The 72,089-nt window shown below is 43.0% G+C and overlaps 2 long non-coding RNA genes across 2 annotated transcripts; one reads left to right on the top strand and one right to left on the bottom strand.

Moving 5' to 3' along the window:
• The first annotated feature begins 20,960 nt into the window (after positions 1-20,960).
• LOC115289196 lies at positions 20,961-32,813 on the top strand. Its single transcript, XR_003907458.1, has 3 exons — positions 20,961-21,038; positions 31,543-31,788; positions 32,625-32,813. It is a non-coding gene; the product is annotated as an uncharacterized LOC115289196 (long non-coding RNA).
• LOC115289195 lies at positions 32,583-51,606 on the bottom strand. The gene is made up of 3 exons (XR_003907457.1): positions 51,516-51,606; positions 37,106-37,263; positions 32,583-32,825 (listed from the first exon to the last, which is right to left on the bottom strand). It is a non-coding gene; the product is annotated as an uncharacterized LOC115289195 (long non-coding RNA).
• Between the last annotated feature and the right edge of the window lie 20,483 nt (positions 51,607-72,089).

Below are 72,089 nucleotides of genomic sequence, written 5' to 3'. Positions count from 1 at the left end.
CGTGACCTGAGCCAAAATCAAGAGTCAGAGGATTAACCGACTGAGCTACTCAGGTACCTCCTAATCTCCTCTTCTTATAAAGACATACATCAGTTAGTAAGTAGGGCCCACTCATGTGACCTCATTTTGCCTCAACTGCCTCTTGAAAGGCCTTATCACCAATTATAGACCATCCTGAGATATTGGGGGTTAGAACTTCAACATTTGAACCTGTGGGGCAACATAATTCAGCACATAAGAGCAGATAATTGATACAGTATTGATGTAAGACAAAATAGAATGCAGAAGGAAAAGCTTTAAAAATTCTTTTTTAACATTTATTTATTCTTGAGAGAGAGAGAATGTGAACAGAAGAGAGGCAGAGAGAGAGGGAGACACAGAATCTGAAGCAGGCTTCAGGCTCTGAGCTGTCAGCACAGAGCCTAATGCAGGGCTTGAACCCATGGACTGTGAGACCGTGACCTGAGCTAAAGTCAGACATTCAACCAACTGAGCCACCCAGGCGCCCCAGATAACGCTTTTAAAAACCCAAAAGACATTATATATAGGCTCTTTTCTCACTTCATTTCCAGGAAATTAGCCTAAAGAGGTGAGGAGAGGCAGCTTCAGTGCTGTGAACATGGAGGGTCTAAGAGGAATGTGGCGGGAGGGGAGCCAAAAACTGCACCAGATGAGAGGTAGTGTTTCACACTTTAATGAGAGTGTCTGGAAGGTTCTGATTAGGTCTTGACCATGGGAAGTATTCACCGGATGGAGAGTTCATTAGGACACTAAAAACTCAGGTTGTGACCAAAATCCAGCTTTCCATTTTGTAGTATCACATCCTCTCTGCACTGCCTGGCATGAGTGCACTCCTTCTCAGCAGGCCACCTTTCCTCTGAAATGGAATATTTCTAGAAGAAACATTTGCTGTCACTCCTCCCGATCACCAGTAACACACTTTGGATCTATGAGATGGATGTCGGGCACAGGTGTCTTGACAAGAATCTCCCGATGTGTTTCTACTACATATTCACAGACTAACTTCAAAACTGTTAGAGAGCAGATATTAATGGAATCCTAACTTCTTTAAGAAAAGCAAAACAAAAGCAAAAACATGAGTTCATTCACTAAATACTAAATGATTATTTTGGGGAGAGGCAGACAGTGTACGGGGTTTGGGAATGCATAGATTTAAAAAAATGGACTGATGGGGTGCCTGAGTGACTCAGTTGGTTAAGTGTCTGTCTTCAGCTCATGTCCTGATCTTGCTGTCCATGAGTTCGAGCCCCACATTGGGCTGTGTGCTGACAGAGCCTGGAGCCTGCTTTGGATTCTGTGTCTCCCTCTCTCGCTGCCCCTCCACTCTCACACTCTGTTTCTCTCTCAAAGAGAAATAAACATTTAAAAATTTTTTAATTAAAAATAAAAATAAATGGACTGAACTCCCAATGCTCAGAGTGATTTGTGGGTTTTTTTTTTTTTAACATTTATTCATTTTTGAGAGAGAGTATGAATGGGGGCTGGACAGAGAGAGAGGGAGACACAGAATCCGAAGTAGGCCCCAGGCTTGGAGCTGTCAGCAAAGAGCCCAATGTAGGGCTTGAATTCATGAGCCGTGAGATCATGACTTAAGCCGAAGTCAGACGTTTAACCAACTGAGCCAACCAGGTGCCCCTGATTTTGTATTTCTGTATGAGTCTGAGAACCAACTTGTCAACTTCTGGAAAAAGCCTGACTTGATTTTTAGCAGGACTGTGCAGAGGATGTGGCTCAACTTGGTTGAATATATTCCTCCATAACACTGAGTCTTCCAAAAGATGAACATGGTATATTGCTCCACTTATTTAAATCTTTCTTACTTTTCTCTCAACAATGTTTTCTCATTTTCAGTGTACAAGGATTGCACATCTTTTACCAGATTTATTCCTAAGGTTTTACATTTCTGATGGTGTTATAAATCCTTCAAACATTTTGAGGAATTCAAAAATGAAACTTTGCTTGATTACAGATAAATGCTTTATTACAGATGACTTACTGAGGAATAAAATCCTAAATGCCTAGATAACACAGACAAAATTATTCCAGATAGAGATGCACCTTGTGCTGTCACGCCTACAAAGTGTTCTTATTTTAGTTTTGCTTCTCAAGTAATTTTCTTGCACTTAGACCATCTGCAGATTTATAAATTCTCTACAGGACCTACTGAGCAAGTGACAAAGAATAGGTACCCAAGAGACTTATTGAGTTAACATGATTGAAAGAGAAAAATCCTCCTCCTTCTCCATTTCAAAAGATTTGCCATATTAAAATAGTATGAGTAGACAGGCCCCAATTTCTCCCAGTTTCTCATTTGTAAAAAAGGGAAGGTAACAGCTGGGTTTGGGTTTTGTGAAGTTTAGGGGAGAAGTGTATGTGTGAGTTGTACCGTAGCACTTTAGATGATAAGATATGGAGAATGGCATTTTTTTCTACATAGATGAACCTTCTTTTAATAAGATCTCTGTGGGGGAGCAAATGTCCAGTTTTATTTATTTATTTAGTGTTATTTAGCTGTCTACACAGAGGAACTGAGGCACAATCGATATCAGGAACTGACAGAAACAGGGAATTCTCATTGTCTTGCTTTTGTCATGTAAAGTCTACCTGTCAGCAAATCTATTGAGAGGCCTTTCTTGGCATAAAGTATAGATCTGCCTCTAAACCTTGGCCCTTTTCCATCAATTCAGCAGATTTGTCTTAAACAAACAAATAAACAAATGAAAAACCAATTCTTTTATTAAACCATAGAAGTTTGGAGCAGAATGGAGACAGAAATTGTCTGAGCACACATATCCACTGTGAATTTTTCCCACAGTTTCCTTGCCAGGATTATCAAGGATCTCTTGTTGATCCAGTAAGAAGGAGCTTATAAAACAGATTATTTCATTGTGGATTATTCACCAATATTTCCAGTTAGCTCTAATCTCCCTGTCTGAATTGCCTGCCTAATGAAATGCACCCAGAATGATCAGGTCAAAATTTTTTTTCTCTTGACAACTTTCTTATACTTGAAGATGAAATTAAGATCTCCACTGAGTTTCCTTTCTTCAGCTAAATATTTTCTTTTCTCTCAATGTTGCTGTCTCATTTGAAGTAGTTTTCTGGCCTCATCATACTTAATAAACTAGTTGTTCTTCTCTGGACAAACTCCTAGCTGTCAATCTTACTTTTACACATCAGTCCTTGGAGCTCAATAGGATGTACTTGGTGTATGCCATGGAGCAAACATGCAGGAAAAAGCCAAGTTCACCTCCAGAGACTATGTCCCATGGTCTCCATGTGTTGCAATCAATCCTAGAGTTGGGTCAAGAAGTCCAAGGTCAGCCCCAAGGCTTTCTTGTAAGGCAAAGTACAATGGTGTTATTGCTGCCCCTGTCAGAAGTAGACCTCTCTCCCTCCCTGTCTCCTTCCCTCTGTCTCCTCTCCTTTCCCTGGCCCCCTTCTTCTTCTTCTCTTCATCCCTTCCATCCTCCCTTCCTCTTCTTCCTGTTCCTCTTCCTGTTCCTCTTCCTCTTCCTCTTCTCTCTTTCTCTCTTAAACCTCTCTGTTTTAAGTTACATTTTGTATATAACTGACTTTGCCAGAAGACAACCCTCTGAATAATAGAATTCATTAAATATGAATTCTAGATAATATATTATACATGTACTTGGAGAGAGCTTTCCTAAAAGTAGCCTTACCATTAAAATTCCTTGGTTCTGACCATGACCATTGATGATATGTTTGAACCCCTGAATCATACTGTGTCTAGGGTAAATTAGATTGTTAACATAATACCATATGAGATCCAATCACAACAAAAAGTATTTCACAACTGAGTCAAGCTGTGGACCTACAGTCTACAGATAAACTTTTACAAAGAAAGCCTTCTCCAAATTCATCAGTTGTGTGCCTGGGATGCGTCTGTCACTCTATATTTTCAGGTCCAAAAAGAAAGCTGACTTTATTTTCAGTGCCTAATGAAAATAAGAGATTTTTTGAAAACTAAAACAAGAGTTTTTCATGGATAGAGGGTGTATCCTCTCCTTCAAGGGCAAATACCTGCAATACTTTCTTTCCAGGGAAATTCTCAGCTTATTTGGAGAATATGAAGAGAGTTCACTATTTCCTGTGCTTCATAACTGCAGGGGTATTTCCAACGTATTATGTAATGAGGGCACATAGGGACTATGGTATCACCTTTGATGACATAGGAAGAAGGGTCCAAGGAGGGCAAATATCCCTGCCAGGAATTAAATGGTGGTATAAGGAAAGTACCTTTGTTTTTGCAAAGGCATCTCCCTTCATGACAGAGGACCACTCTTAGGGAAGACTTCCAAAAACTTCAAAGGTATAAACAACACCTAAACAAAGGCCCACTGATCACTGAGCTTTGCTTCATGTTCAGGATGACTGTTCACAGCCACGTCCTTGCTGTGACAGGGAGGAGGGTCAGCATGACTATGGATGAACCAAATGGGTCCCGACTGCACTTTCTAACAGGAAAAAAAAATCTACCTCAGAACTTTATCTGAAGGTTCCCGAGTCCCACTGAAATGAGTAAAGAATCCACCCCACAGGCTGGAGCAACATACTTGGCCAAGCTTCCCACAAAATCAACGGCTGCTTGTCTTAGAGGCTTGCCTTTTGTTGGAATAGCTGACGGATATGTCACCACTGACTCATATCTCGTAAACATAATTTATAAAAAAAAGAAGTCTTGGTGTCAGCTGGGTTTTATTAAACTGTACATTTTTTGAAAACCGGCAATCAGAATATCCAACAGCTCAACACCCACCAATTCACGGGCTCTCTTCTTCCTTCATCTTCTGGCTGCCGATAGCCCTAAGAGAAGGTGCACCCCAGTGGCTCCCATCAACCACTGTCTGTGCTCTGCGGGGAGAGCTTCGGATGCACAGAGTGCCTCAGCATGCACGCACGCCCACCACCAGCACAAGCAAAAAATGAGGATGTGTCTAGTGATTCCAAAGAAAATATACTGCTACATTTATACATGACAAATGAGAGAAAAAGTCATGCTGCATCGAGCTGGAAACACACATTAAAAGCCAGACTTGTGACTTGAAAAAAAGAAAAGTGCTTAGGTTGAACTTGCCAAGTAGTGAAACCCTGAAAGAAAATAGGATGCCTGGTCACTACAATAATTTAATTGAAGCACATTGTCCTGACTCCAGCCAGAGTTCATCTGCTTGCAAATATTACATAAAAGTCTCTTCTTTTTATTTCCTTGAGTTTGTGGAAACCTTCACGTCGTTGTATTGGGTTGTCTTGTATTTTAAGTGATTATTAGGGATCCTGGGTGGCTCAGTCGGTTAAGCGGCCGACTTCAGCTCAGGTCATGATCTCACGGTTTGTGGGTTCAAGCCCCATGTCGAGCTCTGTGCTGACAGCTCAGAGCCTGGAGCCTGCTTCAGATTCTGTGTCTCCCTCTATCTCTTCCCCTCCCCCACTCATGCTCTGCTTCTGTATCAATGGTAAATAAAGACATTTAAAAAGTGATTATTATATAGGGCTCCTGGAAAGATGGGGGACCACTGAAAACTCTGGAGGCCTCTTCTCTTTACTTCATATGATAATGCTTATAAAATCATTCAAAAGAGAAAAAAGATTCACCAATGAGCTGGATTTGAACAACAATGATGATAAATGATCTAGAATTCATGAAGAAAGTCATCTAAGTTATTGTGTTGATGGTGTACTTTGTTAGAGTGGCACTATGTATCACAAAAAAAGTGAAAAAATATATAAGCAGCAACATGATGGAAAGTCATGATTTTTTTGTTTTGTTTGTTTTGTTTTGTCTTGTTTTTGTTTTCTTGCTCACACAAAACCCCAAATTTATGTTCCTCATTAGTAGTGCAGACTTTCTGGAACTTGGTCTGCTCCTGTGCTGAGGCTCTGCTATCGTCAATACGTGTTTTCCAAAAACAATTACTAGAGCCATCTGTATGTAGCTGGGGGGAAAAAGAGCTCAAGAAAATATACATAGTAGACTTCTGTGTCCTAGGATGGAAGTGGCCCTTACCGCCTCTCTTCACATCCCGCTAACCAGACTTCAGTTATGTGGTCCCACCTAACTTCAAGGAAAGGTGGAAATGTCTCCTTGCTGTGAGTTCAGGAACCAAAGAACTGTGTTTGGTAAATAGCTAGCCAAAAGGAAGGACGACACCCTCAATTCTGCCAGCTCTAAGCATGGCTACTGTCACAGGTCCTATGTATTCAGCATGGGGTTGGCATTTCGGATAGATTTTCAGCAGTGAATCCAAGAACTAGACCATCAGATCCTCACTAGAGAGTGCCTCTTCCGGGGAGTGAGTGTTGAAGATGGGACTCCCAGCCAGTCTACCATGGATAAGGGTTTGGACATTATAATAATAATGACTGGCCTTCTGCTAAGATGGCTTTGGAAGTCAACTTTATATGAGTTGCTCCATCAGGGGATGTCTTTCCATGATTGTAGTTTGTTTGTTTGTTTTTAGTTCAGACCTATGCATATTCAATCATGCAGAAATTCACTGATTTATCTTTCCATTTCTTTCAAAAAGTTGAGGAAGCCAGTAAAATACAGAAAATCCAGTAAGAAAATAACCAAGCCGGGAATTTGAAAAAGTAATATTATTGATAGTAAAATTAAAAAGAACAAGAAGTGAGGGTATTGTGTTTAATATATGCATGTTGTCTCTCAAAGAGAGGGTTACAGAGGAGCCTGGGTGGCCAAGTCAGTTAAGCATCTGACTCTTGGTTTCCACTCAGGTCATGATCTCACAGTTTATGGGTTCAAGCCCTGCATCAGGCTCTGTGCTGGCAGCTGAGAGCCTGGAGCCTACTTCAGAGTCTCTGTCTCCCTCTCTCTCTTCACCTCCCCCATTTCTCTCTCTCTCTTAAAATTTTTTAAAAGAGAAAGTTACATTGAGGGCTCTACATAGGCTCATTTTGTAGTGGCCAAAGGAAGGAAAGAAGCCTCCAAAATTGTGCACATAATTACCTTCCATATTGGTCTCATGACCTGATTCCCAATAGGGGCTCCCAAGTGTCCTCAAATTCATTAATAATGAGGCTCTCCTGGGTAACTTGGTTGGTTAAGCATCAGACTCTTGGTTTCCACTCAGTCATGATCTTACTTTTCATGGGTTCGAGCCCTACATTGGGCTCTGTGCTGACAGCATGAAGCTTGCTTGGGATTCTCTCTCTCTCCCCCCACCCCCATCTTCTGCCCCTCCCTGACTCATGCTGTCTCTGTTTCTCTCAAAATAAATAAATAAATGTTGGGAGCTATTTGAACTCACCGGTAGAGTGAAAATTCCTGGTGAGGGATGGCAAGTTTGCAAGGTCTCTTGCCCCCAGATAGCTCCCAAAATCTACCCTCTTGAAACTTTTTATTTCTGCTTGGGCACCAAACCTCAGAGTGCTTTGCTGATTAGTGTCCCCCTGCCCTGCCCCTGAGGCATGATTGCACCTGGTCAGGGAAAAGATGAGTAAACTAGATACACCTTAATGCAACATATAATTTTCCCCTAAGCAATTAATTGATAACTGACTACCTTCTGGGCCTGAATGCCTTTGTGATAGTCACTACTGCAATAAAATGTATCCATCATCTTTGGGACTATGAGAGCAGACATCATGTCTCCTGAGAAACTGTTTTTCTGGGAAATTTCTCTTGGAGTTATAAACAGCCTAATGACCCTTACTCATAAAAAAACTGACCTTTACTAAACAATGCTGTTTGCCTCTTGGTTAAAGGTTGCTTCTTTAAGACTAGACCTGAGGTTTTGTAAAAATACCTACGACACCATTACTACTAGAATTGTAACTTCTGCAGAACCCATGTTCTGGAAAATTGTAAAACTTATCTATGAGAAATCATTTACTGCTCTTTCTGGTTCTTGTATCTTTTGCCATAAATAAAACTTAAAAACCAGACAGGGCAGAGATGCCTGACAGAATGGTAGAGACACCTGCCAGGTGGGCAGGGGTGCCTGTCTGGTGATCAGAATGAAACTGAAGCCTCTCTCACTCTCTCTATGGCCTACACCGTCATCCTCCTTCAGGGGAACCCTGGACCTGCTGGAGCTGGACTCTGGCAAATAAAATTAAAAGAAATTTTAAAAATGCCATTAATAATGAGAATTGAATAGAAAGGAATATTCCTTAAGAGAATACTTATATGAGAGATGAAATCAAGTACTGGATTTAAAGAGAAAAGGATGAGCTGGGAAATTATTATGACAAGAAGAGAGAAAGGCATAGTGGAGGGCAGAGAAGGAAAGTTCTTGCAACCTAGTTTGTTTCATTGTTTGATGAAAAACAAAACACAACAAGCCAGGTTTGGGTTTTTTTGTTTTGTTTTGCTTTGTTTTTTTTAAGGAGGGCTGTTAGAAACCACCCCCCATTCTAAATGGGTGAAGAATGGCTAAAGAGGAAGGTGAAGGAGCACAGCCAATGGGCACAAAACTCCATAAAAGGGAGGCGGTTGCTGGTGTGTTTGACTAGAAGGATATAAATAGAAGAGCCCAGAATTTGGAATGTTTGTGGAATATCTTAAGATAACCATGAACATCTTATTAAAAATGGTATTCTTACCTTTCAAATTCTATCAAATTATAGGAGAAAATAAATAAAAGCCAAAGTACCAAAAAGGATGGTGAAAATAGAATGAGTTATTATGTCTACTGACATGAATGTTTTATCACAGAATGGGGATTTAACTAAGGAAACAACAGAGGGATGGTTCAATAATTTCTGATACATTCCCTGAATAAAATATTATGTAGCTACTAAAATGAACATTGTGGAAACACCGTAGCAACAAGTATAATGGTTTATTATGCAGTAATAGTGGGAAAAAAGCAAGGGTTAAATGATATATCACAGTATTGTATAGATTATGATTGTAACCCTATGAAAAAGAACTGTGGAAAGGGAGGGAAGGAAACAGAGAGAAAATATTACATATTCAAGGTGATGGGAAAACATTTTTAATTTACATAATTTAACTGTTGGGATGCCAGGGTGGCTCAGTCAGTTAAGTCAAGTTATGATCTCACGGTTCATGTGTTCGAGCCCCCTGCATCCTGCTATGCACTGGTGATGTGGAGCCTGCTTGGGATTCTCTCTTTTTCTTCCTGTCTCTATCTCTTCCCCCACTTGCATGCTCTCTCTCTCTTTCAAAATAAATAAACTTTAAAGAATAGTTTAACTATTATAATAGAGATGAAGGAGCAAAAACAAAAACACTCTCCTTTTCTCAACGTTTGGCTTAAAAGGAGGGGCGCCTGGGTGGCTCAGTCAGTTAAGTGGCTGACTCCATCTCTCACTATTTGTGAGTTTGAGCACGACATCAAGGTCTGTGCTGACGGTGTGGAGCCTGCTAGGGATTCTCTCTCTCTCTCTCTGCCTTTCTCCTTTCTCTTCTCTTGGTCTCTCTCTCAAAACAAATAAATAACTTTAAAAAATGTTAAAAAAAATAAATGTTCTGTGAGTGTTGCAAGGACTGCATTCTGGAATCTTCAGGGATAAGAACAGCAAGCAGCCTGGGCTGGCCCTGCTCCCACCGCCAGCTGGTGCCCAACCCAGCCTTGTCCAGTCTCAGACAGGCTGATGGGTGGTCCTCACAGGAGAGTCGGGAGCATCAGGAGCCCAGTGCTCAGCCCAGGCTCCTGTGACCATTCCTTGGGCTTCTGCCTCAGCTTCTCCTCATGAGGGCATGGGTGAGGGAGGAAACTATGTCCTCTGGGCCTCAGTTTCTTCCCAGGTCCACCTAACAGGCTGCGTGTGAGGATTGAGTGGAGTACAGACAGGTACCGATAAAGGTTGCTACCGATAATTATTTGAACACTGTTAAGATGCCTCCAAAATGCTTCTACCTTGTTATAATCCCCTGCCCTCTTCTCCCCTCTCCTCTTCCTCCTTCTTCCCTCTCTCCGTCTGTCCATCTCTCTCTCCACCTCTGTCTCAGTCTCTCTCCATCTCTCTATTTCTTCTGTATCACTTTTTCTCTCCCACCCTCCCTCCTCTCCCATGCCCTCTTATTCTCTTTCAGTCCCATGGGTACACACACATACACACACACACACACACACACACACACACACACACACAGGCCTTTAAACACACTCATGTATACTTTCTGCTCCAGATGCACTCAACTTTGCCGTTTGCAATGCACCTTGCTCTCTTGCCCTGGAAAGGCACATGTCATTCCTCTGCTTGCCATCCTTACCTAAACACCCCCTTGGCTTCTCCATCTAATAGACACCTGGGAGAATGTTTCTTGTCATCACTGACAGGACACAATAATATCGCACTGTGGCAAGACTACGTGTCCCGTGTCACAGAGATCCCAGTGGAACCACCAAGACTGATTAACGAAGGAAATCCTTGCACAGAGGCACTGACATAGGTGTTAACGATGTCAGACACTCAAGATTTCAAAACGCTCAACCAATATTTATTTCAGTATTTAGAATAAAAAATTTAATTTGTTTTTTATTATGAACAACATCCCTACTCAAGGAGTTAAATAGAGCAGATCGTGTCGCTACCACCATTTTACAGAGAAGCAAAGTGAGGCTCCGAATGTTACTAACAGAAGTATCTAACAGCTGGAGGAGCTGGGCGTGGAATCCAGGGCCCCCTGGACCCCAGTGCTACACTCCCCAAAGGACACTTGCATTTCTTTCATACTAAACACTATGGTTCCACGGAGGAGGGAGGCAACATCTCCACCAGTGGCTGTCCAATCACCACAAGGCTGCCCCCCCACTTCAGGGTTTCTGATGAGTTTCTGATTCAGCAGATTTGGTGTAGAGCCCAGAAATTCACATTGCTTACAGACTTCCCTGTGCCGCTGACCTGGAGACCACATTCTGGGAACCATCATCTCTCCCAGTACTCTGCGATGCTCACTCTAGACCGCGGACGGATCATGTGTCAGATCACCAGCGCCTTCCGCACAAATGACATTTTAGAAACTGCCATTGTGCAGAATTGTAATGGTGCTCTCCCTTTGCCCCGTCAGGTTTTCTAAGTTATGAAATAGCTTCGGAAATTGCATTTAATGGAGTGCGTGGTGGGGAAGGAGTTGCCAAATGCACGGGTCTTTGGCCTTCATTAATATTTAGAGCTTCCTGAACCTTGAGGAAAGCAGGGCTCAGCGGCCTGGCAGACGGATGTGCCGAAACAAACAGACCCATTCAGAGAGCCGGGAGTCAGCTAACATGCACGTTCAATTTAACTCTCTTTAAAAATAAAAAGTTAGGCCTAAAAAGCAGTCTTTGCGAAGGAAATAGATCACTCTAGATTAGGCAAAGTTTGTTGGTTCAGGTGGCTAACCTTATTGCTCCCAACCTAAGCTTGGAGTTAAAACACAAACCCCCAAACCAGAGGGCCCGTGCTCAGTGCAGTAGTCTGAAGGCAGTACTATAAACAGTGACTTAATACTAAGGATTCGGGAAGTTTGCTCCGTGGCCCTCTTGCTGCTCAGTAGAACTGGAAAAAGAAGAGAGCTGCCCAGTTTGCTCGTCTTCCTGCTGGGAGGTATCCAGTGTACACACGGTCTCCTGGAGGAGTATTTTTTGCATCAGGAGCACTTGGGTGGGGGGATGCCCAGGGTGGGGAAGGCTGGGGAGGGGCACAGCACAGAAGTTTGGACAACCGCATTTGGAAACAAATGGTGTATCATTCAACCCGCTTGGAATTTGGAATGAGGTTCACTAGCGTAAACTCAATCACGTGAAACATTAACCCAGGGTGGACAGTCACCAACTAGAGAGCTCTTCCAACTGAGCTGCGGTTCGAGTGGCACCAGGGACGGGGTCACAGCTGATCTACCATGTTGCTCTGAGCAACTCGTGGCCACCATGCCAGTTGAAGCCAGAGACCTCAGCTCTGAGAAACCCAACAAAGTCCTCAGCAACTTGAACAAGGAACAGCCCCATCCACCCCCCGGGGAGAGGGGAGAAGTGTGCCCCAGGGATGTAGTTTGGCAATCTAAAGGAGAAGCACACACAGGACAAAACTGGGTCATAATCGCTGCTCTCACAGGCATGAAGGGTCAGCCAGGCATCCTCCACAGTGGTAGACTCCCGGGGATTTTAACCCCAGAGACCTTCAGCAAAATGCCAAACATGTCATCATGCTCTGCATGGTTTGTCAAGAGGCTAGGCATCTGCCAGTTGAGACCCAACATTTATGGTGTAACTTCTGTGTACCAAACATTAAATTGGTGAAATTTCACAGTATCGTTTCATGTGTATCTTTTTGGTAGATAGTATTAGGATCAGTTCACAAATAAGAAAAGTCGACGATGAGTCTGGTAATTTCCTCAAGGGAGTAAGAAGGATGAACCAGAACCACAACTAGTTCTGATTCCAGTCAAAACAACTTGGTTGATATTTTAGATGTTGTTCTCTCTGCCTATAATATTTTCTTCCATTTTCTTTTTCCTGCCCAGGCCACATCTTCTTTTTTTCCCAGGGTCCTGGTCCAGTGCATCTGTTCTATATAGCTTTCCTGCAACCCGTCTTCTGACAAAGTGGAGCTATTTACACTTCTCTCTTCTGTGTTCTCATAGCCCTCCATATGCTCCTTATGCACTGTTAACAAAACTATTGACAGTTATCTTCCTGACTACATATACCTTGTACTCTTGAAGGCAGAAATCTTGCCTTATTTGTCTTTATGCACATGATATCTGGTACTCAGTGAATATTTGTTGAATCAAACTAAATTATACTTGTAATTGTAACACCATTCAGAGTTTGGTTCTAATGATATCTAATAAAATAGTCCCTAAGTAACTCCTTAAATTTTTTAATGTTTATTTATTTGTGAGAGACAGAGAGATACAGAGCATGAGCAGTGGAGGGGCAGAGAGAGAGGGAGACACAGATCTGAAGCAGTTCCAGGCTCTGAGCTGTCAGCACAGAGCCTGATGTGGGGCTTGAACTCACAGACCATGAGATCATGACCTGAGCCAAAGTCAGACACTTAACTGACTTAGCCACCCAGGTGCCCTAATGACTCATAAGTCGAATGGTAAACTATGGAACTATGACACCCGAGGTGGTATCATCACATGAAAACCCCTTTCAAGGCACAGAACGACACTCTGTATGGTCCAGATGGAAAGCAGGAATCTAGAAGTTAGGGACAAGCTGAGTAATGATTACTTATGAGTCCACCTGCTAGGAGTTGCCGTCACAGTAAAAATGCCTGGCATATGTAACGTACGTGGTGTTCCCAAGTGTTCTCACAGTGTCCTGTGTGATCCACAGCATCAGGATGCTGAATATAACACCCTCTTCCACAGATGCGACGTTCAAGTTCAGTGATGTTAAATAAGCCACCCAAGGTCACACAGTAAACATATAGTGAGAGTGTGACTTTAATGCATGTTTTTACACACTGTAACCCTATCAAACAAACAATTCTCTCCTGAATATAACATGAGGTAAAGACAACAGGATCCATTGCTTTAGAAAAAAAGAAACCAACACTAAAACAAAACAAACAAACAAAGAACTCAAGAGCACCGGAAAGTCAAAACATTGGCCTCTTATCTAGTCTTTCTTGCACATTTGCAATGGAACAGTACCCCAAACAGTGGAAGCCTGGAAGCCTTTCCTTAGAGGGATAAATGGAGCTGATGCATATGAAACGATCCAATAAATTGTAAAACACTCTACAAGTCCAAGAAGCCATTGGAGGTATTCTTACCATCGAGGGAATGGTGACTTTGGTTGGTGTGTGGTTCAATCATTTAATTATAAAGAAAAACTTCATTCACACAGAGCTCTTCAAGGGAAGTATTTAGACTTCTTTGCAGAGTTTCTTCTGTACCTTAAATTGTATCAGTGTACAGAATGAATAACCAGTATTTATAAGTCCTTGCTAAGTTTGAGTGAGTAGAAAGTTCTGAATAGCTTGAATGAAATTAAGACTACATTTTCTAGAAGAAAGAGAAGGAGTGTGTGGACAAAATGTGCACTATGATGGAACATGATGGGAATGGCCCAGTGAGGTCAGACAAGTCCATGGTCCTGACCAGTCATTGCTCCTTCTTTTGTTGCAGGAGAGCTACTCTGCCTCTCTGCTTTCTAGGGTAGCTAGAAACAGTCCATGTATCTCAATCTGGGGTCAGAAAGCCACACTTCTTTTGTTGGGTCTCCCTCATGAGGGCACCTGAGTGATCACCATAAAACCTTGGTCTCTTTAGATCATAGGCCACAGAGACCCATCAAAATGTGTGCTTTGATTTTTGCTTAAGCTCAAGAGTTATTGACTAGAAATTTGTTTAAAAACATCATCCTAAAAATTGTGTGCAAGACATCTTGAGCAAAAGAAGCCGTAAGTAGAAAAGGACTTTGTGAATCATTGCATTTTGTTTTTTTAATTTATTTTTGAGAGACAGAGACAGAGCTTGAGCAGGGAAGGAGCATAGAGAAAGGTTGACACAGAATCAGAGGCAAGCTCCAGGCCCTGAGCTGTTAGCACAGAGCCCCAGGTGGGGCTCAAACCCACAAACTGTGATATCATGACCTGAGCCGAAGTCAGATGCTCAACTGACTGAGCCACCCAGGTGCCCTGATACATCACATTTTTTAAAAAGAGAGGGAGAAATTCATGATGAGCCCAGATGTGGAGTATGGGAGAGTCAGTGATCCAACCAGGAAGCAGAGAAGGAGGATTAGGTTATGGGAGGTACTACGAGAATTTAAAGAATGTAGTTTTAGTCACATTGAGTGTGAGGACTGATAGATGTCTATCAGATGACTAGATATATGGAGGCATAGGACTCAGGCAAAATACGTATGTGGTTCAGATAAACCACACACACACACACACACACACACACACACACACACACTCAGCTGAAAGTAATCCACACACCAAGGAAGCAAGGAAATAAAGCAGGAAACACAATGGGTGTCACAGAGATTATAAAAGCATTAAACTGGTACTCCAGGTTTTAATAATATTAAATGACTATATATTGTTTAACTGATATTAATCATGTTCACTAAGCAAAATGTAAACTTATGATGAATTGTGATTATAATTAAGACACAGCCATATGTTCAAATTTCATGTCCAACTTGGTTATGACCACAGTCCATTATTTCTTAAGCTACGTAGGAAGTTCATGAATATTTATTTCATCATTATTTTAAATAAAAAGTAATATTTTAAATATTACATAATCTCTTCTGTATGCTATATTTCAAAATAATAAAAATCTCATAAACATAGAATCAGAACTGAGAAGAAATTTATTCAAAACTTAATTTTATGAGGCAGGTAGAGAGGTGATGATTTGACCCACTATTTCCAACATGGTCCATGGCTCTGACTCTGAATTTCATGAGGATTTGGCAAACGACATCAGGTCTACTGTGATGAGGATACTGGGGAATTTGAGTAAGTTGGATAAAAAACTTATGGATTTGGATCATACACAAGAAATATGCATGCAGGTAATTACGCTTCAGTTGTGGCCATTCATCCATCCACTAATTTATTCAAATAATACTTTCTGGGTGACTCCTCTTTCCTAGGTTCTATGCTGGCTCTTGGGGGTGCAGACATTAACAATACAGAGCCTTTCCCTCACAGAGTTGGGAATCTTGGAGTGCACTCTCAGCTCTCATTCCAACAGATCGAGGTCTGCACAGGTGCCAGAGCGCACAGGAGAAGGAAGTGTGCCATGGAATGAATGTTTCTATGAGGTGACATTTGAGCTGGTTATCACAGACCCGAAACTAGCTGGATAGCGAGGGATAGGGACAGAATTTTAGGAAGAGGGAACTGAGCATCTAAAAATAAAAATAAAATTTGTAAAGCATTTATGATAAGGTTGACATTCAGCCCCAAATAAAAATATTAGCATAAGAAAAACACTGCTCTCTTCATTGTGAAATTCAGCCTTTGTAAGCCAGGAACACAAGAATCTTTCTCCATCTGAGTGGGGACCGTCTCCAAGGAGTACCCACCCCCATTGTTCTGCTTCTCTTTGGTCCTCTATCTCTCTCAAGTCTTCCAACACCCTATATGACTCTCATTAAATGAGAAGAAACTCAATGTACAATAACGAATTATCCAGGTGCTTGAAATAAAGTGTTTGGGGAGTTTTACATAGAAAGGAAAGAAGAAAGCAGGAATGCCTCCCTTCCCTGGGGGCCTTCTGGAAGCCCTGACGAAGTGCTGTTCTCTCTGGTTTGCAAATTCAGAACCTCCGCAATCTGTAGCCTGATTCCCCGAGAACACCACAGCGGACGGCTTGCTGGATCTGTGTTTAGTATGTGGCAACACACGGCTTGGAATTTTAAAATATTTCTGCGCTGCGGTGATTGAACAGCCTAAAGTAGTTCCACATGCCTGGTAAAAGTCTCATCCGGCAGAGAGACCTGGACTATTTCTCTGACTCCAGATGCTTATAATCTGTAGACTGGTTTTCGTATTATGGTGTGTAACCAACCAGCAGCTTGGAGGCATATCCTCAACGGGGAGGAGGTCGGTATCCAATGTCAGTCCAACCAAGTCCACTGACTTGCCTTTTAAGCCAGGAGAAAAACAGCTACCCAAACCTAACTCTTCTCCTAGCCATTTCTCTGAAAAAGACATCAAGAATTTTATCTGCCCTTGGCAGGCCAGGGGTCTGAAGAGATCTGCAAATGATATTCAGATTCCATTTTAATTTAAGAAAAGGCAGACACAAGTGTGAACGTTGCTTGCTGCTATATCTTAGCCCATTCGGGCTAACAGCATCGGAGACTGGATGGCTTACTAGCAGCAGACATTTCCTTCTCACAGCTGTAGAGGCTGGAAGCCTGAGATCAGGCTGGCAGCGTGGAGAGGTTCGGTGAGGCAGCCTCGCCCCCTTGTTGACTCCTCTCTGTGCCCTCACGTTGTACCAAGAGGCTAAAGAGCTCTCCGGGGTTCCTTTTACAAGGGCACTGACCTTGTTCATAAGGGCTCCACCCTCATGACCTGATTATCCCCCCAAAGGCCCCACCTCCTAATGCCTTAACATTGAGAGTTAGAATTTCATCACATATATTTTGAGGGGCTACAAACCTGTATCCCCTCACATGATACTATTTCAACTTTGCATTTACAGGCCATCTTCTATTAAGTAGGCCCAATGTCTCTTTCTAAAAGGAGATGATAAACGAATGAATGGGAAGGGAACACACAAGCTTGGTCATGGCAATGGCCTCCAGAAGATCCCTCTGCCCTCTGGCAAGGGTTCCTTTCCTGTTAGAGCCCATTGCTTCCCAAAGGAGAAAGAAGCTGATGTAGACAGGTCCATGGTTATGAAGAGCAGTGAAGAGGCCACCGTCCAGCACCCACACACTGAATCTGAGATTACCCACAGAATGAAAAAAGCTGGGGCAGGGCTCAGAGACCGGCTCCTCCTCTGTGGCCCCAGGAAAGGAACACAGTGTTGAAAGGCAGCATCTAGAAGTGAACCCCAGTGCAGGCTTTCTTTGAACACCTCTGGGATAGGATCCTGCTTCACCAAGAAACACAGGTGGAGACACGAAAGTGACACAGAGGAAGTGATAATTCATGGTCTTAGATGGGGGTAGAAATGACATGGGATGTGCAGGGAAATAGCCGCAACTTGAAAACTCAACTCTGCCACTAATTGGCTGTTTAACTCTGGCAAGCTTTCCCCTAAGTCCTTGAAGTACCTCCTACCCTTGGTGACTTGCAGAATTAAAAAACAATTTTATTAATGTTTATTTATTTTTGAGACAGAGAGAGACAGAGTGTTAGTGCGGAAGAGGCAGAGAGAGAGGAAGAGACAGACTCTGAAGCAGGCTCCAGGCTCTGAGCTGTCAGCACAGAACCTGATGTGGGGCTTAAACTCACAAACCATGAGATCCTTACCTGAGCCAAAGTCAGACGCTTAACTGACTGAGCCCCCCAGGCTCCTCAGTGACTTGCAGAATTTTTCTGAGCATGAGATGAGCAAATATACAGAATCAGTACCGTGATGGGCTCCTGGTTGGCAGTTCAGAGTTGGAGAAGTCGATGGCTGACTGTCTCATTGACAAAGTTCTGAACGAACAGAGAGACAGCTGTAAGACCCAAGGAGATAAAAAGCAAAATATGGGAGAATCGGACTTAGGATTTGGTGACAGTGGGCTTCTGTCCTGACTCTTAGCGTTGGACTTACTGACTCACCCAATCACCGCTGGTGACTGGCTGCTTTGTGTGAGGACACAGCTGAGCCCTAAGAGTCTATCCTGTCTGCAGATACGGAGAGCTGAGGGGACAGGGGAGGGACGGGCATGCTCAGCTTCTGCTAAAACCTGCCGAGCCATTTTGCAGGGGGCTACAAGGAGAGTGTAGACCCAGTGGAGGAAGAAACACTGGGACTTTGTCTCTATCTTAACAGTTTATAGCCTGAAAGGATAAGGCTGCTACTGTGGGACTTGAGTGAATAATTATCCTGAAAGATGCTGATACCTATCAATAATGCATTTTCAAAGGTTTCATGAGATACAGAGGACAATGATCAAATATAAGGTCATTCAGAAGGGAAGGAAACCCTCCGTTTAGCTTCCCCACAGCCAGGAGAGAAGGGCAAAGGAAGGCGTTGCTGTAACTGAGAACCTGACCTTCAGAAGCCTTCCTCTTGTCTCCAACATGCACGTGTCCAGCGCTTGCTATCCCTGCAGAACATATTTCAGACTTTTGCAATTCAAAGGTGTGAATTAGAGATAAAAATGGCATCAGATCTACAAGGAGGGATTTTGAGTTTTGGTATTGGTGATTCACTTTGACAATGACTTTTTCTTCTTCCACCGTCTGCCTGTGAAAGGACTCAGCAACTTCCCTCTCGAAGTTCAAAGGGTTCATAGCTGCATGTTCCTCTCCTCTAGGTGCAAGCATTTTAATACATTGAAACAAAAGTAATATAAGCTGTTCTAAGACACAACAGACCAAGGTTACACTGGGGAGATAGAGGCAGTGCTAGGGGGCAGTGAGCAGCAAGGTTGGTTGCAGGATCCTAACATGCTTAAACCAAATGCTGACCTTACTTTTCCTGTTTCCTAAGTCTGGGTCAGTCCAATAAGTGAAAAACAGGAGATATTTGATCTTGTTTTAAGCATTGCCCTCAAACTGTGTGGTTGTGGCACCAAAGCAAAAATTACAGAGCAGAGAGAGATTAGGTCAGAGATACAGGTAATTGTAGCTGAGTCTGTGGACTTTGAAGACTGTGGAATGATGCAGTCTGTTTGGTCTTCCAGAATGTTAGGTCAAAATGCCCAAGACGTAGGACACCTGTATGGACTGATATGTTGCCATAGCTTAATGCCATATCTTTAAAATGTGCTCTTGGGGACTCCTGGGTGGTCCAGTCAGTTGGGTGTCTGACTGTGGCTCAGGTCATGATCTCACAGTCTGCTCAGTCCGTGAGTTGCACGGAGCCTGGAGCCTGCTTGGGATTCTGTGTCTCCCTCTCTCTATCCCCTCTCTTGCTCTATCTCTCTCTCTCAAAAATAAATAAAACATTAAAAAGCCTTTTTTAAAAATGTGTGCATGCTGTAGACTCACTTTGAAACTGTGCATCCTGATGGATCTTGTAACATGAATAAGACTTCTTGAGTGATTGATCATCACTCTACTCTCTCATTTCTGGAGACTCACTCTTACGCCATAAGAGCATGTGAGAGTATTTTTGTAAGGTGCACAGTGAGAAAATACATAACTTTAAACAGAACTAAAATAGTATCATATTTTGGATACTCACATTTTAAAAGGATGTCGAGGTTCATCAACATCACCATGATCATAAGGATGAGACATGCATGACACATGTTGCCAGGGTGTGAGACCATCAAAGGATGCTGACACAAGCTCAGACCTGGGCTCTATTCCTTTCCTGACAATGACTGGGCTGACTTGGACAAGTGACTACACTTCTGGGCTCCTCATTCTTCTTCTGTAAAATGGTCTCAATCTGACCAAAAGGAAAACATAAAAGACCCACACAAGGCTGAACTAGTGGATGGAAAGTGCTAGGAACAGCATTTGTCCACAACAGAACATCAACAAATCTCCATCCTGCAGGTTGAAAAAACGCACACTTCATGTGTCTGTATGTGTGTGTGTGTGTGTGTGTGTGTGTGTGTGTGTGTGTAAATGTCTTCTAGTGAAGAATACATGGAATCTTGCCTAACTGAAAGCCCAAATAGCAGCCCAATGGCATTGTCCAAAAGCCCTGATTTGTCATGCAGCTTTGAACCTTTCTTTTTCTCAAGAAAAAAGGCAAATCTGGAATATGATTAATACTTGGTAAAAAAAAAAAAAGCAAAGGAGAAGAAGGAGGAAGAGGGGGAGGAGGAGGAGAAGAAGAAGAAGAAGAAGAGGAGGAGGAGGAAGAGGAGGGATAAGGGGGAGGAAGAGGAGAGAGAAGGAGAAGGAGGAGGAGAAGGAAAAGGAAGTAAAGGAGAAGGAAGAGGAGGAGGGGAATAAGAGGAAGAGGAAGAAGGAACAAAGGGAAGGAAGAAGGAGAAGGAAAAGAAAGGGGAAAAGAAGGGGGGAGTGCTTTATCTAAGACACTAAATTTACTTCATTCTAAAACAAGGGCAATGAAAAGCCTATAAAATATGCGGTGTAACCAATCCCTCTTGAAAGTATATGATTAAAAAGAGAGATTCTTTACTCTTTACCTTCATAGAGACCTGTATCTAAAGTCATGAAAATAAGCCCTTGTATAGGCAACTAACAAACAAACAAAACCCCCACGAAACCCTGAGAATCGTAGGTCTATGCCTAATTCCTTAAATCCTGCCAGTACTTTGTCACTGAAGAAATTAAAAAACACCAGCCCTGGCAATGGGAGGTATGCGGATATAAAAGTGAGTTGCTTGGCAACAGATAAACTTAAAACTTTTACCACGGATTTGACAAAGAGGCTGAGAAAAGAAACGTGACGGCAACAGTAAAATTCTCAGGACCAGAAGCTCCCAGAGACCCACGGGCCTGTGTGTGCTAAAGCTGTGAGTTTGCAAACCGCATTTCCTGTTAGATTCTGGCAGTGGGAGGTGCTGGCTGGAGACACCAGGCAGGGGACTGGAGCGGAGGTTGGTGCCTCTGACAGTGTGGAAGCTTCTGGATAGAGCTGGCTCTGAGCAGGAGGGGATGGCAGACTCTAGTGGCCGGAGTCGAGGTAGCCATTTTTTTGTAGCTCCAGCCTGGCACCTGTGGTGCTCTGGGGTAGACTCAGGATCAGCTGTGAGAGTGTCTCGAAAAGCTCACTAGCCAGTGTAGACCTTCGGACTTCAGCTGCAGAGTGTTAGTGTATCCTGTTCTCCGAATAACACATTCTTCCTTTTCCTTCCTCCACACCATTTATCTTCTCTTCTGTTCTCCCTGTCCTCAGAACAAGCCCCCCACCTCGACACGTTTTAAATTTTTTCTTCTGAAACATCTAAGGTGGATTCTGCTTGGACGCTGACTAACAGGATCTTGTAAGAGTTTAAAGCCTCTCTGCATAGACTCACCTGGCAGAGCAAGATGATATGGGCAAAAGTAGACGTAAGCATTGGGAACCAAACTCCGAAGGGTCTTGTGCTGGTTAATTTAAATCTGTAGTAGAGAGCAATCACTATAGACAGAGCCAGAGATTACAGAAACAATACAGATGTAGCTATTCTCTGGGTTCTGCTTCTCAGGAGAGCCCTGGCCCCTGCGGGTGTTGTATGCCTGGCCGGTGAGGCCATGGTGTAGGTGGCAGAGGCCAGATAATGTAGAGTTCCGATATTAGCAGAAGCCCCTGGGACTCTATTCTAAGGTTCAGCAGAACCCTTGCTATTTCGAAGAGAGAGGAGTGAAATGGTCATGTTTTGTTTTCTTGAAAAGCACCCTCGTTGTAGGAGTGTGGAGGATGGATCTCCAAGGAAACTAGATTTAGGAGAGCATGACCCTCAATGGAACAACTCCTTGGAGATTCAGCTAAACTTCCACACAACTGAGAGGCACGTTTTCAACCTCCCTGCCACCCAGGCCCTCTTATTTGGCAGAGCCCAACTCACTTCTTCCTACTGACATCTGATTATCTCACAGTAAGCTGGGGCCATGGTGGGGACATGGTTTCTCCAAGGTTCTGCTCCAGATCAGACCACAGTGCTCAGAAACTATAGGTGAGGGCAGAAGGACTGATGATGTGACACTGTCATTCTTGACCCAGAACCATTTAAATAAATACAACTAGAAGTAGACAATGTAGGTGTCAAAAAGCATATGGACACAGAGAGGATGCTGACAGGGTTCATGATCATAAGAAGTCTTTATAGGAAGGCCTGAGTCTCTAGTCATGGTCAGGGGCTTAGCATGTCATCTTGTTATCCAGAAGGAAGGAAGTCATCCTACAAAGACTCCAAATATGGAACCAAGGGTGTGTTCTCTCTGTATTCAGTGACACTTAAGCCTTAGAGTCCCAGGGCCCTCAGAGTGTGTCGAGAGAGCCATCTGGTTTTATAAATTTGCAAAAGTAAGATACTTTAGCCACAATCAACCAAGACTGCTGTCTCTTTCCATTCCATCTTCTCTGCCAAGCTTTCTCTTGCGTTGGGTGGTATAACAGTGGCCATGGACATTTTGAGGCTCTCCCTGGGAAACATTTAAGTTGGGGTTAGTTTGGGTTTATTGATATGATTTTATAAGTCTCCGTCACTTCCGGAGCAGTCGAGTTATTGTAACCATTGGGGTGCAGGAATGAATTATAGCAATAATCCAATTACCCATGGTGTTGACTTAGCCGCAGCCCTGAAACAGAAGTGCAGGCCCAGAGGACGATTCACAGCCTAAACTTAGGCACAGCCGAGGCCACGTGTGGGGAGCAGTGGAGAAACAGGTCTTGAGATGTGCAGAGCCAGGAGCTAATCTGTGGAAATCCTTTCAATCACCAAACATGTAAAATTGTAAGCAGATAATTTGAAACAGAAGTTCTATCCTTCCAAGAATATGCTTGATAGTGCAGTCTATACAGTCAACATAGCCCACAGTTTTTTCCTTTTAAAAGGGAATCACATGAAATAGAATTATTAAAATAACTGTTTAAATTCTTGCTGATGTGAGTAAAAATACCAACATTAACAAAAATAACATGCTAGTAATGCACCATTGCGACAGAGACATTGTGATGAGCTGGTTAATGAGTATTGTCTATTCAAAGTTTTTAGAAGGAACCTTGAACAACTTGTAAAGTCCTGAAATCTTACGGGTTTTAGATAAAAGAAATGTGACTTTCCCAAATCTGACAGCAATAGTAACTATTTCCATGGCATTACTGATAAGAAGTTATGACATGGAAATTTTTTCTAAATTATTAATAACTAAAAGAAGAAATCAACCAGGGGTGCCTTAGTGGCTCAGTCAGTTGAGCATGTGACTTCGGTCAGGTCATGATCTCATGGCTCAGGTCATGATCTCACAGCTCTTGGGTTCAAGGCTTGGGTTGGGCTCTGAGCTAACACCTTGGGGCCTGAAGCCTGCTTCAGAGCCTGTCTCCCTCTCTTTCTGCCCCTTGCTTGCTCATTCTCTGTCTCTGTCTCTCTGTCTCTGTCTCTCTCTCTCTGTCTGTCTGTCTATCTCTCTCTGTCTCTCTCTCTCTTGCTTTATCTTCAAAATAAGTAAACATTAGAGAGAAATCAACCAGCTATTTGAGAAGAGAGGCAGAATTACCCTTCTCTTTTCTGTAGACAAAAGATGACAAAATCACTGTTATATGATGAAGTTATCAAAAATTATACCATTTGCCATACTGTTTTGTTAACAAAGGCTAATTGATTCCTAGCTCCTTTGGAGCTGTAAGATGTAAACTCTTTCTTTAAAGATGTAAACTCTGATCCAAGCATCCAGTGAATATTGATGACCAAGGAATATATAAATTTAATATATAGAAAATATACTTTATTTTGATATATTAAAATTAATATAATTTTGTAGATTGAATATATTGTCTATATATTAATATAGACAGTAAATAAATATAATATAAATTATACAATTAGGAAAAAAATTGCTATTTATTCATATGAATACTAGCCAACATTTACTGAGTGCTAACTGTATGTAAGGTATTGGTCTATGCATCTTTTTTTAAATGTATATTTGTTTATTTTGAGAGAGAGAGAGAGAGAGAGCGAGCGAGCATGAGTGGGGGATGGGCAGAGAGGTAAGAGAGAGAATCTCAAGCAGACTCCTTGCTGTCAGCATGGAGCCCCACTGAGGCTCAATCTCAGAAAATGTGAGATCTTGGCCTGAGCCAAAATCAAGAGTAGGACGCTCAACCAACTCAGCCACTCAGGCACCCCAAGGTATTGATAAAAGCACCTTATGCATATTATTTTTCAAAACACATACATGCACTTTCCCCATAAAATAATTCAATGAACTCACTCAGAGAGGATAGAGTCATTAATTTCAAATTAGAACTGTTTTGTCATAGGTAATTTAGATAATTGTTGGACATTTTCCTAAGGTCAAAAAAAAAAGTTCTCACAATAGGTGAATTGTTTTTATTTCGTTATAAAAATTCAGCATTTAAGGGATAAAGCAGGGTTGAGAAGAACAGCTTTGGACTCACAAAGATCTGAGACCAGATGCATGTTCTATTATTTACTGGATGCTCTTACAAAGCTACATACTTTTCCCCATCATGTCTCAATTGGATAGTGAAAATGTCAGTGAGGACATGCCATCAAGAGCCAAGGTCTAATTGCTTTATTTTGGGGTGTTATTCCCCCCAAGCATATGCCTTGGAAAGGAAGGAAAGAGGCTGTGTTTCCCCAGGACGCCGTTGGCTGCTGAAGGCTAGTTCCTGGCCAAAACCATTCTGCTTTTCATTTGCCACATGTTAAAAGATTTTCTCAGAAGAAACGTGGGCTCAGAGACCCCAGAACCACATCCCACCAGATACCACCAGTCACGGCCCTTCTCCTCACAAACTAGAAGCAGGGTCTGTGAACACACTGGCCCACCTGCCCGTCCTCCAAACTGCCTCGCTTCCCACACCTCCCCGGGTCTCACACTCCACTCCTCTCACTGAGATATGTTCTCGTCTCTCATCCATCTGTGAACCCTTCCCTACCCTTCAAGGTCCAGCTCACATGGCCTTTCCTCAAAGTACTCACATTCTTGGTGGCTCTTCTTCTTCTTAGGACCCCAGTCCTTTCAGATCAGAACTCCACCCTTATGGGTCTCCTGGCTGGCTCAGTCAGTAGAGCATGAGGTCCTTGATCTTGGGGTCATGAGTCCCACACTGGGTATGAAGCCTACTTAAAAAATAAATAAGTAAATAAATAAATAAATAAATAAATTACTCATTCTACCCTTATGGCTTCACTTAACCTTCCTTCCTTCCTTAAAAGTCCTTCCTCCCAATACAGGCACACTGGGGTTAGGGCTTCAACAAATGAATTTGTGGGGCAACATATTCAGTCCATAGCAGGAAGGGACCATCTACATTGGAAGAAGGGTATGAGCCATCCAGAGACTGCACCTTGCAAGAGATGCCTGTCCTGGGGCTTTGGGGGACTCCCAGGTGGTGGCACAGACAAGACATTCTGCCCAATAGAGGCTGACACAAATGAGCCAACCAGGGAAGTCCGTGTCCATGGCAGCTCTGAAGCTGCTTCAGTCTCCTGCTCTGAGTACTGCCCAGGCTAAAGGGAGAGGCTGAGGCGAAGCTGGGGGAGCCAGGGAGCAGCAGGGAGTGGGGGGGGGCACTTTGAGTGAGGTGTTTGTCCTCCGAAGCCCAAGGTGGCTCAGAGACCTGGATGTCACATCGGTGTCTTTGATTTCTAGGAGCGAGCAGGGCAGCGAGTGAGTGTTCAGTCATTAGTCAGTGAATTTCAGATGAGGTCCACATGAGCCCATGGCGAGCTCCTCATAACTGAAGACTCCCCTGCTGGGGCCACATCTGCCCCAGAAGCTGTAGAAGGCAGTGATGCGTTTGGAGAAGACCTTCAAACTCTTGTCCTGCCACAAGAGTCAGCCTCCTTGTTTACATAATAAAGTGAACTAGAGAAACTTTCCCATGTCTTTCCATGCCTGAGTAATTTTTTTACACTATAATCTTATGAACCATACTACTATTTTACTTATGAGTTTGCTTCGTTTTTCAGTGGCAGTTTAAGAAGAGAGCTAACGAGTTTTCTTCATTAGAAATATCAGACATCGAGGCTCTTTGTCTTTTTTTTGGCATATATATATAGGGAACATTAATAATATCTCATTAAAGGCTCTCTCTTCTTTCAACAGAGGGTATAGGTTGAACTTGTTTTATGACCCTTGCTTCCCTGCTGCCCCACAGTTGCCCACCTGCTGAGGTGGAGGAGTAGATCCTGACCACCAGCTCTCGCTCTTTCTAAGAGGCATGCTGATGGACACTGTTCCCCCCAAGAATTAGACTAGACAAAGTGGGCCCAAACAGAATAAGAGAGCCCATTAGAGACATTTTCTGTGCTTACATCTTACTGACTTTTATCATAAATTAGAGATTTTGAAGAGAATGAGTCATAGAAAAGGGAAAAATAATAGTGTGGTTCGGCAATCAGCATATGATATCTCCCCAATGACTCATAACATCAGACTCAAGTCAGGACAAACAGAGCTCCTGTCAGAAAGAAGGGCAGTTAAAAATAAAAGCAAAGTAGGGAGGGGGAGGGGAAAGTTTATAACTGTACCCGGAGCGCTCCCCACCCTGGATTCCCTAATGAGGGGTTTGAGGGAACAAATGAGCTGAAAAGCTTGCGTCATAAGTCAGGAGGAAGCAGCCCCCAGGAGCCAAGACAAATGGATTTCTGAAAAAAAACCTGCCAGGAAAAAAGGAGGGTGATGTGAGACCAAAAACATGCTTTATCTTTCAAATGGGTGGGGGGAGGTTAATGGGAGGAAGGCTCTTCCCAAGGGAAGCATTTGGTCAGACAGAGGAGCACAGGTTCTGGTGTTAAACAAACTTGCATCTGCCTTCAGGCTCCCCAGAATTTGCTGTGCAGCCGTAGAAGGCTGGGGATTAGTTCACTTCTCTGGCCCTCAGCTTTCACGCCTGTTCACAAGGACAGCAAGATGCAACCCAGGGCCATCGTGAGGAAGAGCAGATGTTAAGTGTGCGGAGCTCTTAGCTCGGTGTATCAATTTATCGATGGGGCAATAAATAATTCTCTGCCTTAACGCAATGGATGAAAACAAATCTTGACAGAGGTTTCTAAATCTCTAGTTAATAAACCCAAATATCTGTCAAGCGTGATATATGGTCTGAGCTCCAGAAGACTGGTTTAGAGCTCTGTTCAGCAACGCTATGATGCCCGCCACATTTAGTCCCGCAGAAGAGTTGAAGGGCCCCAGGCTGGTTCAATAGTCCCTGGACAGCAAGAGCTTCCTTCCCTAGTTTCTCTCTAACCTGTGTAGCCTGTCTTTCAATGCAATTTAGAGTCCTAAAAAGAAGTTTTAGATCAGCTGACTTTGGCATTAGCCTTGACTCTTCCACTTACTTTTTATGTGACATTGGCAAGAGGATTGACCCTTTGAGACTAATGGATAGACAGCTACTAGCCTAACTAGATGCTGTGAAATTTTGAATCAGGAAAATCTCAAGCACCTAGTGAAGGTTAGGGGCTCAAAAGTAATTGATGGACTATTTTTATTCCCTTTTAGTAACTAATCTCTGCATCTTCCTGAGTGTAAATAAGCTAACCAACTGCAGAAACTACTCCCTCTTCTGTTTACAAAAGCTTAGTTGGAAAGGAGTTAGCTCCGTGTCTGTTTCCAGGAAGGAAGGCATGACGGTACCACCCCTCAAGACAGCATCCTTGGGTCTTAGTTGGTCTCTGCTGTCTTGTTCCCAGGAGGGAGGAAGAAACACACCCTCAAAGAAGAGTAAGAGGTGTGGCCTTCCCTGTGGCCTGCCTCTGGCACTGGTGTATAAGGTTCACAGCCTTCAGAGACAGGGCTGTGTGGTTTTGGACCCTGGTTTTCAGCTCCATGGCTGTGTGAAGTTAGAACTAGGCAACCCCTCAGTTTCCCCTCCTGCCACTCATATCTCTCAGGGTTGCAGTGAAGTTTCAACACAACAAAGGAGGAGCTTGACCTACTGGTCACCGCGGCATAGTTGTTGCTTAGTTGTCCTGGCCACGCCCCCCCCCCCCCTTGTGCCAGGAGCTGAGGACAGCCCAGGAGAATGGTAGCTTAAACCATTGTATCTGTCTGTCTGTCTGTATTAGGAGGACAATCCAACCCAAACATGGTACCTCCACCCACATAAGAAGGCTACACCCTGGGCTAGTCAGCATAAAACCTATTACAACAATCCAACGATGTAAAATTGTAAGAAAACATCCACCAATCAAAACAGTCATGACTGCAGGTGAAGCTCCTTAAGAAAACAGAAACATATACCAGCAAACACTGGGAATCACTGGTCCACAAAGTCAAGCTCAAGGGGAAGATACAAATAAGCCTCCCCTAAGACAGGCAGGGAATCAAGAAGAATTTGTATATGCCGTATTTGGGCAAAGCAAAGTGTCTAGTAGTGTTGCCAATATTAAAGATGAGAACAATAGAAAAAGCAAATGTCCTACTATCATTAAAAACCACAGAAGACAAAAGTAAAGAGAAGGAAAAAAGATAGCATGTGGTAATTAAAACATTTCTTCTGGGTGCGTCTGGGAGGCTCAGGCAGTTAAGTGGCTGACTTCGGCTCAGGTCATGATCTCACTGTTCGTGAGTTCAAGCCCCGGTCAAGCTGTCAGCTCAGAGCCTGGAGCCTGCTTCGGATCCTGTGTCTTCCTTTCTCTCTGACCCTCCCCTGCTCATGCTGTCTCTCTTTCTCTAAATCTCTCTCTCTCTATCTCAATCTGTCTGTGTCTCAAAAATAAACATTAAAAAATTCTTCTGGAAAAAGGCATACATCAAGTTATAGAATAATTTTTATAAAGTATTTTACCAAAGAACTTATTTAAAAACAAAACACTCTCTAAAATTAAGATGAATGGAGTGGTATAAGTAAAAATTGAAATCTAAAGCATAAGATACCACTATCTGAACACTGAGTTTGAAAAAAAGCAAAAGAATAAACACAAGCAAACAAAAATCTATCAGGACTGAGTATGGTGAGGAAGCACAACTCTTGTTGGGAAGAGTGTGAACGTGCACAATGAACTTAGAAAGGTTTTTGGTAATATCACTGAAAACTGAATCTATACGTCTTATGAGTGAATGATCTCACTGTTAGAAAAAGGCCCCAACAGGGGCTCCTGGGTGGCTCAATGGGTTGAGCATCCGGCTTCATCTCAGGTCATGATCTCACAGTTCATGGGTTCAAGCCTGCGTCAGGCTCTGTGCTGACAGCTCAGAGCCTGGAGCCTGTCTTCAGATTCTGTGTCTCCCTCTCTCTCTGACCCTCCCCTGCACATGTTGTCTCTGTCTCTCAAAAATAAATAAAACATTTAAAAATTTTAAAAAATAGGTCCCAAGGAAATACACACACACACACACACACACACACACATCAAAAGATACATGCAGAAAAGTTCTTAAGAACATGCTTCATGAAGGTTCCAAAATGGAAACAGTACAAATATTAATGATTAATTGTTACAAAGGCACACAGTCCAGAGCTATCTGCCATGGCCAGGTTTTAGTTATTACTACATGCGCATCAGGGATGACTAGAACAGACATAATACCGAGTGAAAGAACACTAATGTAAATCAGTACACCGAGTGTGATTTCATTGACATCAAGTTTGACAAACAGGCAAAGCCCAACTCATCACTGAAATAAGAATAGATGTTATTTTTGAGGGATCAGGCATGAGAACCAGAAAAGAACAAGAGGGTGACCACTGAGGTCCCAGTAATGTCCCAGGTCCTAATTTCTGTGGTCCATCTGGATTTATTTCCTTAGTAGCCCCTCCCTTTCCTGCCCAGGCAACATACTGGTGATTCTTACACCCTACTGTATTTGTTACACTACAACTACTATTTACAATGTTTATAGGTCACCTTTGGGTCTATGCTGTTGTATGATGACCATAGGCACCGTGGAAAGTTGGAAACGAACACCCAAAGGGTTTAAGTCCAAGGCTCAAGCCGTGTCCTGGATCTTCTGACTCAAAATTATGTGTTCCTCTCACTACCCGTCTCATTGCTTGGAACCTCGCAGTTTTGCAGATGACTGGGTAATGACAGGAGGCTGTCATAATCTGCAATCATGGGACTCATAGTGGCACACATTCTAGATCTTCAGTGCCTCTGGCATTCCCTTAAGCATCAGGCTGGTAGGAAAGTACCAGTGCTGGAAGAGTTAAATTGTGAGAGGACTTGAGACATCGTAGTTCAAAACCCTTGCCAATAAGTCTTTATTATGTGCAGCGTTTTCAAAGCAAAATTACACCATGTTAGAAAGTGAATGAGGCAAATTACTGATGATGTCACCAAAGTAATAACTGCTAATGAGCATTTTACTTCTGGGGATTGCTTGATGCCACACTGACAGGAACAACTGATTTGCTTTCTGCGAATCTATTTGGATTATTTACAAGGCATCTTGAAAGTTGTAAAAGCCTAATGTAAGAAAATGATAGATCAAAGTTTGAATAGAACACAGGGATGACAGAAGGGAAAATGTATCCCCTCTTGTGTAATGGGTAGTTTGACAAGGGTTTGAAGGACTTTCCTAAGGGGTGACAGTAAGCACATATTTAAATGATTAGAGTTCCACCCAAATTAAAAAGAAGCATAAATAAAATTTGAAACATGTTTTTATTTCCCCAAAGGACTTTGAAAGAAAATGGTCCTTAACTGGGAGATTTCATTTTGATGTGACATACCCTGTTCTGGTGACGGGGACGCTGTGGACACTGGCAGTTTGGTATTTGACAACCAGTGAGGATCCAAGACTCAAGTCTCTGCTTGTCCTCTTCCGAGCTGCCATCTCTCTCCATTCCAGTGTCCATTAGCAGATCCCCGGGGGTGAGAGGCACAAAAAGAAAGAAATTGAGATTCTCGTTATTCATGTGGATACTTGTAAGAACTGGCATAGTAAAAAGGAGAAAGAAAAGAGTTGCATTAGTGGTTGGGAAGGAAGAGAAAAAAGTCAATAAGTTAAAAAGATGTCTAAATATTGGTGGGCTCTCATGCATGCATTAGCAGTGAGCTGTAAAGTCTTGGGTCCATTCGTGAGTCCACTGCCCGTGAATATCCTCACTGGGTGGGGGTCCTGGACACTGAAATCCCCCAATGACCACCGAAAGAAGCTGGCTAAAACATAATCAACATGTTGATGCAGAACTTGGTCAAGGAAGATCTAGAAATGCAGACTATGCAGCTTCAAGTCAGAGATACAAACAGAAGAGAAAGCATGTCATAGTGGATGGACCTCGAAGGTCCAGATCAGACACTTAGGACCCAAGCTTGAAAGGACCCACATTATGTTTAAGGCTTTGCTGCTGCCATCTTGAAATTCTTCATAATTTTATTTTTGAACTTTGCCTCCTAGGTGAAGTCAGATGGAGTAAGAAGCATGTGTGTGAGCAGACACGTGTGATGTGTGTGTACCTTTCCCTGTGGCTTCATTTGCACGTGGTGTTTGGGATGTCCCACGCATAGAGTTTCATCGGACCATCCTGTATGGAAACCAAAGCGTGGACACGTGATTGCATTACGTCCACTGCTGAGTGAGCAGTGGTGATGGGCCACACTTTCCTTCCAAACCAAGACTTGCATCAAACACAGAAAAAAGGCAGTGAGTGATGTTCGAAGAAATTATATCTTCTCCTGGTCACATTACTTTCCTGTATTAGCCAATCACTTATGAGGAAAAGGAGGAAATAGAAGGAAAGGGAAAGAAAAGGCACCCAGCTGTCCAGCGCTTCCGGTCTGCCCTTCTCATTAATGAGTCAGAAGGAGTGGAGCACCTCAGTGGGTGGAGCTTATGACTAGAACTGGCGGTTGAGTTGAAACTCCATGCTGGGTGTAAAGACAACTTAAAAATTGGAAAAATAGGGCTGCCTGGGTGGCTCAGTGGGTTGAGGGCCCGACGTCTGCTCAGGTCGTGATCTGGTGGTTTGAAGGTTCAAGCCCCACATTGGGCTCTGTGCTGACAGCTTGGAGCCTGGAGCCTGCTCAGATTGTGTGTCTCCTTCTCTGCTCCTCTCCTGCTTTTGCTCTCTCTCTCTCAAAAATAAATAAAGGCTAAATTTTTTTTTAATTAGGAAAAATAATAATAAAAAAGGTGGAGTGTAACAGAATGTGAAATTTAAAAAATGATTGAGTTTAGTTTCATGCCCTATTTCCACCAGTGTGGGAAGAAGGAATTCACGGCATGTGGGAGCCACAAAAGAGGACTTGCGTCCTCATGATTGTACATAGTGCTAAATGTGCCTTATGTAGCATCCAGTGTTATACTGCATTGTACAAATTAAAGTTTTCCTTACTTAGAATGGCATCAAATGACAAATAAAAAAACACCATAACAAGGACAGAAACCACTGAAGAAAGAAAAAAAAACAACATTTTTATTTGTATTCCAATGGCACTTTTATTCCTGCTCTATGAAGTTCCATATTTTTTATTTTGCAGTGGGCCCAACAAATTGTGCAACAGGTCCTGGCCAGGAACAAGGTCAGGGTGACTAAGATGAATGCTTCCCAAGACAGTCGGTGGCTTTGAAGAACTTCGTCTATACCCACCGATGCATTGACCCAAAGTAGAAATTATGATGACTCTTCCAAAGTGTACACGTAGTGAGTTCCAATGAGCCAGTTTTATTCTTACTTCATTCTTTGTGGAAATATTAATTAATCATTTATCAAGCATTCAATAAAATTGCAAAAGCGAAAGCATATACGCTAGCCATTTTAACATGACCATCACTTTTATTTCAAGGCAGAGTTTGCGTCCATTTTTCTTTCACCTCTGGCCCCTGATCCCTGCACGCTACCCCTCAGACATGATTTTCAGCATGATCCCCACCCTCAACCCCATGCCTCCTCCTTCGCCACCACGGGATTGCTGCTCAAGAACTCGTAGACAAAGTTGTGTGCAAAAAGGTTCCCTCCTCTCTCCCTGGGCCCTGGTGTAAAGTGACCCCCCCCTCCCCCTCCCTCCAAGGAAGGGCATGGGCAGCTGTGTGAAGGTCTCAGCTTCCGGAGGATGCCAGCCTTGTTAGGGTCGCAATGTATTCGTGTCACTTTTTATGCTCCCAGCACCTAGACAGTAACTGGAACAAGTAACTGTTTTTTTTTTTTAAATATCGATTTTCTCAAATTAGTTTTTATTGAGAGCATTCTACTTATGATGTTTCTCTCAAACCAGAAATGAATGAATGGAATGAATGGAAAGTAGATTTGTCAATCACTTAATATATGCTGATGATTATGCAATAAACCATGTTTGGTCTGGCTTCTCAGGAGAGGGAAGTAGGAGGGTCCAGGGTAGATGATGTTGAAACTTGTGGGTTATGGGAAAGACTCCAAATATGATGGCATAATGCAGCAGGGCATTTCTCATATCCCCAGAGTGCAGGGTTCTGAAAAGTAGTAATTCAAAATGAACCAACATTTTAAGGCTCCCAGAGGAGATTTGCCCTATCTGAAATTCTTGAAAGAAGAGGGAGTCTTTGCTTCTCATCTGGCCAAGCTCTACGAGCTAACCTGGGAGTGTGGGGATGGTACACCTATCAATTACACGGCTGTGATCAATTTTCTGGGCCTCAGTTTTCCTCATCTGCTAAATAAGCATATAAACATCGATTTCTAATTTCTTCACCAGGATTTTAAACTATTAAAGACAAATGTGTATAAAAGCTGATAAATTCTAAAATCCATATATAGCAAAGAAAAGGGAGACCTCAATTCTTGAACACCTTCTACACATCAGGTTTTATGGTTGACGCCTTTAAAATTTTTTTAAAGATTATTTAATTTTGAGAGAGACAGAGACAGAGTGTGAGCAGGGGAGGGTCAGAGAGAGAGACACACAGAATCCGAAGCAGGCTCCAGGCTCTGAGCTGCCAGCACAGAGCCCTACTCGGGGCTTGAACTCAAGAACCGTGAGATCATGACCTGAGCTGAAGTCGGACCTTCAACCGACCAAGCCACCAAGGCATCGCATAGTGTTGACATCTTACATATATTTTTCCTCTTAATTTTCATCATGATCATGAGAAGTTCAGGTTGTTATTTCTTGTTGGGGAGGAGAAGCAGGTACAGAAGGAAAGTGAATCAGGTCAAGTAACAATCAAGCACCTCTAAGACATAGGAGCACCCATAAGAGGACCCAGGCTTGGCAGATACTGCCCCCTGCCCATTAGTGCTCAACCTGTCTGCTCTCTTCCTCTGAGAATTTCCCAGCTCTCTGTCCCAGTCTCCTGGTACCCTTCAATAAGTAGAGCGAGGTTCTGGGGTTCAAAAATGCCATACAGCAGCTTAGCTGGCACATTTGGGTAGAGCAAGACCCCACCCCCATGTAGGAGAGGTCAGAAGAGATGCATAAAGGAATCTGGGGAGCTAGAAAGCAGAAGTACAGGGATTCAAAAGCAAAACAAGGATGTCACCTTACTTCCAGATGTGGATCTTTTTCCACCAACACTCAGATCGACTGGTGGTTGGTTGCCAACAACAGGTGATAAACAACACTTTTAGCTGAATTTAAAGAAGTAGGGCATAGGGAACTGACAAATTTACAGCAGAAGACATACACTGAACCAGTCTTTGGGAATTCCTTAAAATAACAGTGATAATAATAAAGTCCTTCTAGGCTTAAACCATGGGATGATTTTACACTGAGCAACAACTCGGGGGTCTCCTTTGAGAAGTTTTGCAAATTTCTGTCCAGGTAATAAGCCAATTAGAAGGTTTTCACAGCTGTGGACATGAGTCCTAGCGACAAAGTTATGGAAGACACAGGCAGCCCTACTCCCCTCCTGCTAAAACTCTTTCCATAGCCCAGAGACAGGCAATGAGTGGGTGACTGAGGCCAGATCTGGTGTCAGGTGACAGAAGGATCTGGAAAAGATGTTCCTGAGGTGGGGGTGGGATATGTGATGAGGGCGACAGAACCAGGGAACTTGCTTACCAGTGGGAGCTACTTTGGGCTCAGAGACTAACAAATCAGTAAACGAGTGTATTTTGACACAGCACTGAAATGCACTGTCACGTGCTGCCTCATTCCATACGCATACACTTGTGGTTGCCTCATGTAGAATCCTCCCTGGAACACTGTGCTGTCAGTGGCTCTGGGATGGCCCAGACCTAATAGTCAGTCTTGACAAATTACTGCACCATTCGGTGAGTACCTTCACTTCCTAAATGTCTTATAATAAATGTTACCAAGAAAAGGTGGAGATAAAAAATGTAGTCTCTGCTGCCCAGCTATAATGAAAGAAATAAATTTAGCTAATTGAAGTGATGTTGCCTTTGTCACATATGTGAACCACCAGTGAAACATGCCAGGTTTGGAAGACAACCAGGACTGAGTTCAAATCCTATCTGCCAGTCATCGAAGGGCCCCATGAACCGGGTTCTCATCCACATGGTGGGAAACCATGATACCAACTCACTTAGTGGCTGTGAAGGACACACATTCTTGCCATAACCCATTTCTTCTTTTCACTTCTACAGGGAGACCAACTACAAACCACTAATGTGTGGCTCACCTACCAACCTAAATAACTTCAAGAGGTCCATGCCCTCTATTACTCTCTATAGACTATTGTCAATACTCCTTATAAGAAATTGCAAGGCAATATGTCAACACCATTTATTTCTAGCTTCATCTAATAAATACTCAAATGGACTACCTATGGCTTTCTCCACAGGGAAAACATTTGAAGACCTTCCAAGTCAACTTGGAATTCTCCCATCCACCATAACTTCTGTTTCCTATTAAAGATCCATACAGGGGCACCTGAATGGCTCAGTTGATTAAGCGTCTGACACTTGGTTTTGGCTTGAGTCATGTTTCTATATTTCATGAGATGGAGCCCCGTGCTGGGGTCTGTGCTAACAGCACAAAGAAGTTTGGAATTCAATCTCTCCTTTTCTCTGTGTCCCTCCCTCACTCATGCTCACTCTCTGTCTCTCAAAATAAATAAATAAACTTAAAAAAATAATCCACATAATTTTTTCAACAAACATCTATTGAAGGCATTCTATGTGTAGGAAGTTTGAGCTCAGAGGTCCTTTCCTTTATGAAGCTTTCTTTGGGTGCTCTCTTTTCTGGGCTCTCACTGTAATTGAGACATTATTTAATTACAGCACATTAATGTCAAGTGTGTTTCTGTCTGTCTCCCCTGCTGGATTTGATGCATGTGTCTTGGAATCACTGCCACCTGGCATAGTATTTGACACTTCATAGACAATCAGTGTCTAGTAACTGAATCATTTGAAAACTGTTCTTCCGTGTTCTAAAGAATGAATAGTTCAGCTTCCATATTCCCTACATAGACCTTTGGATAATTTTATTTGGTAATTATTCTGAGACTTATTAGGACTTTGGGGGAATCTTGACTCAGGATAAAACTATAATTCCGTGTTTCAATAGCAGGGATAAAAGTGGTCCTGCGGAAGATAGAAGGAATCCTAATTTCCTGCCCACATCTTCCTTAGGCAGAGAGATGTGGCACTCACATTCCCTGTGAAGAAAAGACTTGGTTCCCCAGCTATTGGTAGAACTTCCAGAAGATTAGCTTCAGCTGTTATCTGTTTCAATCAACCATAGCAACAGACAGCCCCCTTCCTGAAATCATGCTCTTTCAAGAGTGACTCATATCCAGTGGTTGGTCAATGCAGGGACACAAAGACCCAACCATTACAACCCAATGCAGGACAGCTTTGATGGACCACTTTAGTTCCAGAGATCTCCATGGGATTGGCTGAGATTGTGCCTACATGTTAGCTCAAATTTTCTTTTTCTCCAATCCTGCTTTCTATGCTTCCCTTTCTATGATTACAAGCATAACCTGAACATTAAACTTTATTTTGTGTCTGTACCCTGGTGAATTGAAATAGTTGATTGATGCAAGCAGGATGAAGTTGGGATTTGGTAGAGGTATTACTCACCACCCCGTTGGTAATTAGGATGTAGTCATTTGTGGTTGCTTGTGCCCATTTAGTCCCAGCACCAGATGGTATCAATTTCTTAAAACTGTTCCTGGAGGTAAGTTGGGATACTATACAAACAGAAGGGAATGTACTAGCTGGTACCGTTCATCGGACATCTGAAAAGATGGAGAAAATAAAGAATATATAAGGACAGTGAGATTATATTACTATCATTAAATTATGTTTAAGATCTAGGAACACATAACAATAAGTTAAGACAGATGAAGAAGCCAAGTGTGGAAGCCACATTGCCTGTGGTGGTATATAAAAAGACTCCAATCTCCTATTGCAGAACGGCAGAAAAAGCTGGGAGCTACTCATAACTGAATTATCAGAGTAGCTGAGCTACAAAGAAGAGTAAACTCATAACCAAGGACTCTTTATGACTAGGTAAAGGATCTTATTAGAAAGTAGACCAAGATGCATGGAATCAAAGACATGTGGGTTGATGCCTTTGAAATTTTTTAATTATCAGAATCCCCCAAATCTTTAAGCCTACAGAAATGGCCTTCCACTTTCTATTAACCCATCCAGAAGTCTCTCCCCTGAAAGACAGCAGGTGCTGCCTCAGGATCTGTGCCATCTTCCTTCCTGGCCATTAGGGCAATAATTAGGGTAAGTGGCAGCATAATGCAGCCAGGTATATGTTGAGGCTGGGAAGGAGGAAAGGCACTAAATTCCAAAGAAGTTGCAAGATCCACATACATGGACCAGCTGAGGCCAGGTGATTGGTGGGGGGATTGTATTGTGAAGGTGCTTGCTCAAAGACTCTGGGCTGTAATAGTGAATACAGATGGCTTTAGTGATTTAGGACCACTCTCCCAACTCACAGGATATAACAATTAGCAAAACCCTAGCTGATGGTGGAAACTGGTTCTTAAAATCATGCAAATTGGTTATTATAACATGGAAAATATAATACCCAAGATAAGTGAGGTCTAAATGCCAGAATTTCTGTATCTGATGAGATTAAAAAGCTCAATAAGTAGGTGTGTCAAAGGAGATATACAATATATGAAAATCTTACATTATGGTTATATTCTATTAGAAATTCCAGAAGAAACAAGGAATGTGCTGGTGATGGGGCACCAACATCAGCAAGAAGCTCATTGGTAGTTCCCCTTTGCAGGCAGGGGTGACAGTAGGAGAGGACATTATAGAAATAGACTCACTCATGGCAATGAGGATGATAGGATCCCCAAGGAGGCCAGGTGGTAGTACTTAATTGTTAAAATGCAGATAAACACAATTGTTGTAAAAAGTGGCAGGATTGTGGTAGCAGGCAAGAAGGCCTTACCCACAGAGAATTATAAAGATAATCAATAGAACACAGTATCCTTAGAGTCAGGACAGATAGAAAACCAATAAGTGTAATACTCAACTTTCCTCATCAGAAGAAATCAAGGATGTATGACCTAGAGCTTGAAAAAAGTTGACTCCACTCAAAGTGTGTGTGGGGGGCGGGGGGGTGCACAAATGCACATATAGACATATTTGGACCTGAACCAGTTTTAGAACTGAGAACCCATCAAATAAAGGAGACAACAGAAAGAAGAACTTTGCAATGTCATGGTGAGTTGTATAGGAATCTCGATAATGACCTCCCCTGAACTTTCCCAAAGGGATCAGTAGACATTTATTCTAGTAACTTTATACTGGAGAATAAGAAATTCAAATTGACATTGATGCTAGAGACCCAAAAAGTCATCATGGCCCCCATGTTGGTTGGGGCCAAGTAAATAGACCAAGTCCTGGCCAATGTCCAACAAACTGTTGGTCCACGAAGTCTACTCCATTTTCCAGACCCTTCTAAAACTCTTCCTTCCCCTAAGCCCAGATAGTAAATTAAAAAAAAAAAAAAGGATCATGGCCCAGGGGTTTGACAAAAAATAATTTCATTCTCTAGTATCTAAATGATGCAAAAGGAGTGGTCCCTATCAAATTCCCAATTAATTCGTCAGTCTCCCAAGGAAACCAGATGATTGTAGGAGGAATGTAATGTACCACCATAAGCTTCACCAAGCAGTCACTCCAGCTACAATTGCAGTCTTTGCTGCAGATGAGGTATCTTTGATACTGCAGATTAACATGGTCTCAATAATGGTATGTGGGGGCACCTGGGTGGCTCAGTTGGTTAAGCATCTGACTTTGGTTCAGGTCATGATCTTGTGGCTCGTGAGTTTGAGCCTCACATCAGGCTCTGTGCTGACAGCTCAGAGCTGGGAGCTTCCTTTAAGTTCTGTTTCTCCCTCTCTCTACCACTCCCCCACTCATGCTCTGTCTCTCTCTGTCTCAAAAACAAATAAACATTAAAAATAATAAAAATAAATAATGCTATTTGACCATTGATTATGGTTATTCTTTTCTATTCCCATCAGAAAAGATCAAACATAGTTTGTATTACACCAAACAGACAAAACCATAGGTACATACTTGTCCCCTACGATGAAAATAATTTATTCCCTCCCCAGCCTTGTATATACTCTGAAGAGATCCTGGACAGTCCGACATCCCACAGACCATCCCATTGACCCACAACATTGATAAAACACACTTATCAGACCAGATGGACAAAAATGGCTATCTTGTTGGATCCTTAATAAAACACATAGGCAAATGGGAGGGGAGCTAAACCCTACAAAGAACCATGGGATACAACATAAGTAAAATATTTTGATTTGGGAACAAATTAGGATTCCATAAGTATGTATGGGCACTGCTTCAGGAAGAGCATGTAGTAATGTCCTTGTTGCAGTCATCAGCCCTGGTCATTCGTGGACCCATTGGGGTTTTGCAGTTTTATGTAAGATCCCTTGTCAGTAGCTGCAACATTCCATACATCTTCACACAGTGGCGCTGGCCAAGATGCTGTAGGCAGGAAAGAATAATCTATATCTGAAACATCTGCCCATTTCTCTTAGAATGGATTGCTAGCACTTAAACTATGAGAAAGGCTTACTTGGTCAACTGCCACTTAGTGACCTGCTGGGTCTCCTGAAGGAATGGTGCTCTACCACCACATCACCCAGAAGCTGCTGGCTTTAAGGAACATGGGCACAGAAAAACCACAGCTGAAGCACCAGTTCAGAGCCTGGTGGAAGAGAGACCACCAGCTCCAGGAAGCAGTATAAGCAGTGAAACACAGTCTCCATGTGACGCTGTGTTCCTAGTAGACAATCATTTCCAGCTAGTATTCTCTACCGTCCTTACCATCAGAGATGCATGATTATAAGAAGTTATTTTGACCTATTTACAGACTCAAAAAATTGTCAGCATATACTCTTTTCTAGACACCTATTTGTAGAAGCATTTTACCAAAGAAGGAGAAGACACTCCTCAAAAAGATGCTTCATTAAATTAAGAATTTGATACAAGAGAGCTGAAGGGGTTCTCCAGGGGGTAGGGGCAGATCCCAAGGTGACAGCTGTAAAACACATTCAGCCAGATGCCAGTCCAGCAGGAGCCTCTGGGAGCAATGTCTTCAAGTAGATGAGGTGTTGGTATTTTTGGATGTGCCCAACTGTATTACAAGAAGATTTTATCTCTGGGGAAGGTTTGGGGATTGAATTAGTAACGATTACTAGAAGAGACAGGAGTAAGACTGTGTTAGGGAAAACAAGGCAGTCCAAGGAAATTCATTAAAGTGTGGTGTATTTCCTGATTATGAGTAGCTTTAAGCATCATAAGATAAATACTAAATTTTATCCAAATGAAACTCTAATAGAGATAGGTTGGAGGATGATGAGCCAAGAAGTGAGCCTGAATGGAGCAGTGAAAGGGATATGATGGAGAGGCAAATTCTCACCTTCAAAGGTCTAATTTTTATGAAAGTGCAATTTGGCAGGTTATCAGTCCAGAAGACGGAACCTTATCAGAATGCTCTCTACTGTATTTGCTTTAGAGAAATGTTTGAAGATTAGTTTCCTTTTATGTTCATGTCATCTCTATGAAAAACTAGAAGGTAGATTCCCCAACCACCCACCCACGCACCCCGGCCATTTTACCAAGAAATGTTATATTTCCCAGGAGAAAAACCTTTTTTTGTTGTTTTCACATTCCCCTGTGAACACAGTAAATCTTACACTAACCAGTTTTGAGTCTCTTGCTTTGAATGCTAATAAATGCAGACGTCATTTTGTATTACATTTTTACCATGTGCACAGAATGTAATGACATTCATCTTGCGTGCTAACTCTGCCACTGAGTCATTATATTTTCTGATGTTCCTTTTTCTTTTCTCCATAACGTTTTTCTTTACAAATTCTTATAATGGCTGTATTCCTTCAGATTGCCTTAAATTATTTTGTTTCAGAATGAGGCAAGGTTAAAAATAAATAAACATATACATAAATGGATCTTTGGGCACGTTAAAACATTTTGGATGCGCTTTTCATAATCACTCTCCTTGTTTATATACTGTGCTGTCACCGTGTCTTCCCACTGGGGCATAAATTTACAAACATCATGCAAATGCATTATTTGTAATAAAACTGACTAATGAGCATTAAAAGCCAATTATTCCTATACATCTGCTGGCTATGGCTGGCAATAATCGTGCGTCATTCAGATTTGTGGCTATGTGTTTGTCTGAGTAAGATTTTAATCACTCATTAATTTATGGATTACAATATGCATCATGGGTGCCAAACTGCCCCAGACTTCTAAATCAAATAGCTAGAGAACTTGGAAAGGTGACAACATAGGCTCTTTTCTGAGTTGTGTCTTCATGCTGATGTCTCCTGAAGAGTCACAGATGGGGTCAGACAAACCCCTATAAATCACATCATGTACAATTGATCTTCTATTCCATTGATGAATTACTTAACTTTTTTTTTTTTTACAATACCATACTACTATGAATTTTTGTGGGGTTTTTTAGGGGGGGTTGGGTAATAACATCTTGAGAGTCTAACCTTCGGAGGTAGGATATAAGGTACAAGGAAATGCTTTCACAGTTAGGTAGAAAGGGGCTTAAATCTTGTTTCTAGTCCTTCTTTGTTGCAAGACCTTAGGCAAATCACTTAGTGTTCTCAGATCCATTCCTATATTTTATATATTATATTATATTATATTATATTATATTATATTTTACTTTTGAGAGAGAGGATGCAATTGAGCAAGGGGCAGAGAGAGACAGAGACAGAGAGAGAGAGAGAGAGAGAGAGAGAGAGAGAGAGAGAGAGAGAGAGAGAAAGAAAGAAAGAAAGAAAGAGAAAGAGAGAGAGAGAGAGAGAGAGAGAAGGCTGAAGCTGGGATCAAGCTCACCCAAAGCAGGGCTTGTGCCCAAATGACGAGAGGGTGCTCCAGCTTACTTGATGCAGGACTCAAACACATGAACTGTGAGATCGTGATCTGAGCTGAAGTCCTATGCTTAACCAACTGAGCCATCCGGGTACCCCATATAAACACAAAAAGATGCAGTATCATTAGGAATGAGGATTTTGATAAATGGCACACTGGTCATGGAAGGAACAGTTCTTAAGCTTTGCAGGAATAAGTTTACTGGGAAAAGGATCAGTGAATGACTCCTACCTTGACCCTTGAACCAGGGAGAGGAGACGCTGGAGGACATGACCAATTCCACTGTGCACCCCTCCCTCCAGGCCTCTCAGCTCTGTGGTGAACAAAATGGGTTTATGGGCCCACCACATATCATCCTCCTCCACAAAGTGAGACTAAGCCTGTTTCTTTCCCTTTCCCCCACTTTTCACTTTTGTTCAACACCTCTAATCTCAGTAACTCCAGTGACTGAAAGGGCATCAATGGTAGAACATTGTCAACAGCAAATCCGTGAGGGTAAGAAGAGAATTAGAGGCATGGTACTATGAGCTGCATATTTTTATGCTTTCAAAACCAACAAAAAATGCAAAATTTTTCAAATACACCAAAGGTAGAATGGGTGGATGGTCAGAAGGCCATATTGAAGGGATCAGGGAGAAGAATATCATCCCACAGCACAGCAACATCACATAAAGGCCTACCAGATACTTAACATGTGGCCAGAACCAGTGCTTACACCACAGTTTAAGATGTGCAGGGTATCAAGGCAGCACCCACGTGGACAATAAAAATGATCAAAGCCGATACACACTCATGTCTGTTGGCAAACTGCAGACAGTGCAGATTTCACTTCATATGGGAAGAACTAAAGACAGCAATGGAAAACATCATGTGCTGTATGAAAAGATTCTAACACATAAAAAGGTAAGACATGGCCATAAAGATCCTGAGCAGAAACACATTCATGAAAATAATTCAATACAAATGGCGGAAAAGAAGATCAAGAAGTGTCTGCTTTGTGTTCTTAGCAGATAAGAAAATATTCATGTGTGACTTGGATGGAAATGTGTTCTTCGGTGGCAGATGAAGTGTTAGAGGGGCTGGGAGAATCAGGAGAGGGAAACAGAGTTACACCAAAAATGCAACATCAAAAATTAAAATATATATTGGAGGTAGTTCAAAGCGGAACCAATACTGGTAGAACCAAAGATCTAACTAACACAGAAGTCAGCAAATAATGAGCTACATTGGGCCCATCCTTGGTTTTGCATTGAGCTGAGAATGATTTTTACGGTTTGAAATGACTAAGAAAGAAAAATCCAAGAAGAATAAAATCTTGTGACATATGAAAACATTTAAAGTGCTAATTTTGATGTCACGCATAAAGTTTTATCTGCATATGGGCGCCCCTCCCTCCATCATTTACATAATGGTCTGTGGCTGCTTTCCTGATACCAAAGTAGAGTATTTGTGTAGAAATCTTACAGCCCGCAAGGCCCAAAATATTTACTATCAGAGTCCTTTGCAGAGAAGATTTGCCAACTTCGGATGTACAGGCCCATTAACGAGAGACCTGTATTTCTAGGGGACAAGGAAACATCATTAAAATCACAGGAGAGAGAAGCTTAAGTATTACAGCGGCAAGATGCTCATTGGGGCACTTCTGAAGATCCTCTCCTGTGCTGGTGGTAGGGAAGTGGTCAGCTACGAGTAACAGATCTGCCGTAGTCAAATACAAATAAATAAATAATGATGAGCACAGAACAAGAGTACACCATGTCCCAGAAAAATGGGAATGGAAGGAAAACTACTATTTTGTGCAAGTTTAAAAATAAAAGAAAAAAAGAAAAAAATCCTTGGGCATTTAAATAAGAGAAGGTTGAGAGGAAGGTTACTTGTAAAGAAACACAATCAGACTAGCTTCAAAATTCTTTTTTATGTCACTGACTTCAAAAAATAAGAGATTGTCTACCTAATTTGTAACATGCCAAATAATCACTGGCGAAGGCAAAGAAAAGACTTTCTCAAGAGTTAGGGAGAGGGAGTGGGGCAAATCATGAGAGACTCTCGAATACTGAAAACAAACTGAGGGCTGAAGAGGGAGGGGGGGAAGGCAATGGGGGGCATGGTCATGGAGGGGGGCACTTGTGGGAAAGAGCACTGGGTGTTATATGGAAACCAACTTGGTAATAAACTATTTAATTAAAAATGTTTTAATAAAAAGAATTAAAAAAGAATATGAAAGAAACTTTTATATTAAATTCTTCTTTAACTTAGAATAAAAAATATTTATTATTAAAAAAAAAGAAAAGGCTTATTACTGTCTCTCGCATTCATCTCCAGAAAGCCTTAGTTGTATCCAGGGTGACCAAGATGTTGAATCAAAAGTGAACTGTCAAAAATGCAGAAGTCAGAACACAAAGGTACTAAATGACCCTGCATCCTATCTATAAAATATAGGAAGTCACAGATATATACATGTTTTTGAAACAGAAATAAAACTGAATACAAGTAATAAAAGGATTAAAGAAAAAAATTCTTTGATTAAGACACATACTGGCAGTTACAATCCTACTAATATCTGATCATGGATTAAAAAAAAAATACCCTGAAATGGAGAAATATACAAACGCATAAAAATGTGAAATTTCTCAAATGACATAGGAAGTAGTCTAACATTCCTATATTGTTCAGGAATTTGGCATTCGAGAAATATTTTGTTGTCGTCCTCTATATAAATTCATCATAATTTAATAATAATAGACTATCTTCCAAATAAGTACTTCCTGTATTTTGCTCTCCAAAGCACTTTTGAAGAATGCTGTTAATAATATTGTACATTTATAGAGCAGTGGTTCCCAACTTGAGGTGATTTTATCGCCCAGGAGACACTTGGCAAATTCTAGGGTCAGTTTTGACCTTTGTAAGTTCCGTAGCACTGCTGGCATAGGGAAGTATAGGTAGAGATGCTTCTAAAACTCCCCTGGTGCAAAATGCACAAGCCAGTCGCGGATAACATAACATTGTCTGGGCCAAATAGTCAGTGGTATGAAAGAGCTTCCTCTCCCCCCACCACACACATTTACGTACTTACTGGGTCTCTTTTATATTAGTATCTACTCAGAAATCTTTAGTTTATACTATGAATTATAACCCATTATTACCATTATTTACTTATGCCCTGTGTCCTTTTAATGTGTCCCCATAATTTTTTTAATCCCTCACTTCCAGTGTAGCAAAAACTTTTAGGCTTATGTTGGACTTGCCAACATTAAGGCTGACCCAGCTCTTAAATCAACTATTTCTCCAAGGAGCCCTAATTTATTTTAGTGGAGAGTAGTTATTTCGAAACCAATATTTCAGTGCTAAGTGTTCATTGCTATTGGGATTCAATACTGTTGTCAACTCTGGGTCTCCTCAGACAAACAGAACTAGACACACACACACACACACACACACACACACTCATGTACACAATTCATGTCATTTAAAAAATCTATTTATAACTATCATCTATCTATCTATCTATCTATCTATCTATCATCTACCTATCATCTATTAAAAAAAAACAAGAATTGATACTGTTAGCTCCAAGTCAAAACCAACACTAGAGAGTTCATTCTATTCTTCTCCATTTCTATCTTTTAACTATCTTCTCTGACAATGAGAATCTGTCCCCCTTATCCACTATAAATTTATTTTTTGGCTTAACACTATCATACACATAGTCTGATACCACACTTGCTAAACCACCATTACTAAAAAGTAGACCTACTGACTAGAGTTCAATATTTGTTTACAGTTCTTTTCCTTTTTAGCCTCCGAAAATATACTCAAAATACCAAGTTCAAAAGTATTGCGTCTGTTTGCTTCCTCTCCCTTTGGTGTGTTTCTGTTGTTCACTTGGAATATTGGGGTCATTTGTTCCAGTTTGCATTCCATTTGGGTTTTTTCCCTATTATTCTGGTTAATTTAATTTCTTGAATGTGTGAAATATTAACGTAATTCTGAATGTCAGGACCTTACAAAAAGCATACTCAGAGAGTGTCATCTTTCTTTTACTTTCTCTATCTATTCTCAGCTCCCCATCCTTTCAACTCTTTTTCCATGCCCCCTTAGAAGGCCAATAATGTCATTAATTTCTGATTTATTGTGCACATATGTGTGTGTGGTTGGCAAAAAAATGAACACATATATCTATGTGTATTTTCTTATTTCCTCTTTTTTCTTACACAGTCAATATATAGTTTATGTAATGTTATACTATTTCTCCAGTTAATAATAGATCCTGAAATCAGTCAATATATAAGTTCATAGAGATATCGGTCTTACAGTTTTAAAGCTGCAAAGTAATCCATCACGTAGAGGTGTCATAATGTTCTTAAACATACTCCCGTGTCCAACGTATGAACACTGTAGGTGTATTCCAAGGTTTTGCAATTACAGACTAGGTTGCAAGACATAACCTTTTGCATATGCATTGCCCTAGTTTTTAAAGGATGTCGTTTTTACTTTACATGCACCAAAATGTAAGCTTGGGGGAAATTCAATCCCTCATCAAAGAATATAGCTTTGAATAGATATATTGAGATCTATCTGAAAGATCACTTTTCTTTTTGACCAGTTTGGTCACAATAGTATCAGGGTGGTAGAAATCTTGGACAGCAACAACAGCAACAAAAAATAAGAAGGGGATCCTTAACAGAATCAGTGACTTGGTCATAAGATTACCTACAGTTGGATACTCAGTGAATTTAAAGAGAACACAGAGGCAGAATAACAACAAATATTTATCAAGAACCTATTATGTATCAAGCATATTTCCAGAGCCAGTGTGGCGGGGAACAATCAGAAGAAAGTATATAAATAAACCCTACTCTCATATCATGCATATTTTAATGAGGGAAAGAAGAAACAAAATCAGTAGCCAAATAGACACAGTACATTAGAGGATGATTAAGGACCGTGTAGAAATACAAAGTGGGGGAGGTGGAGAGAGAGGGACCTCATTTATGGCAAACATTGCCATTTTAAATTTGATGGCCAGGGAGAACCCTGAGAGATGAAATTGGAGTGATAACCCACAATTGGTGACAGTGATTCCTCAGGGCGGGATTCCAAGCAGAGGAGACAGCAAGGGCTCCTTAGGATGAACCTCCCTAGTGTGTTTGAAACTAGCAAGGAAGTCGTAACTCCTGGAAAAGAGTGGCAGGAGAGAGGAACAGCCAAGTAACAGAGAACCAATGCATGGAGACCTTTTGAAGAAACCGAAATGACTCTAAGTGAACTGGAAGACAGAGCAGTGGGTGGGGGTGGGGGGCTACTCTGCTGAGAAGCATCTGTAGGAAGAAAGACCACGGGCACAGAGACCAGCCTTGCAATATTGCAATAATTCATGTGAGAGACAATATTATCTTGGGCTGGGTGGACAGGGGTGGGCGTGGCATTTGAAATATATTTTGAGGCTCTAGCATAGTAGTTTCAAGAACAAATAGGATGTGTGGCTCATGACAAAGGAGAGTCCAAGAAAAGCTGAGCAAGAGTTTTGACCTGATCAATTGAAACTGGGATGGTTCTCTATTTGCAAGGGGAAGGTTATGGAATAGTCTGGTTTTCTGAACCACCAGCCTTGGTTCCGTAAACTCCTAACTCTTTCCTGGCTGCAATTTAGAGCAAAGATTGTTAGCTGTGGCTGCACACTAACATCACATAGGAGGCTTAGAAAAATAGTCTGATGTCTGGGATCTGCCTCCAGGCATCCTGAGTTCATTAGTTAGGGGGATGGGTGTGAGTGTTGTTTGAGACTCCTTAGGTGATGATCTGAACAGCCATGTAGGACAACTGCCAAAGCTCGTGGGGGAATCTAATTAGCTCTGCTGGTGGACAGGGGAAAACGGAAGCTGGAATTACACTGAGAATGAAGTCAGGAGTTTTCTGGAAGGATTAGCACATTGCCTGGCACATATTTAGTGTTCAGTTCATGTCTATTGAGGGAACCACAAATAAATGAATAAACTGTTTTAGGAGGTCATTTTTCACAAATGTGTTCCCTACTCCCAAATTGGCCAAGGGAGGAGAAGGGCAAGGATGGCAGAGAGCATGACATTTTAATTCTCACAGTGCTCAGTTAGCTGTCTCCATGATTTTAGTGCTCAGGAAACGTGTATGTCTTCATTCTGCTCTTCTAGAAGCATAGATGAGAATATATAGCCGCAAGAAGTTAGTTGCAGGTTGCTTTATAATCTGTGTAACTATTGCCACAAATTCAGGAGCTTAAGATAATGTAGTCTTCTATTTTTTTGTTTTTAATGTTTAATTACTTTGAGAGGGAAGAGAGGGCATGTGGGGGAGGGGCAGAGAAAGAAGGAGAGAGAGGTTCTAAAGCGGGCTATGCACTGTCACCATAGAGCCCAATTTGGGGTTGAACCCACGAACCAGGAGATCATGGCCTGAGCTGAGATGGAGTCAGATGCTTAACGGGCTGAGCCACTCAGGCGCCCCGACAACATAGACTTGTTATCTCACAGTTTCTGTGGGTCAGAGGCCCAGCGACAGCCTAACCAGATTTTCTGCTCAGGCAGCCAAGGTGTCTACCAGAGCTGGGCTCCCATCTGAGGCTTGAAGTCTTCTTCCGAGCTCCCTGGTTGTTAGCAGAACTCAGTTCCTACGGTTGAAGGACCGGGACATCTGGCTCCTAGGGGCCACTCACCATTTCCTGCTACTTGACTCTTTCCATGACAAGGCAGTTTGCTTCTTCAAGACCCACAATGGAGTGCTTGCAGATGCCTCTAGATGGTTTTTAAAGGCTCGCCTGATTAGGTCAGGCCCACCCAGGATAATCCCTCTTTAGATTGCCTCAAAGACAACAGGGGCCTTAATTACATCTTCAAACTCTCTTCACCAGTCGTCATATAATGTAACCTAATACAATGAGTGACACCTTCACGTGCACAGGCCCTTTCCACACTCAAGGGGTGGACCTTACATGTACAGGGAATGGTCATTGGGGGTCTTCTTAGAATTCTGCCTATCACATGGGCCCTTCCCTCATCGTGTGGCCCCATAGGCTTCTGTGCCATCTAGGGGAGGCGATTTATCTCACAGAAGAATGACAGCAGCAGTGGACCCAGGGAGTGCAGTGGGTGGGACCATTCCAGGGACAGGAGCAGATCTGATCGGCTTTGTGACCTCAAGCAAATCACTTCAAGTTTATTTGTTTTTCTGACTGGGAGACGACTCTCCCCTGGGCTCTCATATTTCAGTGTGTGTTGCAAGCAGAAGCACTCAGTTTTGTTCAGATCAAACTTTTCAACAGCCTTGGAGACGGTATTGCCCTGCACAGTAGTGAGCAGGTTGGCTTACTATTCAGTAAAATAAAGATAACATCTCCCTCCAAGGCCCAAGTTGCAAAATTCTCTTGTGGCCCAATAGAAAGCATGCTCTTTTCTTGAACTTGGGGTTCTTGCATTCGTGATGCAAACCCCCCCACCCCGGATCCATCTGTGTGGCCCCCATGAGAACTAGATGAGAGGGCATGAACTTCACGCTGTTTGCTGGGTGTTGTAACCAATAAAGCCCATGTCTCTGACCCCGGGAGTCACGTTTCTTTGGCCAGCATTCATGAAATGGGCACAGCTCACTTGTAAGCTTTGCAAAAAAGGATACAGCCCCCAATTTTTTTCTCAACATTTCCCCATAGTACCATGATGCTTATATCTTTGTGTGAGTGATTCTCCCCAGAGAATGTCCTCAGCGCCTCTGCCTCTGGTCCTTCCAACTGTCCCTCGGGCATCATCATTTCTTCCTTGGAAGCTTTCTTAATTCATCAACTCTCTCCCCTAGAAGAAAGTCAATCACACTTTCCTTCATGTCACCTTTTAATTTATACTCATTTATCACAAAGGCCTGATTATAAGACAGAGTTGCTTGCAAAAGGATATTCTTTGGAAAATAAGGAGTAATATTATATCCAATTCCATGCAAAGTCTATCATTGGGGATTCCCCTCAATATTTTGTTTTTAACCAAAATGGTACTTGGAGAAGAGACATGAGCGCAAAGCCATCTCAGTAAATGTTGGTGTTGGATCCCCATAGAAGTCACCTAATGGAATTATGAACAAAGGGGGCAAAGAAATTTAATTGAGGTGTGATTCCTCCAGGTGGGGGTTAGGCTATGACCTCTGAGGTCTCTTCTTGGCATGTTGTCACAAATAAGGCTTTAAAAGATGGCTTAAAAAAAAAGCAGTAAAGAAATTTATGCTGGGCAGATCATGATGAGTGAATGGAAACTGCGGCTTTAGATAGTTTCCAGTGACAAAATCGTATAAGGTTTCCAGAGGAGCTGCTTCTCCCACAGACAGAAGTAAAGATGTCACGTGGTAGCTGACCGTTGCGGGGGGGGCGGGGTGCTGACACAGGGCAACCACTAGAAGACTATGAATCAACCTGCATCATGAAAGAAGAGTGGAATGACTTAGCAGAGTTTATAAATTATGCAAATGAGGGGCACCTGGGTGGCCCAGTCGGTTAAGCGTCCTGCTTCTCACTTGGGTTCAGGTCATGATCTTACAGTTCGTGGGTTCGAGCCCCCCATTGGGCTCTGTGCTGACAGCTAGCTCAGAGCCTGTAGCCTGCTTCTGATTCTGTATCTCCCTCTCTCTCTGACCTTTCCCTCCCCTGCTCATGCTGTCTTTCTCTGTCGCTAAAAAATAAATTAAAAAAACATTTAAAAAATTTAAAAAATTAATTATGCATATGCAAATGCAAATGTATAGCTGATGTGAAATTTAAATATTTCATGAAGTATTTGGCCAACTTAGCGGCTCCTACACATATCACGTGTCTGTGTGTGCATGCGTGTGTGTGTGTATGCCTTGATTTGGACTTTTTGACAGGGAATACAGGTCTCTCCTGATGTGCACAGCTAGTGTGTATTCTGTCCTGTACCATGAACATCCCCAGCACCTTGGATGTGACCAGTAGCCTCCAGAACAAGCTGAAGTTAGGGACTGTGAATCCTCAACCTCTTGCATGGTGTCTGACAACGGGGTGGCTGTAAAACTTCCTGTTGCAAACTAAAATTCTCACCTGAGGCGTCCATTTCCTTTGCTGTGAGTCAAGGTGACTGGACGCCATTGGCTTGGACATCGTAAGGGCCTGTCAGCAGCAGCCGCGGGGTTCAAGGGCGGGGAACAGACTGCACATTCCAGAAAACTCTCCAGTCTCCCCTCAGAGGCTAACCAGAAAGCCTTGCTCCTGTTGAATGGCGCCTTTGTGACGGCCCCTCCCCCTCACAGTGGGGCCAGGGGCTGTGGGAGGAGGGGAAGCCTTGCTTTATGGCATGTTTTGCTAATGTGAGAATCAAAGGCTTTCCAGGTGTTAATGGTGGCAATGGTGCAGAAAGCCCAGGGTGACCTAACCTGGTCCTGGTCTGGGCTGGGGTGACTGCCTCTCTTGGCTCAGCTAACTCTTCATTTCTTCTCACCTTCTGGTTGGAAAGAACCTGGTGAGCTGAAGTAAAGTTTCCCGGGGATTAGGATGTGAATCTGATCTTCCTACACCCCAGATCCCAGCGCTGGGAGTAAGCTGACCAGGGAAGGGGAGGGAGGGACCTGGGGACTGTTCACTCTGCAGAGAGAGCTCTCCACGTTTTCCAGAGATGCTGGAGAAGGAAAGGAGCCTCAGTGAGGCCCCTTCACTAAGAACCAGATCTCATCTTTCCTTTTCCATATTAATTAGCGCTATTACCTCCTTCTGCCTGCTCAGAGGTTAAACGTCTCATTCTACCTTGTGCGGGGAAATTCTCAATTTAAGGAGCTCAGCCTGGCTGCCTATGGCACCTGGAGGGATGGAGACAGCCCTTCCCAATTATCACCTCCAAAATAAACCGATTCAGCTCTCTGCGAAAACAAATGACATCACCAACAGTAACCTAGCAATTGCGTGCTATTTACTTCTTTCTGAGCACTTCCGCCTGAAATGGGTTCCCTCTAATTCCAAATGGTCCAGTGGAGTGGGCAGTGGATGACAATGGTCCTGCCTCTCAGACTTCAAGCAGAAAGAGCACCTTAAGAAAATCACTTCCTGCAGGGACACCCGAAACTGAACTATCTTCCCTGGCTATAGGGCTGATGTGTGTGGTATAAGAAAAAAGAGCAAGGGGGTGCCTGGGTGGCTCATTTGGTTCAGTGTCCAGCTCTTGACTTTAGTCCAGATCAAAGTGACTGAGACTTTGGTCTCATCATTCGTGGGTTTGTGGGTTTGAGCCCCCATGGACTCTGCATTGACAGTGTGGAGCCTGGTTGGGATTCTCTCTCTCCTCCTTTCTCTCTGCCTCTCCCCCATGATCCTCTCTCTCTGTCTCTCTCTCTAAATGAATAAATAAACATAAAAAAAAGAGAGCAAAGTATTCAGAGTCAGTTAATACTGGGTTCAAACTCTTGTTCCAGTGTTATTTAACATCTCTGGAGCTCAGTTAATTTATCTATAAAATGATAATAGTGATGCTTCTCTCATGGGATTTCTGAAAGATATAAAAGCTAAAAGACTAGTGAAGTGCCTCAGGATAAGTTAAGGTCTCAATAAATAGGCATTTCTTTCTCCCTTTCTTTAGGGGGTACACCCCTCGCCATCAGGAATTTAACCTGTGGATTGCCCAAATGGCAAAGTTACAGAGAGACCTAAGGAAAAGAAGAAATTAAACTCTGAGGCCAAATGTCATGCCGGAGTTTCCTGGTAGAAAGGATTCCAAAATTTGGAATTTTCAGCTGCATCTGCCCACAGGTTGGGTGAGCCCCTCTCTGGACACCTGCCACACCCTCCTGGGCCATCAGTCCTCTGCCACTCCCTGCATCGCCTGACTCATCTGAGAGCAGGACTTCAGATTCCAGTCGACTCACCATGTTCTTAAGCTCTTGAGACAAAATGGTGCACAACAAGGAAACCAAGAAAAATTTCTATTCTTCTATAAAATCCAGAAAGCCCGAGCCCAGACCCTCAGACACTTCCTCTGCAGGGCAGGGCCCTCCAGTCCCCTTCGCCAGCCCGGTCAAGCCCTCAGTCTTGGACAGAATTCTAGTCCTGGTTCGTAATGCTCTCTGGACTCATGTAGTTACGAAGCTATCGTGTTGGAGGCCCTGGTTTATTTTGAAGCGAACACGCCCAGCTGAGGTCCCGGAAGCACGCTCACCCCATCGGGGAAAAGAAGGCATTCAGAAGGTGAGACCAGAGACGCATGAAGGAGGGACAAGGCAGCTTCTCTGTAGCCCAGTTGTTGAGTTTTTTCAAGGATTTGCTGGTCAGCTGAATTTCAAACATATTTACACAGATCTCTCTTTCTTCTCATTTTTTTTCAGCTCAAGCAGATTCCATTTTCACACGTGTTTCTGATTCAGTCACACTTAGTTCATCAACATGTTTTGTCTAAATAATGTAATACTGAAAAAACCCTCTGGTATCTTGAGTCTGTTTTGAGATAGGAAGAGACATGAGTCAACTATGTGCTTTGCAAGGCTCAGTGCAGAAGTGCAGCCCTTATTCAAAAACTGCTAAGAATTCAAGAAGGTGACAAAAGATCATTAAACCCTGCATGAGGCCGTTTTAAGGACAGCTCATGGGATGACATGGGGCCCAAGCCCCTTCATGAGACATCTCAAAGAGCACAAATGTAATTGTTGAAGGCCTTGGGGTGGGAGTCTTCCCCAGATTCTTTAATATATGAATACAAGGGGCTTCTGCATGGCTTAGATAGTTGAGCATCAGACTGCTGATGTTTGCTCAGGTCACGATACCAGGGTCATGGGATCAAGCCCTGTGTTGGGCTTTGTGCTGAACATGGATCCTGCTTGAGATTCTCCCTCTCTTTCTCCTTCTGTTCCTCTCCTGCTCATATGTGCTCTCTCTCAAATTTATATATATACACATATATATATGAATTAAAAATTGATGAAACAAGGATCTCTAAATGCAGTGACATCAGCATCGGGAGAAGGCTCTTCCGTGTTGGTTAGTTGCCTCACAGCATTATAATGAGGCCCTACTGGGTGCCATGCACACTGCTTGGGGCTGGTAACGCACAGATCCATAAAGACAGGTACAATAAAACCTTGGTTTGTGAGCATAATTCTTTCCAGAAACATGCTTGTAATCTGAAGCCGTTGTATAGCAAAGCAAATTTCTCCCTAAGAAATAATGGAAACTCAGATGATTTGCTCTAAAACCCAAGAATATTCATATAAAAAATTACAATACTGTAATAGAGTACAAAATAATAAAGAAAATACAAAATATAAAGACAAATCAGTTAACCTGCACTTCCCTTTGTGGAACCTTCGTGGCTGGTGTGAGGGAGACAAGAGAGAGACGGGTTATTGTGTAGGAAGACTTTCACTATCACTAATGGAATCACTGCTATCTATTGGCTCAGTGGAATCATTTCTTTTCGTGTAACTTTAACAAGGAAACTATCCAATGACACTAGCAACTGCATCCTTTTGAGGGTTTTGCAGAAATGTGACATTGCATTGATGATCACCTGCAATCTGGAAGTGAGAGAAAAAGGGAGAGAAAGAGAAGAACCATTGGCTCAGTTGTGATCATGTGACGTTTGGCATCACGTACTACTCATATTGCAAGATGTCACTTGTTTATCATGTTAAAATTTATTAGAAGTGTTTGCTTGTCATGTGGGCACTGCAGAACGAGTTACTCATCAGCCACAGTTTAACTGTATTTGCTTTTTATTTGTACCTCCCCAGGATGGCACGGAGTCCTCTATGGCACAGACATTTTATGAAAGGCCATTTATCTAGTCATTAAACTAACTTTAGTAAAAGGTCATTTGAGTAACCAGAAGTTACCCCAGGATAGACACACAGTAGAGAGTAGACAGTCCAGGGTGACAGTTGCTGCAGTCGAGGCACCCGTGGAAGAAAAGTTATCTTTGTCACTTGCTTATATCATGATGGCTACACAACCTTGGCTGTACCCATGACCTTCACTGTCCTTCAGTTCATGTCACGGGTACAGGAGTTCCCAGACTCTGACTTCAACACCTTCATGGTGATACAAAGATGGCGCGAGCAATGCTGCCCCAGGAGTACAGCAGAAGGAAGGGGCAGCTCACTCCCATCCACCAACATGCACAATGCTCAACAAACAGCAGACAGAAGCTCTGACATTGGAGGAGCAGAGGCCACCCTCAACATATGCTTTGCTAGAAACCTCCCAATCCTTTACCCTGAAAAGTAGGGTCCCAAACATTTGCACCTTAAGCTGGTGGTGGTGGAAGAGATGGTGACTGATTGTCAATGAACAGCACAGTGTATGGAAAAGGTGCCAACAAGAGTGGCATCCAAACCAGCCCCTAGTCTGCACTAGTGACAAGCCCGTGGTGAGTCAGGCACATTTCTGAGCATCTTCCATGTACAAGTAGCCATTCTAGCATGGAACTTTGGTTGTGTGCTTCTCTCTTGATTTTACTCACAAAGAAACTGAAGCCAAGAAAAATCCGATGCCTTCCCCAAGTGGGCACTCAGCTCGAAATGCCCAGGTTCAAACTCTTTCCCCACTGCATGCGGCTGGAGTCTCTGTGTCCTTGTTTGTAAAGTGAAAGGGAGACTCTGCCCCTTACATCAAGGGTTGGTGAAGGTCAGATACGGAGATGGAGATAAAACCACCCCAAAGCCATGAAACACAGCAATGAATATGTAAATGACTATCATTATTTTTCAACAGATACAAACACACATTGTATATATACACAAAAGCATTGAGAAGAAAGTGACATATGTATTGTTTTATATCCTTCCCTCTGTCTTAGGGCAATCATTTTGATTTTTACTATTTGATTATATGATCTGATATAAAAAATCATATTTGATCATTGTGGAAAATCTAGATAATGCCAACAAAAACATAAGCGAAAATATACTTATAGTCCTAAACCCTAATGGTAGATACTTACACCCCATGTTTTCAATGTTTGGGAGTCTATAAAACGTATTGTGGAGAGGAGATGATATGATGTATGCATGCACGTATTATTCATATCCTGCACTTGAAACATAACATTCATTCACTCATTCAACATGGCTGAATTTCTACCCTTTCAGGCACATGCTAGGTCTCAGGAGAATGAGGATGAGCAATGCAAAAGGAAATACCCAGCAAGGCAGGTAGAGGCAGACAAAGGAATGACAAAAATGAACCTAATCAAAGCTAGGGAGAGCATTTGAAGGAAGAATGCATGAAAAGAAACTAGAGGGAAAATAAGCTCTGAACATAAAGAGTGGATGGGTCAGGAGGGGAGCAGCCTATGTGCAGGGATTGGAAAGAGCACAGCGCACAGTGGGGACAGGAGTAAAAACAAGACCACAGTGGCCAAGATTAAAAGACAAAGAATACACAAATGACAGGAGGTGTCACATATGGAATTTCCCAAATCACTTAAGCTTCATAGAGAATATCATCTTGAATGTTGTAAATCTTAATGGCCAAACGTTAAAACATGAGTGTGCAGGAGGTAGACGATCTTACCTCTAGGCTTGTCAGTTGGGAAGCTTTCTCTCCCGGTAGTGAGGTTTGGAGCAAGCTTCCAAGGACCTTCATTGTTGCCATCATCCATCTGTCCAAAAAGAATTAGAAAATCTGTCTGTAAATACTGTGTTAAAATATCAAGAGTTACGCTATAGTCTCTGATTTATTGCATGTGTCTCTGGAGCTTGAACATCTCCTCCAGACCCCTGCAAATCTCATCTCCAAGAATGGGTGTGTATTTCCTCATGATGCGGAGCTTTGAATCCAGGCAGCCCATAGATCCAGGGCTGGCCTGAGAGGAAGACCACACTTCACCACCTCCTCTATGCAGAATATTCTGTCTTCTCTTAAAGGGAGACAAGAAGGTGTCTGTGCCACAAGGAGTTAAGAACGGCTCTGACAGTAAGTGGTAGGGGGCATCACCTAGCCTCTGAGTCTCAGTTTCTTCATTGTTGGCAGATGGTGAATGGAGGTGGGGAGGACTAATATCAGATGAGTGAGGACATGTGCAGGGCCTGGCACCGGGGAGGTGTCCCATAAAAGGGAGTTGTTCGAACTAACCCCCAGACTTGCAGTCTACAGCGAAAGGCCTCAGGGGAGGAAATGGCAGGGCCCACTCTGTGGACGGGCATTTCCTGACAGGACTGGGTCTAACAAATGTGGGATTGATAGGCAGGCTCTTTTTTCATGTCTGTGCAGTAAGTGACGCTGGGTCTGGTTATCAGGGTAAGTGGTGTTTTCATGCTGTGTATTCACGTTAACATGATTCCCCATTTTACAGGAATGTTCCCCATAAGTGATTAATTAAAATTCCATAATATAAAGACTTTTAAAATTCACTTATTGTTCAACAAGGAAGGAAGATAACCTCATAAACCCTAGTGGACCACAACATTCCCAGAACTGCAAGGCAACTTTCCAGCAGATGAGCTGGTTAATGCTGGGCTCTCAGGATTTATGTCATGTAGTTCAGCACATGTGACCAAACGTCTGTCCTGTGACACTCTGTGCTGCCCTGGGCCCCTCCCCTCAAGGAGCTGCCTTCCGGAAGCTTACAGGATAGTAAGATTAGGGCTTGAGAGCACAGAGGATGGGTCCATCATTCAACAGCAAGAGGTGTGTGGGTCAGGGAAGTCTTCCAGCAGGGGTAAAAACTACATTGAGGTTTGGGACACTTGGGTGACTCAGTCGGTTGAGCATCTGACTTCGGCTCAGGTCATGATCCCATGGCTCATGAGTTCAAGCCCCACGTCAGGCTCTGCTGACAGCTCGGAGTCTGGAGCCTGCTTTGGATTCTGTCTCTCTGCTCCTCCCTGACTGGTGCTCTGTCTCTCAAAAATAATAAATAAATGTCAGAAAAATTAAAAACATAAGACTGAATTGAGGTTTGGGGTGCTTGGGTAGTTCAGTAGGTTAAGTGTCTGACATCAGCTCAGGTCACAATCTCATAGTTTATGGGTTGAGCCCCGCATTGGGTTCAGTGCTGACAGCTCAGAGCCTTGAGCTGCTTCAGATGCTGTGTCTTCCTCTTTCTCTGCCCCTCCCTGGCTTGTGCTCTTTCTCTTTCTCTCAAAAATAAATAAAATTTTTAAAAAAAGACTGAACTGAGGTTTTAGGGGACATCACAGTCCCTGGAGGAAGGCATTACAGGCAGAGGGACCAGGAGAGGTAAACCAAGGACTTGGAGGAGCTAGGAAGATCACTGAACAGGACCCAAGAGCCTTGGCTAATTCTCACCCCAACACAGTTTGAAGTTCTCTTCTCGAAGTCCCACTCTCTAGCTATAAAATAAAGCCATGGACGATACTCTCTCTCTTCCTAGTTTTCCATAATTCTAACTTAAGGAAGACATGCAAACCACGGTTCTGTGTGAAGCAGATAGTTACACTGCTCAGTGATTTTTATTCTCCTCTTGGTGATGTGTCACGTGACAGCTATCAGTGCTCCCATCACTGCTCCAGGCAGCAAAAGAGGCCAAAGGAAATGAAAGTCAGTCTTGTGTAACAAACCAAATAGCACAAGCGTCGTTGCTGGTGGTGTGGCATGGCGCCTCCACTTGCCTCGGGCGCTGTCCTGAGTTGCTTGCTTGGCTGCATTTGGACAAGAAAGCCAAACAGCAGCCATGGAGTCCTGGTAAGGCAGAGGCACTGAGGCCAGGGCAGGAGGTATAGATGAACAGAACCTTGGCTATGGTTAGCAGGCTTTGGTTTATGGTTCCCCAACACTCAGGGTGGGAGGTCTTTGGAACTGTTTTGCTTTGATCTCCTGACTCTTCACTCTTCTGGAAAAAAACCACAATTTGTTCAGAATCCAAAGGCAGCAGTGTGTGTGGCTGGCACAAGGCAGGTCTGCCTCCCCAGGCTGTCCCGTAGCTCACTACACAACTGTTGAATTCAATTCGATTGTTTTAGCCATACTGAACCCTGCCGATGTTGGACTCTGTCTGCCGAAGCCCTCCGGAAGGCCTCAATCACTACTGCTGCCTGGGTCACAGTTCCATCACCACTGTACACTTGGCTAGAAAGGAAAAGGCAGGAGGCTCAGTCTTACTGGGCACCGGCTGTGCTCCACTTTTCACATGAAGCAAATGGTCTCATCCATCATGTGATACCAGCATTATTATCACTATCATCAGAGTCTCGTTCTCACCACCAGGTGGAAACCACCAGCTCTACCTTGACTGTGGGCTTCTCTGAGAAGGAAATGGTTGTATGGGCATCTGCAGTCAAGGGGTGGAGCTTTGAAACAAGAGTGGACCCAGCGCTACAACTGACCAACAAGAACGACCACAAAAATGAAATAGCATCCAGTGTCTTCACCAACTTCAAAGATCTCTCTGCTTCACTCTTTGGGTATGTTTCTACCAGCCGTGGAGAAAACAAATGACACAAATAACTCCCTCTGATGTTACTGGTACCTCCAAAGTCCTGTTGTCCCGTAAGATCTCCCTGTCTCCTGGTGATGGGTTGAATCATGTTCCCTAACTTGTTGGGCCCTAACTGAGAATGTGAATGTGTTCGGTGACATGGTCTTTAAAGAGGCGAGTAAGGAAAAAATGAGATTATATGAGTGAGTCCTAATCCAACATGACTGCTGTCTTTAAAAGAAGAAATTGGGACATGCAGTCACGTACAGAAGAAAGAATATGTGGAGACAGGAAGGACGCCATCTACAAGCCCAGAAGAGAGGTGTCAGGAGAAACTGACACGTTGGTCTTGGATTTCTAGCTTCCAGATCTGGGAGAAGAGAAATCTCTCTGTTTCAGCCTCCCAGTCTCTGTTACTCTGTCACAGGAACCAGAGCAGACAAACCCTCCACCACCAGACCCTCCCCCATCCCAAGTGGAGGGCATTTTCCTGCCAGCAGCACATTATTACACTCACAGGTGTTTATGTTGTCTCTTCCCACAAGGATAAGAATGCAATAGATGTGTATAGTACAGACCTAAGAGGGGGGTGAAGGACAAGGGCGTAGCTTTGAAAGGTCAGGGGTATTTTTTATATACTAACTTACTCTCAGGCACATGAAATTGTAGATCCCACTTCAACAGATCCAGAATTATTCTTTTTCCTTTTTTGTTTGTTTGCTTATGATGGTATCTCTGGTGAAGTGACCTTCCCTTAAGTTTCCTCATCTGGAATTAGAGCTGATCCCACCATTTGTTAAAACCTGTTATAAGTACTTAGAAGTGCTAGAGTTTCCAAAGCTCCTCACAGAGCTCTAGGTACACCATAGGTGCTCAATGAATGCTGATTTGCTTCTCATTTTTACTGTCCTCTCTGAGAGCCCCTGAGCCAATGGAGTCATACACACCATCAAATGTATTGTAAAAGCTGGTGGGATTGTCTCTAACAAAGTGTCACAGACTGGGGGGCTTAACCAACAGAAATGTATTGTCTCACAGTTTTGGAAGCTGGGAGTCCAAGCTTAGAATGTCCAAAGGATTGACCTCTGAGGGCAAAGAGGAAGAATCTATTCCACGCATGGGGTGATTAATTACACGTCAACTTGACGGGCCATGTGGTGCTCGGATTAAGCCTCATTCCTGGTTTTGTGTGTGTGTGTGTGTGTGTGTGTGTGTGTGTATGCATGTGCATGTGTATTTAGGATGGGATTAGCATCTGAACCAGTGGCCTCAGGTTACCCTCCATCCCTGGTGTGCAGGGGCCTGAACAGAACCAAAGGGAGGAAGGAGAAATTTGGAACCAAAGGGAGGAAGGAGAAATTCACCCTCCTCTTCTTATTTCTTTTGCCTCACTGTTAAGCTGGGACATCTCATTTCATTTCTCTTGTCCTCAGACTGGGATTTACATCCTTGGCTCCCTCGGGCCTCAGACCTTCAGACTCAGGCTAAGTTATACCACTGGCTTTTCCTGCATCTTCAGCTTGCAGATGACAGAGTGTGGGGCTTCTTGGTCTCCATGGCAGCGGGATCCAATTGCTCATAATAAATCTCCTTTTATATATACACATCTGTGTATGTACATACATATGGGTATGTGTTTATACACACACCTCTTTATGGAAGTGCATGTGTATATGCATGCGTATCCCATGTATATGTCCATATAGACACCTCATTGATTCTGTTTCTCTGAAGAACCTTGACCAGAAAAACGCCTTCCTCCTAGAGGTTTCCAGAGCTTCGCTGGCAGTCTTTGGCTTATAGAGGAATCACCCATTCTCTGTCTTCATTTTTCATCATGTTCTTTCTATGTGCATGCTTCTTTGTCCAAATTTTCCCTTTTTCATAAAGACACCAGGCGTATAGGATTAGAGCTCAACCTAATGACCCCATCTTACTTAATCATATGTGCCAAAAACCTGTCTTCAAATAAAATCACATACTGACACGCTGGAGGTTAGGATTCCAATACACGAATTTGGGGGAGGGGTAGGGTTTACAATTCAATCCAACACTTATTTTCCAGTTGATGTTAGAGTCCCATTTACAATATTTCTGTGACTACATTTGGTCCAACTGATGAAACTTGACTACCTTCCAGGCAATCTTTCTCTCTATGGACATCTTGAAACATTATTTTTTCCCTATAGTTCTAGCCCTCATAGACACAAAACATATCCACTTTTTCCCCTTCTGATTCATCATAAGAATTTGAAGAAAAACGTTCTTTGCCAAACAACCCAGGCTCCTTGGAGACCTGCATCACAGACATGACTGACCTTGGCCCTAAGAATCACCTGGAAAGCTTTGAACAGAGCATAATGCTCAGGGACCATTCAGACCAATTACATCAGAATTTCTAGGGGAGGAGCCAAAGCCTCAGTTTGCTTTTCAAAGCTTTCCAGGCAATCCCAGTTGAGAAGAATAATCTATTGAGATACTGGAGGTTTACCTCATCTCCATGGATAAAGAAAACTTCATGCTGAGGAGAGTAGTTTGAGGCCTTTGGAATCCACTAAATACAACACACTGACACTGATGAAAAGATTGAGAAAATCTGCCTGAGTGTGTGTCGAATACTCCCTCCTGATCTCAAGCATGTATGTTTAAGAGGCAACGTGACCCATCTGTTTCTAATCCAGTGACACTGAAGTCTTCACTGGAATACTATTTTATAAAAAGCTTGTCGATGCCTCAGGACTCCACTTGAAAAGTCCCAGTTGCTCAATCCGGAAGCCAAGTGGCCTGGGTTGGGTTGGGCAGGAAGGCAGAATCAAAAGCCTAAAAGATCTAGCCAGTGTCCCAACATGTACTCCATAAGTAGAAAGGCCCAGAATAGCTATTTCTTTATTTATAGGACTGGGGATAATTTTTGATGGTTGTACTTTTGAAGGGTGTGGGGGAACTGTACATCTCAAATGTCCTTCTGTCCTTGTCACATTGGTATCTCTTGGAAGTTTGGGCATCATGTCCTTCCTCATTCCCTCCCCTCCCCTCCCCTCCTTTCTCTTCTCCTTCCCTCCCCTCGCCTCTCCTCTCCCTCTCTTTCACCACGTAGTCTTCAATCCATTTATCAAAAACTAAACTGATTTGCACCAGGATGTAAATTATAGAAAACAGGCAAAAATGGCTAGTTATGATAAAATCTGCACTGGATGCAGCTCAATTACAGACAAAATAAATGCTTCAAGGTAAGAAATAAGTTCTGGGAACACAAATAGCTCCGAGGGAAACACAGAATGATGGAGATCATCATAAGATTTTGTAACTCTCGTCTGTAAGAGGACATCTAACCCAGTTCCTTCACTTCATAGAGGAGAGACTGAGGGGCCAAGAGAGAGACATGACAGCGTACTCAAGATCACTCAGAAAACTGTTTACACATCCAGGGCAGAAGTGGGTCTCCTGCCTCCCAGCTTAGAGTTTTCCGAAATCCCATCCTGCGGGGAGGTGCCCAGAGAGAAATAAAAATAAAATAAGAGCACGATTTGTTTTCGTTTGCTCCAGTAGCCTTCGCATTTGGTAGCAAACAGGGGGGTTCTGCTGGCCATCAGGAGGTGGATGGCAGAGGCTGGTCAAAGGCAGCAGAGAGAACATGAGGAAGGGGTGCGAGAAAATGGCTATGGGGACAGGGCGAGGCCCCAGGGGAGAACCTGTTTCAAGTCAAGTAGGAGCAGAGGAAAGCTGCTCTGCACGGAAGTGGGTGGCAGGACCGGATCTGCATTACTGGGCAAGCGTTTGCCCCCCTAGCAATGCATCAGAATGGTCCAGCAAGCCTTTTAAACAATGCTGGTCCCATACTCAGCTCCTCCCTCAATTCTTGTAATTGATCAAAAGGGGGACCCCGAGATTGTAGTGATTTTGAAGCTTGAGAGGCGAGTGGACATACTCTCATTGTGCAGATGAGAAAGGGGAGGGGCACCTAGGTGGCTCGGTCGATTGAACATCTGATGTTTTTTTTAATTAAAAAAAATTTTTTTTTGAGAGACAGAGAGACAGCCTGAGCCGGGGAGGGGCTGAGAGAGAGGAGGACACAGAATCTCAAGCAGGCTCCAGGCTCTGAGCTGTCAGCCCAGAGCCCGACTCGGGGCTGGAACCCATGAACTGTGAAATCATGACCTGAACTGAAGTCGGACACTTAACCGACTGAGCCATCCAGCCGCCCCTAAATATTTGACTCTTGATTTCAGCTCGGGCCATGATTCCATGGTCATGGGATCAAGCCCTACATCAGGCTCTGCTTGGAACATGGAGCCTGCTTTGTATTCTCTCTCTCTCTCTCTCTCTCTCTCTCTCTCTCACTGCCACTCCCATCACTCACACTCTTTCTCTAAAAAAATAAAAATTAAAAAAAATACATTCTCTGCAACACAACACTTTCCTCTGAAAGTGAGGAAAGGCAGGAGATTTCTCTCTCTCTCTCTCTCTCTCTCTCTTTCTCACTCTCTCTCTCCCCTTTTCCCCCACTTTCTCTCCTAAAAAAGACATGGGAAGGGCAGGAAATGGCACAGTGACCATAGGGACCTGCAGCCGCGAAGACTCTAGAAAGAGACAGGTGATGGCAGCCAGAGGAACCGAGTGATTAACTGGATGAGGGGTGAGGGCAGAGGACCTTCTGGCTCCGGTGATGTGACAGAATGCGTGTCTACATACTGGGATTTAGAGAATGCAGGGTTCAAAGCCGCTTTGATGGTGCTGATAAGTTTACTTTTAGACCTGTTGAGATGCACGTGAAACATGGAGGTCAAGTCAGTAGCCATTGACCGGGTGAAGGAGCCGGGAGCCGAGCAAGCAGGGGAGTGGCCATGGCTCCATGGTAATGGTTTTGAACTCTGATCATTACTCAAGGCACGAACTGAAGCTTCTAGCCAGGAGAACGGCAGTAATCAGCTCACCACCAGCCCTGGGAAGAGGAGCAGGTTCTCTGCCGTTCTTACCCTGCCCTTGGCCAGCCGACAGCTTCAGGATGAGGCATTCCCTACCCCAGGCATCCTGCCACCCCAGGGCTCAGCCTCGCTACAGTTAGCTGTGATGCAGGACATGTCACGTTGCTAGGAACCTGCCCTATCCTAGAGGCCGGAGTGTGTGGGGAGCAGAAGGGGGAAAAGAGGGAGGTCCATCGGGATGTGGCACAGCCAGGGGGTGGGCAGTGGGAAGTGGGTGCAGGGACTCTCTGTGAAAGCATTCCATTGTATGCAGGTAGCTTTGAAGGGAGGAAGAAACAGATATGACTAATACCAAAGTCGGGGACTGGAAAAAGATATCATCAGAGCCTCAGATACTGGTCTCACTGAGAAGTTAAGCAAACAGTTCAGTCTTACAACATGCCCTCCATATCGTCAAACGTGGCTGAGGTCATACCACCACCAAGGGCCCTCCCCACGGCTCTGGTGGCCCTCCTGTGCTCCATGGGCCAAAGCGGTCCTGTTTCGTTTGTGGGGATGAGGCTCTGGACAAGAACAGGGAAGCTAAGCTCAGACAACTCCTGAGTCCTCGGGCAGAAGAAGAGACCGAGTCCTAGGAAGGTCCAGGCACGATGGGATTCAATTCCCCTGCGCCTGTGCAGGAGACGAAACCCCTGATGGAGTCTGACCTTCACACAGGCCAAGTGGAAGTTCTTAAGTGGGTTCCCAAAGAATGAGGACCTCTCCAAGCTTGGAGTCCCTCTAACAGCTACATTTGACCTCACGTTCAGACCCCACAATGCACAGGCACTAATGCAAGGTGCCTGGCATGCATTTTCACATTTAATCACCATAAAAACTGCGCCAGGGTTTTGTTACCTATGTTGACTAAGGGTGATCTGAGCAATGACTGGGGACTGAGGGAAGGGACGTAGGTCACCTAGATCACACCTGTTCATGAACATCTGTTGTGCATTGGTTCCTACTTCTGTAAATAGATGGACACATCCCTAACCTGAGCCATTTCCCAGACTCCCATGCTTCGAGCATTAACCTGAACTTCGTTTGTCGAGGGATGGAAAAAGTAATATACTAAATACTAGGAACCCCAAATTTAAGTTCAAGTTTTCCTGTTTTCTAGCCTGATAATTATAATGTATTTCTCCTTTATTGATTTATTTTTTAATGTTGTATTTATTTTTGAGAGAGTATGAGAGAGTAAGAGAGTGTGAACAGGGGAAGGGCAGAGGGAGAGGGAGACACAGAATCTGAAGCAGGCTCCAGGCTCTGAGCTGTCAGCATAGAGCCCGACATGGGGCTCAAACTCACGAACCGTGAGATCACGGCCTGAGCTGAAGTCGGACGTTTAACCAAATAAGCCACCCAGGTGCCCCACACTTCTTTAGAATAGCAATGTTCTCTTCTGTATGGTAGGAGTAACAATACTTAATTCATAGTTTTTGCAAAAGATTAAACATCCAAAAATTTTCCCAATATATCAAATTCACTAGTTTGGTCTCACTGTCTTTAATAAGAACTAGGGAACGAAAAACCACCTGAATATTGGACTCAAGCCAAAAAACGTGCATCATCTTTATGTTGGTTTTGATGAGATGCCCTTGGGGTTATTATGGTTGGATATCTTCAAGTGTTAACAATCTAGTTCAATGGTACCTAATACCACTGTCACTTTGTACCAGCGCCATTGACTAGTAAAAGGCAAATATAAGATTATCCCTTTAAAACTGACCCTCGATAATGATTCAGTGTGCCTGCCCATGCTTGCCTTCTCCCCAAGCTGAGATAAGCAAAAACTGCCAAACAGTGAACCCAGTAGGGTATATTGGTGAAACATACAGGCTTTGGCAAGGCGGAAATAAAAAGCACCCTATGATTCCAATTTAGATGAAGATTTGTTGCTTCTGCTGAGGTCCAAGGGAACCAGGGAGGCCACGCCCTTCCGTGCTCCCCACACTCATCGGCCTCCTGTATCCCCACTGGGCCCAGCTGCCTGCTTTCTAATACCACTGTTGTTAGGCTTTTGGAGTTCCTCTAAATCTGTCTAGATGTTTTGTACTAATCAGTATATTTAGAGGTAGGGACGGCCCTGGTGTGACTTAAAAGGTGCATGGTTTTGAAACCAGATGTTTCTGAATCTGGATCAGGAGAGGCAGAGCAAAGCCGATCTGGAGCTGAGGTTGGCTTCCCTCTTGACTCACAATGTGTGTGCTCTCAAAGTGCAGTCAACAGTCAGCCCTGGAGAACAATGTCCCCATTGTAAAAATCGCCTCAATCGGAGCCTGAGTCGGGTCCACACCCGGCTTGGTGTGCCTGGTGAGGGGGCCGAAGCACCCTGGAAAGGAGACTGCGCCAGCGTTTTCTGCTGCTCCTCTCCCGCCCATCCAGGCTGAGGGAGTCTAATTGGATGCAGCTGGATTATCCCAGCACTCTGAACGTGAATTTGCTTGAGAAAGGTGGGGAAAGCAGTTCCAGTTGCATTTGGAGCCCACAGGCCACAGGAGACTCTGGAGACAAAGACTGGGAATCTCACTTAAGCCGCTGTGCATTTTCCCAACTGCCAAGACCCAGCTCTACGAAACTGAGGTCACTCTTTAAGAACGCTTGTGGAAGACCTTTTATCTCCAATGGGAAAAACGGGGAGTGAAAGTGAATCAGAAGACATAATTTGTGGCACTATTTTCTTCCCAAAATATTTCCCCCTGTATTTTCAGTGGATCGACTATATTAACTCTGTTCTGAAAACAAGATTATGTTTAGAGTGGGGTACACCCAAAGGAGGGATAGTGTGGTGGGAAGAGCGTGACTGGGGTTCAAAATTCAGCTCCGTGAGTCACCAATAGCTAGACCTTGGGCAAGTTCCTGAAAACATCTCAAACTCTCTTTAATTGTCCAGTTATAAAGGAGCGTATGGAAAAAGCCCATCACACCCTGCAAACAAGGGGTTTTGTATATATACATCTCATCACTATAAATGATGTGATGAGATAGAAATGAAATTAGATTTTTTCTGTTCTTGAACTTTTTGTAGACCAGAAGTTATATGTCCACATGAATGTATTTCCTTCCAAGAAGTTCCTTCGAGAGAGAAAAAAAGCTTATCCCATATAGCAACCCTTAGAACCCCTTTGACTTCAAAACTAAAAACTGATAGAGTGACTTGCTTACGAAACACTTGATTTTGTACGGCATGATTTTATAGTCACGTTCTTTTGTGTTTATTTACTTTTATCCCCATTGGTAAGTCAATCCATTTATTTACTAGCCTTTGAATGAGTTTGGCTCTTTCCGAAAATCAAATCCATTCTCAAAGTTCAAAGATTTGGCATCAGTGAAGAAATTGTAAAGTCTGTTTCCTCCATGTCCTAAATCAGTCCCCTTACCTATTGTAAACAATAACCATGCAAAGGTTCTACCTTTCCCAGTGAGCAGCTCTGTGGGAGAGAGAACTTGCATTAATTAGATGCCTAATGTCTGCTATGCTCTACGTTAGACGTATAACATGCATAACTGATTTTATCTCCATAATAATATTGGAGGTCAGTAAGGTTCTCTCTAGTCTATAAATGAAGACACTAGAACTTAGATATCTAAAATTCTTTCCCCCACCAGATCAATAGGGAGCTAGAATTAGACCCCCATTCTCTCTGGTTCAAAGTCTGTCTTCTTTTTCTACCCACCTGACTTCTCCATCCATATGGGCACCCACACCAAATAGCCAGCCTCATCATTTTACAGTCAGACCTCCTTCCTTTATTTGTTTATTCAGCTACGCTTGCAGGCAGCTGCTGTGAATGTGGTCCTGAAGGTGGCCTATGAGAGCTAGATCTTTATGAGACACACTCATCTCTCTGGCTCCATACCCTCCAAAGTGTTCCATATCCCCAGTGACCCAAACTAAGTAACGTGACAGGGTAACATGTTTGATGCTTGTTGAAAATGAATGTGATACAAAATTAATTCCTTACATGCTGCAAATCAATAATGCTCTGTCTTGAGAACAACCATAATGACCCTTTAACTGGACCCAGGTAAGACCAGAAAGGTCTAGCACAGGACTCATCACCTTATTAAGTGTCATCCTAGATGCACACACATGCACATAATTCTGAAAAGTTGTGCCAAAAGCAAATATATATTGAATTGTATTTACTCTTTGGCTTTCATTAATACTGGAGATATAATTGTGTGGATCAAAAGTAATACAATGTATCTCCCACCTTGAGCCAAGGCGGAATAACAGGCCTAGATTTACCCTCCCACTTGGAAAAATAAAAGTCACCCTACCAAAATACATGAGAGAATGGCTTGCAAGGCACTGCACACCAGGCAACAAAGAGCGTGATCAGTGAGAGACAGAACACAAATGATTTCAAGACTTATTATACAGATGCAGTTACCAAGACAGTATGGTGTTCATGCAAGTAGAAAAAGACAGATCAATAGAACAGAATAGAGTCCAGAAATTGACCCATACATATTTGGATAATGGATTTTCAACAAAGATGCAAAAGCAATTCAGAGGGAAAGGATAGTCTTTCCAATACATGATGCTGTAGCACATTGGTGCCCACGTGCAAAAATAAAATAAAATAAGCTGAGATCTATGTCTTGCACCATATACAAAAATAACTCAAAGTGGATTATTGACTTAAATTCAAAAGCTCAAACTATAAACTTCTAGAAGAAAATTTTGGTTTAAACAAAACTATGACATTAAAAACAGGATCTATAATGGGCGCCGGAGTGGCTTAGTCAGTTAAGCGTCCAACTCTTGTCTTTGGCTTAGGTCATGATCTCACAGTTTCTTGAGTTTGAGCCCTTCATTGGGCTCTCTGCTGACAGCATGCAGCCTGCTTCAGATTCTCTCTCCCCTTCTCTCTCTCTCTTTCTCTCGCCTTTCCCCATTCATGCTGTTTCTGTCTCTCTCAAGTAAATAAATAAAACTTTAAAAAAATACCAGGATCTATAAAATAAAAACTTGCTAAATTGGACTTGATCCAAAATGAAAATTTTTGCTCTTTGAAAGACACTGTTATAAAAAAAGAAAAAAGAAAAACCCGGGAATGGATAAAAACATTCTCCATATATCTGATGAACAACTTACATCCAGAATGACACCAAAACTTCAAAACTCAAAACAAGAAAACAGACAAAACTTGACAAAACTATCTGAAGGGGTACTTCACTAAAGGAGATAAAGTCACGCAGAAAATAAACTCTGTATCGTTAATCATTAAGGAATGCAAATGAAAACCACAGTGTGAGACACGACTACACGCCTATTATAATGGCCACAATTGGAAAGAATGACCATTGAGAATGTCGGTGAGGACATGAAACTCTCACACCCTGCTGGTGTGGGTTCCGACGGTGAAATTTCTTCAGGAGGTAGTTCAATAGTATGTCTTCCATTACACCCATTCTACTTCCACTCATCTCCCCAAGAGAAAAGAGAGCATATGTCCAGACAAAGATTTGTTCAGAAAATTTCATGCATGATAGCTTTTATGTTTTTTAGAGAGAGCATGAGCAGGGGAGATGGACAGAGGGAGAGAAGAGAGAAAGAGAGACCTTGAGAAAGAGAGAGAGAGAATCTTAAGCAGGCTCCATGCTCAGTGCAGTAGGGCCTGATGGGCAGCTCAATCCCACGACCCTGGGATCATGACCTGAGCTGAAATCAAGGGTTGGGCACCCAACCGACTAAGCCACCGAGGTGCCCCCAAAATTCTTATGGCCACTTTCATTGCAATGGACTGAAACAGGAAGTAATCCTAATGCCAGGAACAGGTGAATGGGTAAACACATAGCGGAATGTCCATATAATGGAATAAAAAGGACCAAAATATTACTACACTGTGGATGAATATGAAAATAATGATGCCAAGTGAAAGAAAGTAGAGTGAGGAATGGGTGCTGGGTGCTTCCGCCTAGATCCTATTCTGAGAAACGTGGGCTAATGTGCAGCGAGAGTGCATGTCAGTGTGGGGGTGCACAGAAAACCGCAAAGGGGCAGGAGGAGACCTCGAGCTGATGGACATGGCCACTGTTTTGACTCTGGCGATAGTTTCACGAGCATATGTAACTGCCAGGACTTACCAAATTCTTTGTTTTAACTACGTTTAGCTGATTGTAAATAAAAAGAAGAGGCTGGTTGTTAAGACCAGTTCTACTTAAAAGTGCAATCGATCTTTTAAAAATCACATTTCCAAAAGACTAAAAAAAAACCAATTTTCTGATGAAATATTGATTAAATTGTCCAAAATAGGCCACAGGATATGAATGTGAAGTAGTCATGCTCGTCCTGGTTGGCATCACAGCCAGACAACCGGAGGAAAAACACTGACAGCTGAGCAGAGCTCAGAGGAGCGGAAAGTCCCTCCAACCCCAAGAGTCCCTCATAATTACCTTACAGGGAGGGAAGGCAGCTCTTTCTAGGGACTTAGTGTGTAGTTCTCAGTCCTTGGAAGGCCCTGCTGGCTTCCAGAAAGACCCAGGTGAAACTGGCCTGAGGAAAGATAGGCAGACAGGAAGCTACAGAAACAGATAAGCCGTAATAAATCTAACTATAAAAATAGAGGAATGGATGGTAGCATTCTGTCTCTCTCGGCCACATGATTCCGTGGTCCCCAGCGGAGGTGCAGAAAGACTTTAGGTTTTGATGATGGAAGGGACACTTAGCTCAGAAAGGTGGGGGGCAGAATCTTCATCCTACCCACCCCACACTCATGCAGAAATAAAACCAAACGCTGGTATTTGCTTCTTCCCTCATGTCTCTGCACATTCATCTGACGGTGGGAGACAGCACAAAGTCTCCTGTGACCCAGGGTGGGCCTCAGGATGCCTGGGTCCCACGCTCCATCTTTCATGATTTCCAGCATCTCCTTCCTGACCTGACTGTCCTGTTCTTCTCTCCCTTGGTCTCCGCCTCTCTCTTTCACTTTCCTCCTTCCTTCTAATCTGCTTTAGAAGGTATCTGAATAGGGGCGCCAGGGTGGCTCAGTCGGTTAAGTGTCCGACTTGGGCTCAGATCATGATCTCGTGGTTCGGGGATTTGATCCCAGTGCTGACAGCAAAAGATTGATTGCACTCTCTCTGCCTCTCCTCTGCTTGTGATTTCTTCACTCTCAAATAAATAAATTAACTTTTAAAAAGAGAGAAGATATTTGAACAAACAGGAAATACATAATTTAAGTAAGTGACGATCACTTTGTCCCCAGGTATTTACTAAGTAGCTCTGATGTCCCCAGAAACTGTGATAGGCACGCGAGGTGCACACGTGGAAAAAGAATAGGCCCT

This window comes from Suricata suricatta, chromosome 4, assembly GCF_006229205.1.
Source record: "Suricata suricatta isolate VVHF042 chromosome 4, meerkat_22Aug2017_6uvM2_HiC, whole genome shotgun sequence".
Taxonomy (NCBI): Eukaryota; Metazoa; Chordata; class Mammalia; order Carnivora; family Herpestidae; genus Suricata; species Suricata suricatta.
Note: the sequence above shows the minus strand (reverse complement) of the source record. Positions and strands in the feature narration are given on the sequence as shown.